Here is a 52,854-nt window from a genome sequence, read left to right as displayed (position 1 = left end):
ACTCAATGCGGGGGCCCCGGAGGACGCTGAGAGCCGCCGCCCCGTAAGCTCATAACGTGGTTGGGCCGGAGCGGAGAGGACGCCCTCCCCGGGCGGAGCGGGCTGGAAGGCGGGATCCTCCATGTTGGGGGGGAAAAAAAAGGAGAGAGGACGGGTGTGCTCTGAGGCGATCGACGCCATAACCAAGCTGACACCGACAAGCTTCTCCGTAACGTCAGGACCGACTTTAACCGCCTTTCCCGTTCAGTTCCACCGTTGCGCTAGTACCGGACAAGGGGTGGTTGGGGCGGGGGGTAGCGCCCGCCGCCGGGGCGGTGCTCTTCGCCGTTGGGGAACCCCACCCCCGAAACTCAGTGCTGGAGTTGGGGGCCTTCGGAGGGTGGGCTTAGAGCTCACCTGCCCCGAGGTGATGGTTATTATCTTTAGGCGATGGAGGTGATCTCTTTATTGGTGAGTTAAACGAGAAAAGTGGAACTTTATCGTGCTCTGGTGACTTCCTTGTAGGGGAGAAGAGGAGGGGTTGGGTTTTTTAGACAGTAGGGATTGTTGGCTGGCTTTAAATACACAGTAAATTCCCTGTCAATAACTGTTCCTCATCCTTTGCTCTGAGGTACTGAAGCACTGTCTCTTGGAGGTGCTGGTAGTGTGGAGCTGCTCATTTGGCTTGCAAAAGCCATTCTTTGATGCTGACCAAATGTTGCTTCAAACAATTAAGTAGTGTTCAGTGTATACCTCCAAGCGATAGCTATATTTTAGAAGTGGGTTAAGAAAATCTTACCGTTCTATCTTGTCATTTTTGACTTGGAAAGAGCCTTACAATCTTCTTAACGTGTTACGAAACGCATGTATGTTACACTCTCCCTGCTGTTTGTATGTTCAGTAATGCAAAACAGTGTAACATGCTGATTTTGCTTTATGGGCTTTCATGATTTCCTTCTAGGAACTTCAGGGAGACAAAAAAATGCTGATTCCTTTCATTTAACTCAAAGGATATATGTGGTATTCCTGCTTTCTCTGGTTATTCCCCCTCGATCTATTTAAGATTTTTTGCAGAAATAGCTCTTTTGAATCCTGAATCAGCACAGCCTTGTTTAAATAAATTTTTTGGCAGCTGCTACTCAACTATATTTTCCTTTACTTGATGAGAATTTGCTTTTTTTGTTTTTCTGTTTTACCCAGTTTTCTTGTAAGTGGCAATTTGAATTGGTTTAGCTTCAACTGTCTCCTTGCTACTTCTACAAACAAAATATACAAGTTGTTCGAGCAGTTTAATTGCTGGTCAATGTCAAATGATAATGTGTAGTTACTGTACAAGTGTAGCACGTACTGTGTTAATTGTAATAGATATTTTGAGTTATGCTCCACTTTTATGTGTGCCAGCTGCTTGTTACTGTTCTTTGACATTTGGAGCTTTCTATAGGAGTAAATATAGGCATATGCTCAAAATAGCTCTTCAATTGGGCCTTAAATTTATTTTTCCCTTGATGGCTGCAGAAACATTGCTCCAAAACATGTTTTAATGCCTTTTGGTGGAAGAATAAAGGCTCATGTTAACCTTCAGCCTACTTGGAGACCACATGACTCCAGTGATTTGCAAATCAAGTCCTTGTTGATTTCAAGACCAGCATTTAAATACGGGTTTTTTTACAAAGTTTCTGTGCTGTTTGGTTTTCTTAAGGTGTACCTTTTAGCTGGTTGCTGTTGGTATGCAAAAGAAGTTTTTGCTCTGCTGCAAATGCATGTACATGGCAAAATATAGATCTTAAAACTGTTCAGATATCAAATAATTCACACATTGTGTCTTTTGAGTTGAAAAAACCCAACCATCCAACCCTGAAACTCCCCAAAGCAATGTTAATAGAATTGTCTGAGTCCACAACAGTAAATAGGAATTTTTCAGTGTCTAGTGGACTCATCAAAAAACAGTGTTTGTTCTACTTAATCCTGCTTCACCGCTAAGGTTTTCTGGTAGTAGATTATGTTATTTGCTCCCCATTTAAAATAGTAATTGTCTTCAGAGTTGTAACTTAAAACTGTGGGATTTTAATTCTGTACAGCCTGAAAGTTCAGCTAGGAATATCAAGTGGGAAGAGGAAGGGCAAGGATTATAGGGGTTAGGCTAAGAGTTTATCACATTTAACTGACAGAAGAAGGGACTGTACTCGGTAAGAGTAAGATGAGGTGGTTGTGGTAATGTCTATCTAAACTAGTATTATTCTCTGGTGCACTTTCGCTGGCTAGTGTCGTATATAGGACAGTGGTAAGAGATTTAAGGAGAGGATTTTAATATAAGTAAGGTTTAGCTAGTTTATGCAAAAGCTGGATGTGCTTTTCATGTGCTGTCAAGCTTGTCTCCTCACTCGGGGAATCTTCAGACAACTGTGAGTTACAAGGGTTGTACTACTATTAAGTTTGTATCTAATGCAGCTTCTGAAATCAGGGAAAACTTCACAGTTACTAATGGTGGTGGTAGTCTTAAGGGCATTCGTAGACTTTGAGGTTAAGAAAAATGTTAATTTTCCAGTTAGGGAGTAAGAAACAAAGATTAAATGTGCCTTATGTGTGTTTTCACAGAAAACCCTAACCAAAACTGAGAACTGAACTGTTTTCTGCATTGTTACTAACATAAGAGTGTGCTGTAGTTACTGTGTTTCACTAAATTTTGAAGGACAAGTTAATTCACTTTACTTCATTTAATGAAGCCTTTTTGTTGGAATAAGAATGGAAATGGTTCCTGGTTTCAGATGTTGCATTGTACCTTTTACAAATGAAATAAGGCAAAAAGTATAAAAACAGGATTTTTATTTTTCTTCAGAAGCTGTGCTGATGGGGTCAGAAATCATAATCCTGCAGTTGTTTTGAGTTCGTTTCTGTATACACAGTTTGATAGACAGCAAGAATTAGACATGCCAGAGGATACAGATTGTTTAATTAGAAACTAGTGTTTTTTACATACAACAGTTTAGGCTGTGTAACTAGTTTACGTACTATTACAATGCCAACTTGGTAAAAAGCCCGTACAGCTTTACTAGTTGGTGTAAAACTGTTTGAAAAGGGTGATTTTTAAGTACAGTATAAGTATTCAAGCTGAAATCTGTCAGTTTGTAGGCTTGCAGTCTTATATGTTTAAATATGAACAAGCTGTGAGCTGTTAAAGAGTTAAACTGTGAGGTTCTCTGATTTAGCCCCAGTGTTCTGAATATTCCATTACCAGTTAACAGTTGCTGAACTGTGGCTGTTCAGTTAACAGCAGTGTTCCTAGCAGCCATGATGAAGAGCTCATTTCTTTGGTACTTCAGTGGATGAATGCCAGTATGTGTGAATTCACCTTTCCAAAGTGCATTTCTTCCTGTGCAGTTGTTGAAAATGTGGTTTCAGTGCTGCTGAAGAAGTTAGGTTCAGTAGCAGAAACTGAACATTAGGCAAATAAGTAGTATGTATTTGTGAAATATTTTCAGTCAAGGTGATAGAAAGGGGATGGTAAAGAGATTGCGTATTGAGTTTACCCCATAACAGTCAAAGTTTGGAATTGACATTTCTGTTGCCTAAACTTAGAACCGCAGCTTGTAAAATTGGCTTGTGCTGGGGCCTTTAGAAGGTTTCTTGCATAGAGATGCTTATGTTTGTTTCTTTTAATCTAAGCTTTTGACCACAGAAAGTTGCCTTCTTTTTTCTTAATCTGTATAAAAGGGGAAAAGAAAAAAGCAGAGCTATCTACACTGCTTGTGATTCTGCTCACAACTTCTCCGAATGAACAAAGTCTGTTTGCCATCTCATTTTTGCTGGTGCTGTTCAGACCCTGAGAGCAGAAGTAAACCTGACCAAAAAAAAATCAATTTTCTTTTGCTGTCTTTGGGTAAATTTTCATTGTTGGGGCAGATATGGGATTATCTTACTCAGGAAAATGTGAATAAAGGCTTCAGAAGGTATTATAGGAGTAGTAAACCAGCCAGCTGTCAATCTCTTAGTAAGCCAATAGAGTACATGTGTGTAAGTCTTTTAAGTACCCATGAAGCTCTGGACTAGAAAATACCAATGGCATGTCTTATAATACTTTTCTTTCCTCTTAAAATTAGTTAATGTTTCCTCAAATGCAGAAAACACTAAATTGAATGTGCATTTTGTTCATTGAACACAATTACGGGCCTTCGTGTTGGAGGATGTGCATAGCGTAAGTGCCTTTACTAAAGCTGTGTTAGTAGGGTTGTCAGTTACAATTCTTTCCCCGGCTACTCACAGAGCTGTGCTGGCAAAAGCTCTAATATGCATGCAAATACCTTGCAACCTGTTTGCTAATGTAACTTTCTTTCATTCAAGGAATTTGAATGAACTTTCCAAGTCTTGCTTCCTCCTGAGATAAACTGCTGCCCTACTTGGAAGGGCCTGCAGTAGCATGTTGCTAGAACTTTCTTCTGGTATGTGCAGCCGCAGTGATAAAACTCCATTGCACCAGGATGGTGCACACCTGCTACCCCACCCTGCAAACAGAATGACTGAGGTGAAAGTACAGGTTTGCAGGTGTAATCAACACTGATACAAGGCATTTACACCAGCACAGCTCTGTTGATTAGACACTGTACCCCTTCACCTCGAGCAGTCGTGACAGTGAACATCTGTAGTGTAGATATGATCATAGTCTTGTCTGTCATTAAATAAAATATTCATGTTTGCCAGATTTCTGGTGGACCTGCTGCTAAAGTGCCTTGAATGTTTCTGTGAGAAATCACTATTTAGTTGTGGGAACTTCACTCTGGTTCAAAGAAGCACTTTTTGCTCCTTATCCGGAGTAAAATACACGTGTAATACTTGGTGTTGTCCATATTCTGCTGTACTGTCTGCTGATGGTCATCCCTTCTTTCCTTGAATTTTTTCTTCTGACTGTTCTGATCCTCTATGATGCAGTCTGAAATCAGAACTTCTAAAGATTTTTTGCTTGAGGAGATAATTTTCTAGTCTGAAAGACACAGAAATAAACTTCAACATGTGTGTATCTGTTCTGTATAAATCAGGGAGCTACTTCATGCACTTTTGCTCGGAGTCGTTATGTTCTGTGGAGTTGTTCATTGTCTTTTCTTAATTGCTGCTGTGCCCTAGTTGTCTGTGTGTGCATGGTAATGTGGCTCTATCACACACATAAAATTCCACACTTCCAGGAGGTCCCCCATTCACTGCAAATGTGCAGGATTGCTGTCCTGTGTGTGTGCAGCTTTCCAGCATGTGAGGCAGTGGCCTTCTTACGAGGCTTACGTAAGGTAAGTGAGTAGCCTGACAGAAACCGTGAAGGATGATGGTGTACGTGTTTGTTTCAGACATACAGTAGAGAGGGTTTATAGTAATGGGTTACTAAAGACATTTTGATTTTTAAAGACTGATATCTTTAAAAGTACAGAGACCAAGTGATTGTATTTATTGTTTGTAAGGGAAGCTCTGTCTTTAACTTCTTAAAATGAATATGTCTGCTTAACGACTTTAAGAAGTAATCTGTGAAGTTTATTGTTAATTTAGAATGCTTCTTCAGTACCATTCTCAAGTGCAAAAAAGTGATCTTGTGAAATTCATAAATGTATTTGGTCTTATTTTTCACGAGAGGGAAATCTGGAAGAAAATTGAACGCTTGTTTTTACATCTCTGGAAATGAAGAGTATAGTTGATGTTTGCATTTTAAATCTCAGTAGTTGGCTGGCATCAGCACTGCATATTGGTGGTACTTGCTATCATGTAGCTGAGCACTTAATAGGTTCTTCTGTACGGAGACAGGAAGAGTGTTTTGCACCATTTACTGGACATTTGCAATAAGTTTTTAACACCAAATAAAAAAGCAGCTGCATTTAAAGTCAGAAAATCTGCAAACCACAGAACATCATTGAAATGGTCAGTCTGAGTTTCCAGGGGTGTCTGATGGTGGAAGAGTGGTAGTGACAGACACTTCTGAGTTATTTGTGATACTGCGTCACAACACCACAGGGTCTTATGGTACCTTTGAAGATTTCTTGATAAAATGTCAGGAAGATTGAGGAAAGAGGACCTCAACAGAGGTGTAGAAGCCTCTGAATTAATCCCCTCGGCGTTCCCCTGGGAGATCTGATCACGTTTGTGTGCAAAGGTGTCCCTGTACAGCTTTTCCCTTGCATTGGAGACTCCTGCATTATGGGTACCATCAGACATTTATCTCCACCGTCTTCAAAGGGTGCAGATTCTCTGTCATCTGGTGCACATATTTCCATGTGGGGGGAGCATGATCTCCCATGCCACTTGAGTCAGTTCTTTTCCATTAGTTTTAGTAGGAGCTTACATGGGGTACCACCCAACATTGGAAAACAAGGCTTTACAAAGAACCTGTCTTTGTAAAGAGACATGGGAAGGTGAGGGAAGCAATAGGTCTGAGTGGAAGGGTGGGATGTGAAACACAACTGTAGTTGTCAGTGGTGATATCCCTGACAAATTACTATCACGTTATGTACATCTGGGGGTGAAATGCTATTCTGATATTAAAAGCTACCTTAAAACTAGATCCTGGTGATGCTTTGTCCTAATTTGGCTCTGTAGCACTGTTCATATTTGCCTGAAATTATTACTACTTTATGCAGTATTTAAGAAGAGTGTACATTCCTTAAATTGGGATGGCTCATTTCCGAGGAATGTGGCGGGATTACTGAATTATGTGTTACTGAATCTACTTTGTGCAGATTTCAAGGCTTTTTAATGCGTTAAGGTTTTAAATGGGTATCATGTATTGACTCTGAATAGGAAGGAATTAACTGCCAGGTGTAAGTTGTTAGTGTTGTGGGTATATGAGGTGGTGGGTTTGTTTATAATCTTGGAATTAATGTAGTGTATTTAATGATCGCCAGCAAAGCAGTTACAGGCCAGTAGTACTGGTTTTGTAGCATTATTTCTCTTTGGGTTTATTCTTCTAGGTCTAACTGTAAGCATTGAAATACTTTGAATTTATGCAAATTTTATTTTTACCATGATATTTCAAATGTAAGCAACTTCTGACATAAAATCTCCACATTTACCAGGGATGCTTTTGGACTCCTGACCTTGAACTGTGGCTGCCTGTAGCAGTCAAGTAGTGAGACAGTAAATTATTTGGGATGCAGAGGAGGAGTTCAGGATCAGAGTGATTTTCGTGCGTCTCCCCTTATTTATACTTGAGCCATACAACTGTGGCCTCTGTCACTCTCCAACTCTCATTGCTCCTCTCTTGTCACAGCATTCCTGTTTCACAACTTTTTGAAGGGTGTTTTCCTTCTTTCAGAAGGAAGGTGCTTATATGGGTAAGCAGTAGGTATGTTACATATGAAAATAAAAGGCTCTATACTAGTTGTACTCGGTCATCTGATTTTTCTCTCTCACTACTCATGTAAGTCAATTGCTCTTGCATCTGTCACGGATAAGCAGATGGAGGAACTGCACTGCAGCCCTGGGTGTACACCGCTTCTCCAGTGCTAGTGCAGAACCTGCTTCCTGCTGTCCTTGGGGCCAGTGGGTTGCACCTTTTGTCCATGTCTGAATGGAACTGCTCATTCATGTACAAAGTAGGTTTTGCCCTACTTGGCTTCCTTCGGGTTGCTTTTGTAATGCTTGTTGATGCAAGGGATTAATTTTGCTGCAGCTCAGTAGAAAGTGCAGGTTTCCCAGATGTCATCTTTAACAAATAGGGATGCAAAGTAATTTTCAGTGGCATCAGTCTTCTGAGTGGGAATGGCATCAGCTAAGCCATACCAATGTTTCTTTATTTGCATCAGGAATTACATCCATGGATGAGTTCCAAGTCAGTATTTTTTTCCATGTGATATTAATATATTTGCTTATTAGGATTTTTTAACACTGGCCAAGCCCAGTGCCTCTTTTATAGGGAATAAAATGTGCAAACAGTGTCAGATGTGATTGGAATCACTGTTACATCATTCTGGAAAGGGTGCTTTCTGTCCTGTCCATAGCATCCTGCAGTTTCTTCAATATTTAAGAAACCTGGCCTGGATAATTTGGTTCTAGCCAAATACCTTGCATGTCAAGCCTTTTAATTCTGAAGAAATAGAAAAATATTCCTAGAGGCCAGTTACAAGTAATTCAGACTGAAGCTAGTATCTTTAATACTGGTATTGACTGTGTCAGGACATGGAGAGGAAAGTGGTAACTGCTGAATGCTACCTGCTTTTGAAAGATAGAAGGTATAAGACTCTTTGAATTTCTTTGGAGATACAAACTGTTTTTGGTCTTCTCACTGATCCTAGTTTGCAGAACCTTATTTTGGCCATAGTGGTCTTGATTTCTGTCCTGTTGTCGGGCTGTGGCGATTGAATTTCCAAAATGTACCTAAAACATTAACTTGAGCTTCAATAAGACATCCTCTGTAGAGTTCTTAGGATGAGTAGGGAATAAGAGAACTAATAGGTGTCAGGTATTAATACTTGGACTAAAGTATTCCTGCAAGGTGCTTGTGTAACCTCTGGATAATGAGATACCAGCAGTTGTGCAGATTGCAGCAAATTGACTGAGTAGTGAAGAGTGCTGACATCCAAGAACATGGAATGAAGTGCAGCATGTTTCGTCATGTAGCTGTTGACAATGAGAATTAACATTCATGACAAGATAAAGATCACTGGTCTTTCATATAGGATCTTCAGAAAGCTAAATATAACTGCTGGTTAAGCAGAAATTGAGGAATTCACCCTCAATTCTGACAAGTTATTTTTGCACAAGTCCTCAGATAAAGGTGAAATTATTTCTTGGGTTTTTTGTTTTGTTTTTTTTTTTTAGTTCATGTTAAAGGTTTTATTACTAAGCTGTCTTTCAAGATCCTTTTTTAGAGTGAAGTCTTCCCAGTTAACTGAGGCAGGAATTCTTAATGCAGTTAAAATAGTAAGTTCTAGAAAAGACTTAATCTTTATGCAGTCAGTGGAGCCGCTGAATGTTTTATTACCTGATAAGGGAAATGAGAAAAAATCACAGTGGAGACACTGCCTGAATGCGTATTTGTTGGTAACTTGTTGAACTGGCCTTTGTCTAATAATATAAACACAAAGAGTGGGAAATGTTGGTGTTCTTTAAAAGCTTTGCTCTGTCATCATCAGCTTAAGATGTTATATTGAGGTGTCTTAAAAGGGCTTAATGAAGTCAGCATCAGCAGATCTAGGTGTCTCCAGGCTGCATGTCCTGCAGTTAACACCTCTCAACCCTGTATTACTGGCATGGATAATCTCTCTTTTGCCTGAGATTGGTATAAACTGTTGGTTTACAAAGATGGCTGGAGATAGAATGCTTTTCTTGAGGTTTTGTCTGAATGTGAGAGGGATAATGAAAAGGAGTGAGATTACAAGCTTTTTGTTGTTTATGTTTAACTAAGGATAGATTTTTAACGTGTATTGTGTGATTGTGAACTACATTGCAGTAACAGGATTTGGAATTTGGGTATGTCTTTTCTGTTTTATGTTAAATTGGCTGCTGATAGCTCCTGGCCATGCATACCAAACACCACAAAGGTTTACAGTAGTTAAAGAATCCACAGGGATGCTGAATGTGGGTGATGGCCCCTGTAGTCTTATAGAGTGAGCAGCCTTGGGGTTTTGGGTTTGTCATTGCTTGGGAATGGTTGACCATGTTGAAATCAAAAGCTTGTGACCGTTTTTTTTCTTGGGTAGGATACTTTGCTGCTTCAGTTGCTTCTGTACTTTAGGTGCAGAATGAATTCAAGTGCTGAACTTGTTCTGAGAAAACTGGAACATTTTATCTGCAAAACAATGGGGAGAGAGGGAAACCTGAATGTTTTCTTGGCTGAATATTCTTTCTGAAGATACTGTGCAGCAGCTTTGTGCTCCACTTCTGATAAGTGACCGTTCTGTTTTCACTGGAATGCTCCCATTATTACAGTTTGCAAGCTTAAAACAGGACCTTGACTGAGGGGGCAGTTGAAATCCTGTTGGCTGAGATCTGATGGGCACATGCTGTGTGGATGATGGTGTGCACGTGCTGGGTGAGATGGCAGTGTGGTGCTACACCAGCTCAGCCTGCTTGAGGGGATCTTGTTCTCCATCCCTGTTCTTGAATGTCTTTATGCTAGTTCTAATGATCGTTTTTTTAATCCTTTGGCTCACTCTTCGGCAGGTTCGTTTTCTGTTGAATTCATAAGCTGTATGTTTGCGAAGGAGCCTGATGACTATTTCTGTGTCAGAGCTATGTGTGGTGGATGTGGCATAGACCATGTAATTGAGCATAGAAGGGAGCAGGACAGTAGCAGCCCAAGTAGTGTTGGGGCTATATTTTGTTCTTTCTAGTTGATAAGCATGGATTTAATAAGTACTGTGAATCCTCTGTTTAACGGGGACCCACTGTCTATCTTGTGTAACCATTTATATCAAGCCAGGGTTTGTACTGGCAAAGCTTCCCACATCTGTGAGGGGAGAAGGGATTTTTCATTTAAGAAACTCTTGACTTGTGTTTCTGACTTCCTTAATAGTTGCTGTCAATAGCTTATGCATCTTCACTCTGGCAATTGCTTATCACAGAGGTTGTTAACCAGAGCAAACCCCAATTTTTGAATAAGCAACAGTATATATATTTAATATTTTGCCTTTCTGTCCTGTCATTTACAGAGATTCTTGCCTCATTTTTCAGAGGTATATAATATCCTTTCTAAAGGAGATGTGGCAGAAAGGCACGGTGATGCCGATGGGAATTGTCCATTAGGGGAACTACAATGATTTTCTGTTTCTGAACTTGCAGTGTCAGAAATGTGATTCCTGTATTAGGAGGAACAAGATTAAGTTCAAGCTCCTTTAAAACAAGACAACCAGTTTGCTGCTTCAGCTTAGATTTCTGTCAGAACATTTGAAGTGCAAATTATAATTGAGTTAAGGCTTTGTACTTTTGTATGTTGATAATATTTGATTTTTCAGCTTCTTGTAGTCATTTAACTGTATAAAAATGCAGTTTCATAGAAGATCTATGTAAAAAAAAGTTTGAATCTTTCTCTGTTTTTAATGAAAAAGTGATTTGGACCAAATGGGGGAGGAAACAAACTGAGATACTGAATGATAATAAGGAACAGCCAAGAGTGTTACAGCAAATGTAGGGGACTGTAATTGTTTTAAGTGTACTGAATTTTTATACCTCTCAAATTTGATTATTTTCAAATTGCAGTTCTGTTAGAGTTTTTTTTCTGTAGGTAATAATACAGGTAACAATAATAAGTTAACAGCTACTGCTGCAAAACAGCATGATTCTTGCATAGAATCTCTTGGGTTTCCGTTATTACTTGTGTTAAAAATGCTATTTCATGTTAGATCAGAGCTGTACGCTGCACTGTGCAGCCTTGCCACTGGGTGGGGTATGAGTAGCGTTGTATAAAGGATTGCGTTCAACGAGCCAGAACCTCTCCTGAGAAGAGAGGAGGATCCCGATTTCACGTTGGGAATTCTGTAGTGGTATCAGCTTTGGCGCTCAAATGTAACTGGAAAGAGCGCATTGAACACAAGACCTTGAATGCACCAATACCTAATTGTGCACTGTGAAGGCAATCCTTTGGACAATTCTTCCTTTTGTATGTTACTGGATAAGTTACTCCTATGATGCACTTTTTCTTGCCTATTTTAGGGTTTGTTTCGTAGCTTAATGTTAGAGCTGAACAAGAAGTGTTTAGCTGACTTTCCCTCTTCCTATAGGCCTATCACTTAAAAATTGCATGATGTGTGATCAGTTGGAGATTCTGAACAGGGAGATTGAGAGGTTATTGCAGAACAGCAGCGTGGAAGAAGACGCTTTAAACTCAGACTTTCTTCAGCCATCAGTGACTGACTCCCTGGATGTAATCATTGATCCAGACAATGGAGCAAAATATATATTAGAGCAGGTATTCAATACCATGAGATACAGCACCAGGATCTTTAAAAGTAGTTTATTCTATTGTCTTTTTTTGTTGTTTAATTGTTTCCTTCTCTCTCTGGAGTGTGGGAACAGTTGGCTGAGGGAAAGAATGTCGATAATGTACATAACCCCTATAGAGAAGGTCCAGGCGAAGGAAGTCCTGATGTGGATCTAGCTACAAACCCATGATGTTTTTCCTAATTCTGCTTTGCCACAGTCATGCAAATTTTGAGATTTACTGTTCATGAAATAATAAAGTGATCCACTGATGAAAATCAGATTTGGGAGGGATTTGTCATTTTCCCCTCTCCTTATGTCACTGGGATAGTGACATGGCATTGGAGAACACCTAGAGACATTGCTTAGGAAGTAAAAAGTGTTCCTAAACAGCAAAGAGTTGGGGGCTTGAGAGATTTAGAGAGGGGGAAAAAGCGTTCTTTAAAAAGAAAAGACTGCGTATTGGCATGTCAGTGAAGGGTTAGCTAATCTGTTCTTAAATTCCTGTGTTTCCCCACTTTCCCAGTTTTTGTTCCTTTGAAAGTTACTAATGTTTTACTTATTTCCTTCACCTCCTGTGGCAGTTCTGCATCTTTTAATAGCAGAACAGAACATGCAGACTCTGTCCAGTATTGTTCTTTTGTCCTCACTAGTATTTTATAGGCCGGTTCAGAAGTGACGTTTTCTCTCCTGTCCATCTTGTCCTCCTTTTCCTCCCAAATTCTTTTCCAGTGTTCTTGTAATTTGATAGAGTACCTTGGGTTAAATCCTACTGATTATCCAAGCTCACCTGCTTGGAAGCAAGCAGTCAGTGTTGATGTTCCGTTGCCATTCTGCACGTCAATTGGGACCCCTGGACTATACGTTTTCTCTTGTTCAGGTGCTTTAAATGAATTCCTGGTGATTTTGAAATGGTTCCCAAGGATTGCTTTTTGGGAGGATTTATTGTTATTGATAGCATCTGCTGTCCTTGAAGTAAAGCTTCTGAAATGTTCTATGTTGCAAAACTTACTAGTGAAAAGGACAGTAATAAGGAGTATTCTCCTTAATTCTGAAGCTCAACTGTAAATTTTTAGTACTTCTATTACAAAATCACCAAGTAGTCACTTGGATTTAAATCCTCAAAGCTGCAGGTGTCTTCTGCAGATGTCTTTAGTACAAACTGGTAAATCTTCCTTACTGTAGCCTTGGGCATGCTGGTGGGGTTTAAAAGCAATTCTGCAGTTGCATTGTACACTATGCCCTTACTAAATTTCATTCTGAGAATGCTTTTAAACTCTACTCTGTAAGTGGATAGACTTGTTGATTACAGTTTGTTGCTGTTCTGGAAGTCTAAAGGGATCTAATTGAATTGATGAGAGTCATATTTGGTGTTTATTTCAGAGGTCTCAGCTGGTGGAGGTGGTATGGGTTTACTTGGACTTTTTGTTCCAGTTTCAGTGTCTTTCGGAAAGTAGAAAACTCTTAAGAAGGTGAAAAAAATACTGATAGAGGCAAAACAATTCCAAATTAACGTAAAAAATAGTAATATAAGCTCAAAAATACATCAGTGCCTTATTTTATTTCCTTTTTTTTTACCCCCAGGAGACAGCAGGAAAAGGAGAATTCATAAGATTTGGTCCTGCTGACAGCTCAGAGACTCCGTCTGGCACCTCAGAATTGGGAAATCCAGCATGTGCTGGAAGGATAATGCTGAATGACTCTGATCCTTTGCTGCCCTCCTCCGGCTCTCCTTTTCGTTCAGCTCTGCAGGGAGAAACCATTCAAACCTCTAATGCTGTGTCAGGTAAAGCATATAGAGGACATTGAAGAGACTTCTTAGTTCTTTACATTTTATCTGGAATTTAAATCTCAGGATTTGGATTACCTCTTCTAGTAGCTTTTAACGTTTCTTCGTCTTCCAAGGTAAACAAAGATGTAATCTTGAACTGTTTTGGCTTATTCCCTTACTTCTGTTGCAGCCTTTTTCTGATATGAATATAACTTTAGTAGTGTTTATAAAAAAACCCCACTATACTTAGTGACTTTTTTACAGGGGAATTTCATACTGGGTTGAAGCAGTGTCAGCTTTTGACCTGTGTCCTACAGGTTAAAATTCACTTTTTATTCTGGATGTTATGCTAAAAGTAATCAGTTACTATTAAGTGGATGTTCTGGAGCCTGCTGCTTTTACAGCAACATTTATAGTATCTTACTGAAATGACTATTAAATTACCACTTAAGTGTTAATTTCTTTTTAACCTATCTTCCTGGATGTTGATGTTTCTATAGTGCTGCCAGGTAACATTTCTGTTGTAGCATTGTTAAATGCAGTGCTAGAAAGCAGAGGAGTTACACTACAGAGAGATCATGTTGGCTAAGGCAGAACAGTAATGCCATTGATACAGTATGTGCAATAAAGAGGCATTTATCACCAGTGCACACTGCAAGATTGGGAAAAGCTTACTAAAGGATGCCTCTGAAAACTCGCAGGTGTAATATGTACAGCTGTTAATGTTCCCTTTTGGCTTTCCTGTGCAGTTCTTGAGCCAGGAATACTCATGTAGCTACTCCAAAAACATTCAAGGGGTGAGCTAGAGGATGTTTCTTGTTTTTAAAGTGCTGTTTCTATTTACCCAGTTCAAGGTATACTTACTATTGCATAGTACAGTTTCACGTGAGCGATGTCATTGCAATGACTGCAAAATATAGTTTCTGTGCTCATTTAGGAGAGAATTTACATGGCATGCAACTCATTTAAAGCAGTGCACCATGATGTAATAAATACAAACTTCAGTCCGTGTTCATGAATTACTTGGAATACAGTCTCAGATCTTATATTTCTGTCTCTCATTTGCTTCTCTCAAATACGAGAGTCTCCTGGTAGCTGGGAAAGACCTCGGAGAAAAAAACCGATCCTGCTTGTCAGCATAGTTACTTTCTTTCCCCCCTGTAGCTCATTGGTCATTCTTGTAGATCATACAAGCAGAAAACCTTTTTGTAAATAACCATGGCAAGGAGCAGCCTTTCTCAGATTTCATTCTACACAGGTTTTTATTTTTTCTTCCCAGAGAGGTGTTTGAGAGTATTTCTGTTTTGTTCTTGTCTATATAATTTTTTCTATCCAATACAGCTTACTAGAGAAATAACGAAGGGAAGTGTGTTGCCTTATCCTGAATACCCACCAGTGTTTCTGAAACAACTGAAAAATAGCAGCTAAACTGTTAGCCAAGATATAGGCCTAGTTTATTTTGCCAAGGAAGACTGGGGGATTTCTCTGGTTTTGCATTTTGTTTAAAATCCAAAACCTCATTTATTTTTTTTTTGCTAACCCTGTGTTACCTAAACAGCAGTTTCTTTAAACTGGTGGCTGTTTCTACCTTGCTTCTTATCTGTTGTAGGTACTCAGCAGTCCTTTTTACCAGAAAATATTATTGATATTAAATACCATGGTCAGCTTTAAAGCAGTAACTGTGTCTGTACTGTCTGGATGGCTCCTTGTTCTACTCTGTGGTCTTTCACACTACAACATCTGTGTTTCCTATGTCCGCGTAAGGAGTGGCACTGCTGGAGGCTTTTCCCCAGACAAATCCAAGGGAATAGATTCATAAAAATGATTTCTTTGAGAAATACCAGAAAATACCAGAAATATCACAAGTCCTAAGACTGTTTAATAAAATATGTCAGTATGTCATCCAGATCCGTATATTTAACTTATTAATTTGAAGGGATTCAGTCAACTTCTTGTTGATACTCAGAGATTACTATTCAAGGTAACTATTTGTTACAATAGCAAAATGTAGATTACATCAGAATATGTAATAATTACTTAAGCTATGAATATTTTTGAATCTGAGTTTTGAACCTTACGTTTCTCTTCAGTGTTTCAGAGTGAGGACAGTGGTGACCATACTATGGAACAAGCTGTAAGTTCACAGCCAGTGTCATTAGAATCTGAATCTAACACTGACAACATGGAAAACAGTTCTCCTGGTAAGATTTCTTCCTTTTAGATTGAGCAGAAGATATACTTATTTGTCTATTGTGTGTGTATATATATATATATGTGTATATATATATATGAATATACATATATTTTTGAGTAGCAGAAGTGTTTGTAACAGCTGGATTATGTTGGCACAGTGTTCAATGAGGTACTTAATTGCTGCTGTTGTATTACATAGGCTGTAAAGCATTTTGTCTGTTTTCGGGGACATAGAGTGAGGTAAAAAGATACATTATCATAAAGAAAATACACTGTTGAAAAAAACTCCTTAAGAAATAACATCTTTCTTCACCACCAGTTTAATACCTATTCCCTTGTGTTTAGCATCAGTTGCGGATGAGAAAGGTGAGCAAAGCAATGAGGAGGAACAAAAATCTATCAAGCCTACAAGTAAAGAGTTCAGGAAAACCTGGGGGTTTCGAAGGACCACAATTGCTAAGCGAGAAGGTGTAGGAGATACTGATGTGGACTCCAGTGAGCAACAGCCCCAACAGCAGCAAGGCTTAAACCTCAGGAGAAGTGGACGGCAACCAAAGAGAACAGAAAGAGTGGAAGAATTTCTTACCACAGTACGACGCCGAGGAAGGAGGAGTATTCCTACAACTCTGGAGGATTCAAGTGAAGCAGCATCCTGTCCAGCTACAGATGCTGAAACTGCTTCAGAAGATAGTGTTGAGAGCACTCCAGATACAAAACCTTTAACTCGGAGGATTGGCCTTAGGAGCAGTAAGGATCAGAAAGAATCGAAAATGACACATACAAAAGAAGAAGAAGAAGAGGAGGAGGATGAGGAAGAAGAAGAAGATGATACTTCTGATAGTGATAGTGATGGGTTAACACTAAAGGAACTGCAGAATCGACTAAGAAAGAAACGCGTTGAACAGAAACCTGTGCAGCTGACAATAAAGGATATACAGAAGCGCTTTGGGAAAAGAAATTCAGAACAAAATCCTACAGAAACTGGTGATGTCCAGCCTGAAAAAGAAGTTGAGCCTGAGTTGCCTGTCAAAGAAGAACCTGAGACTGTAGACAGCACTGAGATTGCAAGTCAGGTGGTTGTGTCTGAAGAAGACACTGAAGATCTTGAGGTTCAGAAGGAGGCAAAGCCTGCTCTTGCTGCAAAAGGGAACACAGATGAAGAACCCGAGGAACTGCCCAAAAGCAAACCTGAGTCTGAGATTTATGACCCAAATGCACTGTACTGTATTTGTCGTCAGCCTCACAACAACAGGTAGGCAAAGGTTTCAACTAAGAAGACAGAGCGAGTAGTTGGAATTAAAACCAAATGCTAATGCTCACTTTTTGAGTGTAAGGAAATGAGCTGTTGGGTTTGTTTGAAGTTTGGGGGGGCGGTTCATAGAAATATTTTAAAGAGGGGATAAATGAATATGGAAGCGAACAGTGAGGCAGAGCAGTAAACTGGTACTTTAGGGGGTACTTAAGATCTACTGCTTGAAATACCTGTTGAGCTTTAATTGTCTTTTCATGATGTTTTACTGTTCCTTGTTTGGTTTATTTCCAGGTTTATGATTTGTTGTGATAGATGTGAGGAATGGTTTCATGGTGACTGCGTGGGTATTTCTGAGGCTCGAGGGCGGTTGTTGGAAAGGAATGGTGAGGACTATATCTGTCCAAACTGCACCATTCTACAGGGACAGGATGAGCCTGTTTCAGAAATGGACCAGCAGGAAGCTAATGCTGGGCAAGTAAATGTGGATGGCACAGAATTCACAAGCATAGGAACAATTGAACAAAAATCTGTTGAGGACCAAGGAATCAAGGGTAGGATTGAAAAAGCCGCAAATCCAAGCGGGAAGAAAAAACTAAAGATCTTTCAGCCTGTAAGTATATTAGTAGTTTCTTACTTTCCATGCCTCACTGAGTACATTGAGACAATGGCTTACTTGTTTGGCTGTAAATCTGGCTTGTTTGTTTTAAAGCTAAATATGAAGGTGAACAACTTACTAAGTATTGCTGGTTAACTGTAGTTCTGTCAGTACAGGAACTAGAAGGAGGAAAGTCTTAGTTTAAAGTGGGAGATTGAAAAGTTTAATGTAGGTGTAAGGAAATGCTTTTGCTTTTCTACCCTTCCTAAATACTGTTTTGGAAGTCAAATAATAAGGTGACGTTTTAACAAAAATGCAAGAATTCTGGACTGGTTTATACTAGCTTTAAAATAATCAATTTGGGACATTTTCAATGACAGTAAAACTTTTTACTTAACACTGAGAAGTGTCTATTGGATTTAATTCCAGCTGTACTTTTCCTGTACATCCAATTAGTCTCTGAAGTTCTGATTTTTGTCTCGATGCTGCTTCTTTAAGTTACTAGTACATAGAAAATTCTTCTTTGCAGCTTTTTTAACATGAAACTTTGTATTTTGAATTATTGCAAATACAGAATCTTGTAATAGCAAGTTCTGTGCCCAATTCAAAATCCAGGCAAAGAATACTTCACTGAGCTTCCTTACCTCGATGTATGCAGACGTGGTCGTCTTAGTAGTGCCTGAACTACTGTAGTAATGCCAAAGTCTTGAACATTTTCCTTTCTTCTTACAGTGCTTTTAAGAGCATGTTTAATCTAGTTGCTGTTAGAATGCTATAGCTATCTATGTATTTTTTCTGTATGAATTGATTCTTTCACACCTGTTTTTGAAACACTGAAATCATCTCTAGAATAAGTATTACAAGTTTGAGTATAAGCATCTCTCTGGAGGAATCTTTGTGTTCTACTACATTTTCTACAAAATATTTTTGGAACACTTAGTCAATTTAAGTAGCAGAGCTATCAGTATTAGTGTAGTGAGCATAATGTATAGATCAGAAGTTTGAGCTTAATGTATGTGTTTGCTATTTTACTGTGTGCAGAAAACAATATTTTTCTCCAAATTGTCTTTAAATACATTTGGACTTCTTTGCACACAAAAACATTTTTGCAAGTCCAGTTCTCTGTGTTGGGACTGCATTTCACTGCAGTATTAACTTCAGCTTCTGAGTATCACCAATTACTCTTTGATATTAGCATGCTAGCAAGTTACTTGAATGTGTTGAGCATCTCTACTGAAAGAAAAACATAGTTATCATGAACTTACTGCTGCTTTTGGAAGAACTGCTCATGTTTTAGGTATTCTTTTGGCATTTGGAAATGGAATGGAAGTACTCTACTGGTGTTTGGCAGTGGGTGCCATGTCTTGAGGGAACTGAACAGTCAAATCTATTCATTTTTCAGCCCATGCTGTCCCCCATACCTCAGTTAAAATCCCTCCATGGCTTGGATAAACAAGTGTTGCTCTCCCTCTGCAGAATTCCCTGCCCATTCTTGGCAAAGTGCTCATTTCATATGTTGGTGTGCTGAAATCACTCTGTTAACAGTGACTGAACAGTCTCATTATTCTCTTGCACCAGTGTTGTAAGCACTTCGAGAAGAACTCCTTTTTGGTGCTGTGCGTGAGCACCTATAGCTGCAGAGTTCTGGGCTGTGATTAAAACTGGAAATTGTATGAGTACAGACATCAGCTCTGCAGATCTTGTCACCATCTGAGAAAATGCCCTGAATTAGAAATGACAGCTCAGTTAACCTGAAGTTTGAGGTGCTTCTTAGGTAACATGAGTTGATACTTCTTTCTTGTACTTCACAGTTCAGTGTGTATGTGATGGAAAAATACTCTAAAGCATAAGCTTAGTTTTTAGGGGAAAATTCCTAAATTCAGGTGTTATCAGACTGCAGTAGATAATGCTGTCTTACTGACTTTTGACGGGGTAAAAGTAAGCCATGCTATGCAAATTTATATATATCTATTTACTGGAAATATTCCTGTAAAACTTCTTTTTGGTAATTACAAGTTGCAGTTTATTGATGGGGAGAGGCTGTGTAGAACTAGAGCAGTGCTGAGTGTTAGGTCAGTTGTATATCATCTTTAGGAGTAACCTAAAAGAGTGAGACTGAAGACATAATACCTGGAGGTAATATAGTGGAGCCTAAAGAGCTTTCAAATGTTTCTATACTTCGACCTAATGTACTCCTTTTTTCAAGGAATGTGCTATTTTCTACATCTTAATATTTGAAGAGGAAGTGCTTAGTATGTAACACTTCAGTATAAATGGAGAGTAATTGTGAAGTGGAGGGGAATACAGATTGCATATGCAAACGTCTCAATGTTTAAGAAGCTTAGGTTATGGTAAATTGAGAGAGTGGTTGTATTTACGTAAGTTGGGGACTTCTAAAATTAGAACTGGTAAATTTAAAACCTCCAGAGCAAGAATTATTTGTACACCTGAATAGCTGAGTCCTTCCTTTTGCATGTGTGCATGGTTGAGGGCAGTGGCTGATGGCGTTATGCAAGTAAAATGTGTTTTAGAAACCTTGCTCTTGAGAAAGCAGCTCTGCATTATTAAGGAGATTTCTTACATGATACAGAGGATCAGAAAAAAGAGTATGTGTGCTTATGGCACCTGAAGACGTAGGAAATGAGCCTCCCTTGGTTCACTGATGGCACACCAACCACTTGAAAACACATTCTGCAAACTGTGTTACGGGAGGGAAATCCTTACGTTTGTACGTGTTGTTTCTGTTACATCATGAATGAAAGTTGTTTTCACACTGGCAGTTGTGCAAGTCACAGTCACAGCTGTGGTCTGCACATATGCTGTGTAAGCATTTCTTCATGTTACAGAGGTACGTTTCTGTCACTTCCTCTTTGAAGTTTGAACTCCATTTCAATCCCTAGGTAATTGACGCTCCTGGTGCATCCAAGTGCATTGGTCCTGGCTGTTTTAATTTGGCTCAGCCTGACTCTGTGTATTGCAGCAATGACTGCATTCTCAAACACGCTGCTGCCACCATGAAGTTCTTAAGTTCTGGCAAAGATGCAAAACCAAAACCTAAAGAGAAGATCAAACCGAAACCCGACAAACCTGGCATGCCAAAATCTCAGCTGCAGGTAAGCTTGTGTTCATGATCTGTGTTTCTTGCAAGGGCCTTCTAGATGGCAGCACAGGTTTGGGGTTCTTTTAAAGAATTTTGCTTAATTCAGAATGACTGTCAGTTGTGAACTAACGTGGATGCATTGTATGTGTGCTTTGGGAAGGAAAAGTATTAAAGCCTTCCCTTTTCCCTTTTGAAAATACTGTAAAATGGGCAGTTATTTCTGCAAACCAACACCACCACCTCACCCCTACCACACTGTTCTTTTGAGGCGGTGTCTTTACTATTGCCTTTTCCTGAAGTTACTGTGTATGTTTCAAGTGTATTTACTGAAGTTTACTATAGAAGACATTTATGTACATGTACGTAACTGCATCTCTGCTTGCTTGTAAAATATACCTGATGATTATTACTAACTAAGCCCCTTTAATCATACAGGCAGGTATTAAACCTCTTTCAAACCAAAAGAGACCATTTCCTGAGAAGAGAGAGGTGAATACGAAGAAGACTGTTTTGACAACCACCAAGACTGAGGCAAACACTCAACCTGTTGCTAAAGAGCCAGCAGTAGAAAACAGCACACCGTCCTGGGCAAGCGATCATAATTACAATGCTGTAAAGCCTGAAAGGACTGCTGCCATTTCATCTTCACTGTTGTTCAAATGTATGTATCGCATAGGGATATTCCTGAGTAATCATTTACATTTTCTTTGAATACCCATCCATTCTTGGCTCTGCAAGACTAGGAAGTTTAGGATTTGGGGTTGGTTTTGGTTTGTTTTTTTTTTAATTAATATATGGCACCAAACTACTTTTCTGCACCTTCAAAGATTCTGCTCCCAGAGATACACACGAGTGGGAAACACTTTTAGAGGTTTCATTTGTATCATATACCAGTTGTGTGATTAAGAGCCTATCAATCTACCCAGCTGATTCCTGGAGGAAAACTACGTTGATTAAGCTTTAATTTTTTCCCATAAAGATAATAACTGTTTCTAATGTAGAAGAGGTAAGTATTGATACATCTGTGCTGTGTTTTACAGAAGGGCTGCACAGCATGCACTGTGAATCAGCAGTTGACTGTACTAATTTGAATTGTATTTTTGTGATTATTTGGGCACCTCAGGTCTTGCATTTTCAGTGCTGGTGCCAAGAATGAAATCTTCACCGTGGTATCCAACGATACTTTACACTTCTGCAAACAGCTTTTAACTGTCAAGTATTTCCAAGTTCTTCCTGCTGCTTTTCTTCCTTACATGGAATGATTTAAGGACCATTCTTTACTTTTAGTTTTGGGGGGAGGCAGTACTATTTTTTTCTCCTTTTCTTTTTCCCTTTCTATTTATATGTTCATACTTCACACATTATCCACACACACAAGAACACATCTTAAGTGGATATTAGGCAGAGATACCGCCTTGCATATTTTTGCAGGTTTTGAATAGCATCCTTGTAACTCATACAAAGGTAAGTAACTACTGCTTTGTAGCCTCAACAAGTCTTTCTGCTAATGACATTTTTTCATTGACTCCTGCTAAGTAGTTTTGTAATGCAGTGGTGGAACTTCAGCTGAAATCTTACATTTCACAGTTACAAAACACATAACCAAGTGTCTGATGTTTACTCACTTGAAGACTAATGAATTCAGAAATTCACTTCTCACAGCTTTAACCATAAATTAGCCCATTTACATTTTATTTTCAAAAACACATTGTATGGAAAGTAACTAATAAGTTTTATAAGTTACCTTGAAGATGAGATTTTCTAGATGGAACACTGAGGGAACACCAGCTACCCTAAATTGCTGTTTATTTTTATAGCACATAGTAGGTATGTTTTAATTGTGTTTACCCACATCAGATATTTAATTGGTTATAATTTTTCCCTGCATACTTCCATTATGTGTTTTGTTACTTGGGCCCTGTGCCTTTTTTATAGTGAACTCTCGAGATATGTGTTTTGATCAACTTGCATTTTTTTAAGCTTATTCTAGAGGAACTGTAGCTTTTTCAGCAGAAACAGTAATATTTAAAACATAACTAAAATTAGGTGAGAAAAATGAAAATGTAACTATAAGGGGCTGATTTGACACTTCAAATTCTTATGACACTTTCTATCTCACTGTAATTGCAAGTGTCCATATAACCATATCACTTAAAATGTCCTTCTTGCTGTAGTTTGTTTTTTCTAGGAGACAGGAATATACAGGTTTTGAGGCTGAGAGTTCAGTTGCTTTTAAAGGGGGTTGCTCTTAAGTTTCACCACACTGGAGACTTTACAGATTTAACCAATTCCAGTAGAAAATTGGATTCCTGTAGCTAGATCGTTTAACTGGTTCAAAACCATGTTAGACGTTAGTTATGACTAGAAAACAACCTAGTTTGTGTGATGAAGAGCTCTCGTATCAAGTGCAAGGAAGAACTTCAGCTTGCTGTTACAAGGTAAGTTGTACTCATACTGGGACTCTGTGCCATTACTAAATTCCCAGGTAAATTGTTTCTGTCTTTGTGAAGAAAATTGTCCTGCTTTTTGATGGATGGGTTTGAGCTGTTATCTTCCTGAGAAGCTGCCATTGCATCATCTTTGAGAGTATTCTACAAGATTTTATTTATTTAATGACTCCAAATGCTGCTCAAAGCATAGAGGTTATGGTGTTACAGAAATTCGTGAGAGTCGTCTCACTTCACAAAACATATAATCTATTTTAGACACCAATCTTAGAACAAAATGACTCACCGTTTAGAAACGTGCATTTCTGTACATTGCTTATGGAAAGTGTGAGATGACTGGTTCAGGCATCTGGGTGTCTAATGTTTGGACTTAAGGGCACCTAGAGGAGGCTAAGGGTGGGATTCCTCCATACACAATATTGCAAATGCCTCCCACGTTCTCCCAGTAGCTTCAAGCTATGTCCTGCAGATCCTGATTTGTGACTTAGGAATGGAGGAAACTTAACATAATTAGTAGAACTAGTCTCTCTAATGCTTTTTCCACTGGTCATCATCTTTCAGACATGGATTTACTTTATACATTTACTCTGTACTTGAAAGATACAAGATTTTGTTGTTGTTACATATGACAGTAGTTTTATTGAGTAGTAGCAAGAAGAAAACAAGCCATTATTACAGATGTACTGGGTGATAGATAGCGGCACATGGTATACTTGCATCTGAACCCTGCCACTAAGCCCCCTTCCTCACCCTGTTCTGGGGAATGAGTTAGGGCTGAACCTGGAAGTGACTTTGTACACCGTAATCTGGAGGCTGGTCAATGACACTTGATGTTCACAGTGAAAATAATCCTATTTGTTTAATAACTGCAGTGGAAAATACCTTGCACTTAGTGAATATTAAGTACAGGTAATAGTGAATGTTAAGTACAAGTACTTTTAAAGTTGCAGGCAGTATTTGAACTACACTTAGAAGAGGAAATCAGGTGTTACATTCCCTTTCAGAAGTGTCGCTTTTAAGTTCATTAGGAAAATGGGTATTAATTTAATATGCAGTGCTCGACTTTTATATTGAATTTCAAAAGTCATCCTTTTCCAAATCCAGAAAGCTTCCAAATTGATACATATGTATGTGGGTTGTTGAGATTTAGGATTCAAGTTGTGATAGAAATCCTGAATTTGTGATGTGAGCTAGTGTTACCGTATTCAGGTCATATCAAAGGAGATGTAAAATTCATAACAAGGCAAAGCAGACCTTAGTTGATCTAGTAAGATTATCTAGGTGTTTGTGGGGAAGCACCATCCAAAATGATTTCTGAATGTTTCAGTTTTGTTAGCAGACTAACATACGTTGTGTGAGAATAGGAAGCCTGATTTTTAATTATACTGGAGGAGGACAGACTTTAAACAACATGATACAAACCTGTTTTTTCCAGAAGGAAGTGCAGAAGCAGTTTGTGTCCACTTCCTGTTTGGCTGCTGAGAACTTTATACTTATTTTACACTATTTAATATCACATATTACATTTTTAACAGGATTTGTCCATTGTAGTCACTGCTGCCCTGTAAAAAGGGGGGTAGAGGAACACTTCAGACATGAAGTTTGCTGATGCAAATGTTTGTCAGCAGTATCAGCCTCTGAAGCACCTGAGCTCAGGCTTTGTGTCTGATAGAGAAACACTTGGAAGAGACTTGGTTCTGTATTTTTTGTTATCTGTCAAACAGAAGCCAGCAGCAGATGTGTCAGCAGTTTTAAAAGAGGAAACAGGAGGGGAGAAAGATAGACATTTGCAATATCCCCATTTTTATACTACCCAGATAAGTATGATAAGTAATGATCAGTGCTTTGAATCTTTGAAGTTCAGCTGACTTACAAGAGGTAGAAGAAATACACAAACTAATAGTTTACTGAAGTGCTAAAGCTACTTAAATAACTGCATTTATTGATAACAGTAAGTGCGCAGGAGAGTAAAGAGAGTTTCTAGGTAAAAAATAAACAGTAAATGTGTTGGGTTTGTAGTACAGCTTCCTGAGTAAAAAGCAGTTCTTTGTCACATGAAAACCTTCTGTTTACTTAACTGTAGGCAGATAAATAGTTTGAGTTCTCTATTATAACATCATACTTAGTACTACCCTGCACAATGTTTGTGGTACCTCTCTTGCTTCACAGCAGGGAATTAGAGAGGGGCAACGCTGCCACCTTCTGGAAGTGGGAGCCCTGCCTCTGGTGATCCAAATTTCCTTTTATTATCCCCTTTCAGTCGTCCTCATTTCTTCTGCAGCTAAACTTTTCTGCACCCAAAAGCTATTCATAAAGTGAATAGTGTTTGCTTGATCCCAGATACAAAGGGCACTTGGACTGCTTTGTTCCTACACACCTCTAACAAAATGTGGAGACCTTGTAAAGGGAATGATGATACTGGGAGCCCATCATCAGAAAAAGTGATGTACATACCAAAGTGCTAGGATTATAGCATACATAACATAGGTATTTTTTTCTTTCCATAATAATAATACGAAGATGGGAAAGAAAAAACCAGATCACTATAAAGAGGGCAGGTGGGAAATGTAGTACACTCAAGACAGGACTTAGGAGGGAAAATAGATGCAGGAAGCAATAAATACCTTGTCTGCACACAGGCTGGTGCTGATTTAATGCTCCTCTTCAGGCAAGATTGTACCAGCTTAAGTTGTAAATCTTCAGTGGAGTGCAGTGTATGTGCATATACTGCTGTTGGTTTAGCTTAACCATTAAAAAAGTATGTTACTTAAACTGAGGAGCTGTTCTGAAGTCATGAGTATGTTTGTCTGCAAGGACTGATTGTGCTTAAACTCAGTGCTATTGTTTTGGTGTGAGTGCTTCCCTGTAGGAAAAACTAGGCAGTACCAAGCCATGCTGTTACACCTCGACTACTGGCATCTGAATTAACTCCTTGAAAGCTAATGAGTCTTTGCTCAATGCTAGATTCTGCCACATAGACCCATACTAAGAGACAGTAAGTATTGAGTAGTACCAGGGGAAGAAAAAGAGTAACTTACTTGATGTTCCTGGCCATTTTCTGGGACACATGGTTGCTGTGTATGCAAGTCTAGCCTTAACGCTTTGTAACTAGAGGATTTTTTGGAAGGCTGCTGACAGACCAAATAACGATACACCTAAGATGAGTCTGCCAGAACTTCCAAGGAGTCCATGCTGGAGATCTTCTGGCTTTGGGAAGACCGTAGCACTGGAGTGGCTGGTGTACCAGAGCTCCAGTGCTCAACTTTTGCATCATGAGAGCAGCAGGGGCAGTGCTGGCACGGGGGCTGGCACAGGATCAGGCTCCAGCAGCCACCACTGGCCTGCCAGCATCCCCCCGGGAGCCAGCCAGTTAAAAGGAGCAGTGGGATCCTTGGGGAATGATTGTCATCTCCTGCCTGTGAACTCCTGGAGCTCCCCTTCTCTGCTCTACAAGGTATGTCACATCTGTCCTGTGGCTGGCAGCCGCATGAAGATCTCTGCAGTGTCTCTTAAGTTAGGAAGGCTGGTCCCTGCTGCTGGCATGTGGCCTGTTCTTACCTCTAGCACCCCCAGGGCCTTGGACAACAGAAAGCCAGCCCTCTTGCCTTAATGGGTTCTTGGCTTCAGTGTTAAGGAACCACTGCTGAGGGGAAGGGCTGGGGGTCAGAAATCTGGTACAACATATCGCTGCACTATGAATATTAGGGTGGTTTATCTCTTGTCATCAACACTGAAAGTGATGAAAGTTTGATTAAAAGAACCTCACCACCCTCTATTGCTGTTTTGCTTTCTTTTACTAATATTTAGTTCCTTGTACTTGCTCACTTGACTGTACAGCCAGTGAAAAACTTTCTCTGCTAGCCCCAAACAAAAGGGTTTTTTTAAGGCGATCACTTGCACTTTGGAGTCAAGTTTTGCAGCTGATCTTGGTGCTGATGATTCGCTCTGTCTGAGCTGTACTGAATTGGAACGTGAAGATGGCCTATCCCTGCAAAGGAGTCATGATACCATCCATGAACAGTCTGGAAAATAAGGAGCCCTATTTTTTTTCAGCAGATAGTGCCCCTGTCTCACTCGGGAGTGGTGTAGTTGTGAAGATGCAGATCAGATAAATCAGTATCATTTCACGTGGATCAAACCAAACAGCTTTACATTTCTAAGCTGCAGATTTGCATGAGCATAGCTACAGCTTGGCTTGAATGCAGACAGATCACCACTGTGAAAAGGTCCTTGTCTTGGAGTTTCCTAAACGAATTAACTTTAAAGACAGGCTTAATTTCTTGTGTGCCTGAATGTGAAGGCTGGGCACACAGGCAGCTTAATTACCACCTTCTCATTGTGGTGCAGATTAGAACTGAGAGAGGCTTTAGAAGAAAAGCAGCAGGGCAGGAGGCACACCTGAAACACCAGGTAATAAAGTCTGGTTTGGCCTTGAGAGCAGCAGACACGTGGTTCTGTAGGCAGATAACAGTGGAAACTAACACCAGAATAGCGCGACACTTCTGAATTATTTAGGACTAACGCTAAGGTGTCTTTGAGGGATATGGCAAAAAAATCTGGCGGAGTTTCAAGAGAGCAGCAGTTGAACGGCCGTGGAAGCGAAGCGGTTACAAACTACACCTCACCTCCACAGCCCTGGGCACTGAGCGCTCAGTGCCACAAGAGGGTGCTTCAGTGGCACCCGACAGGATCAGGACTGACTCTCCGACAGTGAGGCTGAGATGTCAGGCATGCATCCCATGGGTGACTGTGAAAGGCTGCTCTTGAGAAACTGGTCTCCTAACTGGTAAGTAACTTCTCGTTGTAGAGTGCTTTATAACTGACCTGTAAAGCACCAGCTCACCCATGTGTTCTGTTCAGTTTTTTAACTTGGATAATGCATCACTTCAGAAGAACTCGTGGACTGAAGTTCGGTATCAGCCACTGCATTGGGGCGGAGGGCTTGGGGTAAATTCTGCTCTGTTATGATTATTTCTATCACGAGTGGTGCAGAAGGAGATCATACCACAAATGCATCAGGCGATCCATGTAGGACATAGGCTGTGGGAACACCACTGGTTTTAGTTGGAGAAATCCTGCTCGTTTTAACAGTTTCACAAAGGGAAAAATGCGATTCTCGGATACTGGCAAATAGGGACAAGATACTTCATCTTCCCTGAGCCAAGAGCCTGTCCTTCACTCTGATACGTGCCAACACAGGCTGCCTTCTCCTGCCATTCCAACTGGACAGCAGTGGCACACTGGAGCAACGGCACGGGGAGATGGATGGGGCAGGTACCTGCATCTGAGCACCAAGGGGTGCAGGACCGTGTGGGACTCCACAATGCCACTGCACAGGCCTGTTCTTGAGAGACACTCAAACTGCTGGCTGGGTTTTGGGGAATTCCTAAATAGGTTATTGCTGCTGGCTGTCCTTTCCCACCTGCGTTCCTGTCGCATGTTTGAGCTATCATAGATGCCAGTGCTGGTGCCTATCTTTAGAGACTGGCTCTTGAAACACAGAATTGCTCAACTCTGGCCCAGCCTTTATAGGGGCTGTTGGAAAATACCTGCTAGTGAGGGGGCTTGCTTTTTTAACGACTGCAAAGCTGCATTAGTGGGAATTTCCCTCCTAATTTTAAGACAAAATTCCTTTTAAGTAGTAAATGATCCACTTTAAGAGGCGAGTCACAAGTAGCTGTTCTCTGCTGCTTCGGTTTGATTCACATTGTGGAATTCTACAGAATTTTATTCTTTTAACAGAAAAATGTTAACTACCAGCTTTCTCACTGCTAGTGCCACACAAACTTGTGTGCTGTGCATGAGGTTGAAACTTAGTCGTGCTTTGGTTTTTGTTTTAATTTTGGGGGCTTGGGTTTTTTGGTGTGTTCTGTTTGGTTTTGTTTCGTTTTCCCCCTAAACCTCTCTATCGTAGTGACAGAGGGGCATGAACAGCAGCTGTAGAGCCTCCCCATGCTTCAGCAGCCCCGTGCTGAAGGCTCACCGGCGTGCGAGGCAGCATCTCCCAATGTGTGGGGCGACATCTCGCTCCTTTGGGCCTGTGCTCCCGCTGTGGCCAGTTCCGCACAAGCTGGACAAGATGACGCAGCCATCGGCCTACGCTGCCTTGAGGAGTTCTGTCCTGGAGAGGGGAATAGTTGATCAATGTACAGGGAGGAGCACACAGGGAATGTTAAAGACGGTATTTAGGCTGAGATGAGCTCTGAGGCAGAAGCTCTTCCCTGTGAGGGTGCTGAGGCGCTGGCACAGGGTGCCCCATCCCTCGCAGTGTTCACGGCCAGGTGGGACACAGGGGCTTGGAGCACCCTGCTCTAGTGGAAGGTGTCCCTGCCTGTGGCAGGGGTCGGAGCTGGAGGAGCTTTAAGGTCCCTTCAACCCAAACCACTCGGGGATTGTTAGGCAGCAAAGGCAATAATTCTGGGGTATGAGCAGCTTCACGCTTCATTTTTAGTTCTATAGGGAGATTTCTCATAATGAGTACTGTCACAAACAACCAGCCTTCATGGCTGCAAGATGTTTTTCACAAGTGTCTTTTTAGTGTTGTGCAGTAGTAGCTATGATGCCTTTTGCTGTTAAAAGGTATTTTAAAAGCAGAAAACCTGAACCTTACAGACTCTTTACAGAACAGGCTCCTCAGGTGTAACTGCCTGTAGTTCTCTACACCTCGTTTAAAACTTACAGCATTGACTCAAGCAAGAAATGAAAGATCTTTAAAGAACTGTGATTTGAGTAACATTATACAAAGAAAAGTAATAGCACTCTTCTTCAGTATTTAATAACTGGGAGCAGTAGATAATATCTTCAGCAAAACAGCATGTCACGACTGAGGTAACTTAAATAGAAACGAGAGGAGGTGGTGGTGCATTTTTGAGGTGGCTTTCCAAAGCTATTCCAAAGGAGGATTGGGTGAGGAGGGAAGGGGGAAGAACCAGAATAGGTTAGAATGCTGTACAGAAATATTTTTAGGAGATCAGAGGAGGAGCAATGTTTCCTTTGAGTAATTTGTGTGCTGGGGGTGTGAAGTGACCTCCTGGTGCAGGTGAGGGATTATGGTGAGTGCATCCTGTGGGTCCTTCGCACAGCATTGCTGCACTGGAAATCATTCTTCAATCAGGTCTCAACAGCCACGTTACAGTGCTGAAACATCAGTGTTGAGGTGTACAGAAGTGAAATATGTAACCATCAGGCTTTCAGCAGGCTCGTCCATAACACAGCAGTTAATGTGACAGTTGTGTCATCTACCCCTTCGTTCTTAGCTACGTATTGTGATATTTGGCTTATCTTCATGGGGAGTTACCTTGGAGGGGTTCTGTATCTCTTGACATCTAGTGGGCGAGGTTATAGCTATGTGTGTAGTGAACATACCATCGTAACACTGTTTGTTAAGCCTTGCAAGGAATGCACTTTCTTTCCCTGCCAGAGGATTCAGTGAGCTGACTCATTAGCTCCATCAGAACCTCTCGGTCTTTTATCCTGCTGCTCACAGGACCAAATGGGTAAAACAGGAATTAATGTTTTAAGTGATGTTTCTGACATCAAGCCAAGGAGGTGCACTTGTGTGTTCAAAAGTGGAGAATGCAAGAGCCACTTGAATGCCTCACTCTGGCATTAATCTGTCTGCGGTGAAACTCCTTGTTCAGCCTTAGGCTGATGCACATTAGTCATCTTTCCTTTTATTTTCAGTCTGTTGAAGAGCATTGACTGTAATTATGCTGGACCTAGTGATGAAAAGGACTGGAAGCATCATTGTATAAAATACAGTGGTTGGTATGTGTGCGAGGCATTGACTGCGTCTTCAAGTTGTTTGTGGACTCCAAGGCCAAGCAATTTGAAACCCATTGTCTGAGAGAGAATACCTGCTCCATTTTATAGCCCATCAATTTGCTGAGCTGTGGTACCTGTTCAGAAGTTAAATTCCACATACATTGGCATACTGCCCTCTGAAAAGAATCCCTGTTTTGTTAACTCTTCCTAACATACAATTCCATGGTTCCATAGCTATCAGAAGGAAGGCTGAGCTTTGGGGTGTGCTCACGTCCCCGCTAAGTCAACGAACGAGCAAGCTGCCGGTGGAAGAGGCAGTTCTCCTTCTTCATGCTCACCTGGGGGCTTCTGTGCATTGGATCCCAACCCGTGTAACAAGACAGTGAGTTGGTTCTGCTGAATTACGTGGCAGCACATTAATGTTGTCACTAAACCCTAAACTTGAGAGGAGAAAAATTCTGGTTTCTCATAGTCAAACTAGGGTAAGAAGTTTATTAGGTTAGGTTTGTCTGCAGCCATCACAGGTTACTTACATACGTAGGGTTTAAGTGGTCTTGGTTCTTTGTCTAAACGTGCCCATGGTTTGACAGTGTCCTTCAAATAGTGACGTGTCCTGCAAACCTGAGCATGTGGATGTTGTGAGGCACTGAATGACCTACACGTGACTCAACTCGTACACACAAAATCTGTACCATCGATTCCTCTAATCAAGTACTGCTCAGCACACAGTTTTAATTGGTATAAAGGAGTGTTGTAGTTTGAACCTCTTTAACTTTCATGAAGCTTATCAAATGTTTGCATATTTTCTGTTGGCTAAAGCAGCACAGAATTGCATGCCTTAGTTTGGAAACCCTTCTAAACAGCCACAGTGTCAGTTTGCAGAATAAAGGATGATTCTGCATCTTTCTTCTTGGACGCTTGCTGATTCTGCTGCCCTTCAGCCCTGGGAACTTTGATCTACCTTTGTGCTAGTGCCTTTTAGATTTATTTTACAAGTACAACTCCTTACTGTGACATAGGTGTTTGTGACATAGGTTTGTGGTGTGGATACAGTTCTCACACATACATCATGTGATTGACCCAAAACACCCAGGTTGTGCTATTTTTAGTTTTATCAGTGTACTTCTTGGTAATGAATTTGAAGTAACCATTAAAAACTTGCCTATAGAAGAGGAAACACAGATGTAGAATTTCACATTTTGAGCTCGTGTAAACCAAAAGAACTAAAGCACAGAGAGGCCTGAATTTTGCTGTCATCATTCTGAAACACAAGCTGTGCTGTCCTGCCTTTCCCTGATGAGTCACAGGAACATGCTCCTGTCCAGCCTGCCTGGAGAGCTGCAGTGCTGCACAGAAGATGCAGTAAACCAGGAAAAAGAGAATGGAAGTCAAGTAATCCCTGCAGCGTTCTCACTGCACATCTGGATATTCGCCTTCTCTCTAGTCATAGGAATAGTTCCTAATCCCCTTCCTCTCCATGGGATTGCCAGAGCCCTCCTGACAACTAGGATGGTGTTGGTGGGGTAGGGGAGAGTGGGAACACAAGGAGAGACTATGTGGATCACATGGAAGTTCTCTCTAGCTCAGCCTCTAATGTGAACGAGAAGGGTCTAGGGAAATCTATGGGAATAGCGTGAGAGTAATAATTTTAATCTACATTAAAGTAGAAGATCTTATGTGAAGGTTTATATAGATCTTCTTTATAAATATTCACATCCTTTGGTTTAGTCTGTTATGGCAACTGTTTTCATTTTACACTTCAAGTAGTAAATCTCACTCGGAAATTCTTAAGGCATCTACTTGTAAAATGCCACTAGAAAAGAAAATCAGCATAAATACGTAGTGGTTATGGGTCTTCTGGCTGCTTCTCCTTGTGTTCCAGCAGAAGTTCAGCACACACTGTTATTAGCTATACAAAAGTTCATCTTCACCACAGGTTTTGGTGTTTGTGGTGAAGCCACCAGCAGCAAGAGCTCATTTAAAGAAGCTGGGGTTATGAGTGTCATTCTGCTAGAAGCAGATGCCAATATTTGGGGGGCAACCAAACTTTTAAGTACAGGGGAAGGTTGCAAGGCCATTTCCTCCTGAAATTAGTATCCCGTTATGATTCTTAAGTGTTCCAAGACTTCCTCAGTTTGAGGGGTGTTTCCACTGGAACCTTGCACTGATTTGTGGGGTTGCATGAACCAGACTTCACAGGAGTGCTTTGTCTCCTTCCAGTCCATCTGAACAGACATTGGACAACGCAGACCCATCCCAGTAATTACTGCTGCTCTTACAGCACATCTGGAAGGTGAAGAAGAACCATTTGGTCCTTGGTAAAGTTGCTGATTCCTGGACCTTTCCCAGGAAGTGTCCTGTGTTTTGTAACTAGGGCTTTTGGGCTGTTTCATTGACAAACCCTCACTAGCTAAAACCATCAGATTAGAAATTAACCTGTTTAATGGTCAGTGGTTATCTATGGATTTGTGAGAAGAAAGGCTTTTTTGGGAGAAAACTTGGCTTTTCCAATTTAAACGGTTGTATTGCAGGAGTTGTCATTTGGTTGTTTCCTCAGAACCCTTCCTCGCTTGAGCTGTCAGGGTAAATGTGCTGCTTTTCTCCCACTGTAGCATTAATGTCTTGTAAAGGATGTTTTGTTTGCTCTGTGTGTGTGTTTTGGCTTTTTTTGCTCTGTTGACTTGTTCCTGTCAGTGCCACAAGGTGGACAGATGAAATGAGACTTAAGAAGTGCTTCCTTATCAAGTCCTGGGCAAGTATAACTTCAGCATGTGTGAAAACCGGAGCCTTTACTTACCCTTCTAAATCTTTTAGTGTATAGCGTGTATCAACTATTCTATTAACATTTAATAGGAAATCAGTATATTGTGAATGGAGTACTTTGAGAATGGTGGGAATTAGATGACCACAGCCTGAGCAGCAGTATCAATGTTTGCTTACTCTAGAGATCTAGAATCGAGCTGGGAACTGAATAGGAAGATCTAATAATGGCTTATGGCAATGTCATCAGTATGATATGGGTACTAGCGACCAAGTAGATTATACGTGCAGATTTTCTAAGTAACCTCTGTTTTCTTGCTCATTAAAATAAGAAATATGGGTGAAAGGGTTTCTTAATCTTCAATAATACTAAACTTATGGTAATGTTAATGCAGTTTCAGATTCATGGACTCTAATCAGGTCAACCGCTGTAATAACATGGTTCTGTGAGGTGCTATGAGGACTTTTCTGTTAAAATGTGGATTGTATTGTGCCTTTGTCTTAAATTTGTGGAAGTTTGGGGTGGTTTTGAAGCTTACTCATGAAATCCCACTCAAGAATCTTTGAAGGTGGTGCCTTATTTTCCTTTCAGTTTTCTTGCATAGGTTGTAAATTAAGTTTTCAACCTTTAGAGCCAAAGTCGAACTCTCTTAAATTCTTCAGTTGGCCTCTGAGACAAAGCATCTGAAGGATCAAAGACAAATTTCTTCACAAAAAAATGTATGAACCTCTGCATGGTTTTTGAAATTACTTTTTAAGTGCTAGTGAAAGTAAATAGCTTGGATTTTGCCTACTCGATAATTAAGCTCTGGAGATGTTATTTCACAGACTTCCTTATAGATTGGTACCTGGTCTTCATGAACAGGAAGTTGTCAAGTTAAGCCTTTAATATTGTATTCTCTTCTTTGTTCTAACAGCTCACAGGGAAGAGAAAAGGAATGAAGATAGAGCAGAGGCTGCACTGACATCAAAGAAAGCTGTTGCATCTATAATGGAGAAACAGACGACTTCTCTTTCTAAAAGTCTTCCTTCAAAGAAGTCCTCATCCTTCTCTAACACATCACTAACTAAACAACCACTTAAGCCTTCTGCTGGAAGTTTCAAAGGTGTCATTCCCAAGAAGCCTTGGCTTTCATCAGGCAGTGTTTCTCCGTCAGGCAGTGTTCCTTCAAAGCATTCATCTCTTTCTCATGGCTCATCAGTTTCCAAAAAACCAGCTACATCTTCCAGTTTGGGTGGAGGACTCAAAAAGCCTTCACAGTCTTCCATGTCTGCTGCATCTGGAAGTAGTCAAGCAAAGGCATCACCCAGCCCTATCCCGTCACAACCCAACTCTCAGATTCGGCAAAATATTCGACGATCCCTAAAAGAAATTTTATGGAAGAGGTGGGAATTCAAAGCACTTATTTTATGTAGGAAGCTACAAGTAGAAGTTAATGTTTAGCCTGAAGAGTTTTGCTTGCATCTTGATAAGGGATATTGAGGGTTTGAATTTATACTGAAAATTACTGCAAGTGTAATGGGTATTTCAGGTGTACCTTAAAGAAAGTAATCTTTAGTAAATAAATGCACATGTGAAAAAGCCTTTAGGAATTAAGAAAGGGACCTCACTAATCCATTTATAGGGACGCAATTACAGCTGAATTAAATTGCAGCATAGAAGCTTTTATAATGCAGGTGCTCTGAAGCTTTAAAATCTGGTGGTAGCAGTGTTGGAGATGCTGAGGTTGTGGAGAACATAGTACAGGAAATACCATAGTAAAAGATTAGATGCTTACTGAAGTAGGGATTCCTTCCCAACATACAAATCAACAACAACAAACCCAGGTCAATGGACAACTGTATCCCTTAGGAAAGGAAAAAACAAAAAGCAAACATTCCCACAAGGATTATTAAAGCTAATGCCAGCCACCAAGTCTTACTATAGAGCACCACATTCTGGTGGTGTCTCTGAAATGGAAATGCTGTTCACAGTGGAGAATCTAGGAGTAAGACTCAAGTACTTGAGCCTCACTGAGGGAGAATGCGCCTAGGTTAGTTGTTTAAAGTTAGCTTTTATGAATGCTACCTGAAGATTCCTGCCTAACATAAATGCACGTACCCTTCTTGTTTTTAACAGAGTCAATGATAGTGATGATCTGGTCATGACAGAGAGTGAAGTAGGAAAAGTAGCACTCAATATTGAAAAGGAGATGTTTAACTTGTTCCAAGTTACAGACAACAGATACAAGAGTAAATACCGTAGCATCATGTTCAATCTCAAGGACCCCAAAAACCAGGTTTGGAATTTCCTTAAAACAGTAATATATACTGAAATAGACTTCTGGGTTTTAATATGTCAAACTCTGCCTTCAACATTTAGAGTTTCAAGGCAGAGACTTATGAATTATACTATAAAAGATTATTATAAAGCCATTCAAATATTTGAAGAATATTTGGTTTTATCCAAGGAGCTCAAAGGCTGCTTTAGTTGGTCATTTGTATTTATTAAGTGTGGGCATTTGGTGTGAAATACTTATTACAGAATGACTTTAAATACAGACTTCATTAATTTCTCCTCTTGTGACATTCTGTACTACCTGTTAGATACTGCCCATTTACATGGTCATCTTTGTGCTTTAAAACTAAAAAATTGATGCTGGTACAGGTGAAAATACTAGAGAACACTTGAAGTTTAATTTATTAAGTTTTCTACAATAGATATGAAATAGGAAGTGGCAAATTCTGACACTCCTATTCAGTTACATTGATTGTTACTGATGATAATGAAGAAAACTCATACTTCGTATTTATTTCATCCTTATGATCTGGTTGCTGCACCTTTCCTAATATGCTTATAAGCAGCCAGTATTTGTAATAGAGAATTGAGAAACTGGAACAGCTTTTGGCTGTTAAGCACTGCAAATCCTGCTAGTTACCTAAGCAGGTTCTCTTCAGCATAGCAACAACGTGGGTTCTGTTTCCAGGGGCTCTTTCATCGTGTCCTTCGTGAGGAAATCTCACTGTCAAAACTAGTGAGGATGAAACCAGAGGAACTTTTATCTAAAGAACTGTCTATGTGGAAAGAGAAACCAACTAAAACAGTAAGTAACAGAATTTTGCCCTATTATCTTTAGTAGCTACAAATTAAGAGTCAGTTCACTAACCCTTACCACCCATATTGTGTTAAAGTACCATTTTCTTCCTAATGCAATGCTAATAATGTTCAGTTTCAATACACTTTCTCTACCACCAGCCAACTTATAGCAAGGTACAAAATAAAAGTATAAAATTATAAAATAACAAACGGAGTGGGGTTTTTTTCAGACTACAGAGGCAAGAAGCAAATCTCATGAAGTGAAGAAAGCAGCTGTAAAACGGGAACATGTGCCAGCTGTAAATATGGAAGATTCTCCACCCGTGTCTGATTCGGATGTAAGTATTGGCTATCGCTTCAGTATGAAGACATTGAAGGAGATAAATCAGGGCCTGCAGTCTCTCATCAGAAGTGCAGACGTTTCAGTGAGCTGTAAGGACATTATTACCTAGTAGGTGTGCTATGAGCATTTTTCCTTTTAGTTTGAAGGAGTATAACCACCAAATGATAGACATATTTGGATGCGTTTCTAAAACGCTGTGTATTTTTCAGCCCTGCTGTCAACTTACAGAGCAATCCTTTCTTTCTAAATATTAGCCATCTACCCCAGAATATTGTGGAATGAAATGAAGACAAATACTCTTTGAGAGCTCTATCTGACATGATATGCTTTAACCAAGGCGCTTAATCTGTTTTTTAAAAGAGTTGAAGTTAATTAATGGTTTCCAAAGTGTTCTTTTAATAGTTGGAATTAATGATCAACTGGAATATCTTTTGTGTTTATTCACTTTTAGGAGCAGCAAGAGTCAGCCCGAACTGCATCGAATTCAAACAGTGCTGCTTCTCTAGATGTGTTTAGCAGTATGTTGAAGGACACAACAAGTCAACATCGAGCCCATCTTTTTGACCTGAACTGCAAAATCTGTACAGGTACCTACAGCGCTGACTTCATGCAAAGTAAAAGAACTGTTATGTTAAGAGTAGTGTGTTTGTGTTTCTTTAAGCTATTTCATTGTTAAATAGTAATCAAAAGCTTTTGAAATCAACTTACAGGTCAGATTTCAGCATCTGAAGATGAAGGGCCACCTAAGAAAAAGTCAGTGGCTTCTGTTAAAAAGGTGGAGTCGAAATCAAAGCCAGATGTTCAGCCAAAGTATGAAAGTTCTGCACCTGCCTCAACAGCAGAGCCTGTCACAGAGGCCGTCTCTGAAAACACAGCGGAAACTGAAGATGGACCAGTAGCAGAAACAGTTCCTCAGTCAAGCGCAGAAAGAACTTGCATTCCTACAACCCAGGCCCCTACTAATGCAGATTCCTCTGTACCTGAAGAGGTCTCTGCTTTTCCTGCCACTTGTGCTGGTGTAGTTGTCACAACCGTAACAGTTTCAGGCAGAGACCCCAGGACAGCGATGAGCAGCTCCTCTGGTATTGTGACCCCGGCCCTGCGTTCTGGTCCTGCCTCTGACAAAGTTTCAACAGTGGAAACAAAACAGGAAACTTCAAAACCAATTATGACTGTCCCCAAATCAATATTGACAAAACCTTCGTCCTCACCAGATCCAAGATACTTGGCAGTTCATCACTCACCCAATGTCAAGTGCGTATACTTTATAGTACCCAGTCTTTGATGAGGTTATCCTCAACATCTTGTGTGTCCCATGTCCCATTCCCCTGCTCCCAGTTTAAAGGCATGGTCAATGTTAAAGTTGAGGTAACCTGATGCAGGTTTTTAATTTACCATCCCATAATTTACTTTCTCTAGTTGGTAAAATTTTCAGACCATCAGTAGATGTTGATTACAAAGACTCTACAATGTGTTTCAGCAGATAAATAAAACAAGGTATTACACAGACTTAAAGTCTGCATGTACATTAATATAGAGAAAGTGAGTGTGAGAGATGTTTTAAAGGCATTTCTAGATTATTCATCCTGTATTAAAATACTTTTACATCTGAATTTATGAATGAACCAATTGACCAGCTTGAAAGGAAGTGGATTTCTTTCATATTCTGGGTATATACAATAGTAAAAATAAATATTAAGTATATCCTTATGCAGCTGCAGTGAAAAGATTTTTGTTCATAGCAAATTCTTTTACTTGAGAGTCTCTGATGCATATTGTTGACCCAGTTAGTGGGCAATATATAATTCATACTAGTTGGTTATAGAGTCAGGATCACAATAGTTACAGTGCTAATATAATTCTGTAAAGTAGTATCTTTTCAGCATCTTTTTTCCTGTCTGCAACTACAAATTTATTTACTGTTACTCCTTGCTTTTTTCACTAATAACAAGTTAATGGAAAACACTAACAAAGGATTAAGTAAAAATTCTCTTACTTGTTTAAAACAAAGTATTCAATCAATAGAAAGAGGGAGGAAAATTAAAAAGATTCTTTCTCATTTGTATTCTGTAACCTCTATGTTCTGGATTTGTTTTGCAGTGTCGCGGAGCCACGCTCACCTCAAGACAGTGACACTTCCCTCTTTCTCTCTCGTCTCAACACCATTTGGAAAGGATTTATTAACATGCAAAGTGTGGCCAAATTTGTCACTAAAGCATATCCTGTCTCCGGGTGCTTTGATTATCTTAGTGAGGTTAGCACTGATGTGTTTATGTGTTTAGAATAAATCTCTACTGCAGTTCCTGTTGCTGGAAGGGCTGGGGTCACTACGTACATGTTGTTGTACTAGAACTGTAGCAGTGGTAAGTACCATCCCCGCAGTAATAGGTAGCTCAAGCTAGAGGGGTCACTGATGTCATCTATTACAAAATTTTGTTTGGCCATTTATGAAAAATATCATCCTTTTTAATGATCTTCAACTGAAAACCTTTGGATGATACTATTCTGGGAGAGTGTACGTTCAAATAATGAGTGTATAAAGGTTTGAGCTAAACCAAGCTTTTCTTTCTTCTCTGAAGTTTTATTTTATGCAACTGCTAAGTTTCAAGCACAAATACGTGGTTTAGGACTTTTATTAATAGGGTTGGTGGTTCTTTTTGATACTGCTTTTGCTAAAGTGAGTTTCACAGTCCCAATGACAGGAAGCTCACTAGAATTATGTGACTCGTAACTGAAAGAGTGGAGGAAAAGCTCTATTTCGCAGCTTCCCTATAAAAACAAAGCCAGTAATGGGCATACAGAGCCAGTTTACATTTTGCTGCTGTCCTTGTTTGGGAGTACCTGTTCTGTTCCATGTGTACCATTAGCCTTTTGATAACATGCTGTAATTAAACACCTTGATATTTAGAAATAGCCTGTCTGAAGTTAGAAAAGCATGTATGAAAGCTTCCCACGATATAATGGTGTATTATCCACTGGGCTGCTGGGATGGGGCAACCTGCACTGCTTTTAAACATCAGTCTCTTGTTTTTTCTCATGCTACCGTGTAATGCTTCTTGTTTAGGATTTACCAGATACAATTCATATTGGTGGGAGGATCTCACCGAAGACGGTCTGGGATTATGTTGGCAAACTCAAATCTTCGCTGTCTAAGGTATTCACTTCAAATCCTTTGCAAAACCTGGAAGAAAAATACAGCAATGTGAAATAAGAACTTTTTATAGTTAGTAAACAGCAAATACTGACATAGGTCGCACCTGGAAAACTACCAACACCACTTATTCCTTTGACAGTTTTGATTTATTGAAGAATTACTGTTATTGAGCTGCAGATCCTCTTGATCTCTCTCTCCTGCGTAGTAGTTAGATCTTCGTACTATTTATTAATTTTTAATGATTGAACATTAATTATTCAGTATTGAAGATTAAACCCCAAATTTTAAAGAAAAAGAACTTTATGGAATATATTTTACTATTAAAAATACTTCAGAAGTGAAAAAATGAGGCACCCTGTACAGATATAATCGTGAAACTGAGAATTTTCCCTTTCATTTGTATTAATTTAAGCCTGAAGATGGTTACTTTGATGTAAGATACACAAGTAACTTGTATTTCTGAAAACGACAAGCCTAATTCTGTTTTAGTATTCCAAATTGAACAAGAGGTCTCTCTTAAAGCCAGAGTCTTGCCTTGAAAACATAGTTGAAGTGATAAATGTACAGTTAGTTTTTACCCCTGGAATTTGTCCTTTTCCATTTTATTTGCTGGTATATTTCAGCTTGAATTTTTCCACTTTGCTTTTGTATTACAGGAATTGTGTTTGATTCGTTTCCATCCTGCAACAGAAGAAGAGGAAGTTGCCTATATCTCTCTCTACTCCTATTTTAGCAGTCGTGGTCGTTTTGGTGTTGTAGCTAATAACAACAGACATATCAAGGATCTCTACCTGATCCCCCTGAGTACTAAGGACCCAATTCCTTCCAAACTGTTGCCCTTTGAGGGACCAGGTAAGCACAAAACAGGGGAGGTTAAATGCTAGGTAAAATCACATCACAAAAGTCAACCTAAGACAAATTGTTGAATGTTTAATGTAAGTGTTACTAAATTTTTCTATATAAAACCAATTTTAAAGTACATAAATAGGGAAAATTTGGAAATCCAACTCCGAGACAAAATTGTCTGAAATTTCCATAGCTTTTCCAACAAGGTGCTTGTATACTATTAAGAGGATGAGTTGACCTATAAAATCAACTAAACCCAGCCACATTACTGGAAGAATAACTAAAACAGCACACCCCCCCTCTACCCTATCTTCATCAACCCATAAATCCACGAAATCTAGGCCCTTACAAGCCATTCACTGTCACTTAAATCAACCAGGAAATGTAACCCACAGAGGAGTCCAGGAATCTATGAAGACAAAGGTAATATTTATAGTGGTTTCACTACGTTGTAGTTGTCTCATGCTGAGTCTTAATCTGTGTGTGCAATATGGTGCACAAGGGGTTTGTAAATGTTTTATTCTAGTTGAAGAAAATTCTGGCCAAATCACTGGCTTCCAAAAATTGGTTTGATAGGGGAAAAGGGATCCACATTCCATAGGGTTAGTAGGTGGCAGACAGTAGTTGGTATAGGCAGGTTATATTATAATCTTCTGGTTTTAGATAAAAATACCATTAGTAATGTTTAGTTTGAGTTTGCTCCATGCTTTTGTGTTCAACATGGTGACAGAAGAACTGAGAATCAACTCAGCCATGAAACAACCACTAAAAAACGTGAAGTCGTCTTCCTCTGAGGATGGAGATGTTGCCTGTGCCTTAGTTTCCAAATAAGTATCTGGGGTTTTATACACGATAATAGCTTGAGAAGCTGAAGAACTCCAGGTTACAATGAAGGTCCTACTTCATTGTCGTAGCAATGGTTTGCAGACTATTAAACGGTAGGTATGAAACAGCAAACATGCAAGGAGCTGACCTTTCCGAGCAGCTGACTGTCCTCTACTCCTCAAGTACAAGTCTAGGACTAAACTCAATAAAGCCTTCTCAGAGCTTGTCTGCAGGAGCAACAGTGTCTGGGACAGGTTTCCATGTGTTGATGGCGTATGACTCCAACAACAGGAAATGATACATCCTTAGTTAAATGCTCTCCCTCTGTGAGGTTGCAAGGGGCACTTGGTGCTGAATCCTCAAACAAGATTTTTCTCATACACTCCAAGTCTGTCTTAGCCATCCTTGACCAGGGCACAGTCTAGTCTAGGTCATTGTTTTTAGGCTATAGCTAAAAAGGCAGGATTATTTCTATCTGAATTATAACAATATAGCTATAATATAATATAGCACCTCATAGTCTTTAACATACTGAATTCTTGAAAGGTGGGCAAAAGCTGTTATTCCCATTTCATAGCCAAGATGTGAATACACTGAGCGCAGAACGCTTGGCACAGGGATATAGGCAAAGGGTCTTAACTCATGGACTGGCTTTTCCAGCCAAAATAAAAGCGCCACCTTCCTTTCTGGGCAGTAACACAAGAAAGGGGCTGGCCATTGAATCAGCTGTAAATGCTGGGCTTTAATAACCTGCTTTAGGGAGACACTTCCCTACTTGTCACCTACTTGCATTCCTGTGGAAAGACCAGCTTTCCTTTTTACTTCCTAATATTTTTCCTTTATAGTTTTCATTTTAAACAAAACTCTTACAAAAAATATAGGTATCATTTGCAGGTGATGTTCAGGAAGGCAAATTTAGAGTTTCCAGATTGAAATACCTATTTGTAGGCAAAGTGGAGTAAAGGATAGCAATAGAAACAGGGTTCCAATGGCAGAGAGGCCAGAAGATGTAACAGTTTCTTTTGACTTAGACTTTGGCCATTAATTCACACTTCTGGAAACTTCTGTAACAGCTTTACCTCATAGTCGGGCTAAGTTGTGTTCAGGTAAGGTGTTTTTCTGGTTTTGTGTATGTATTAAAACCGTGGTATAAAAGACATGTAATCCACACTTCTTAATGGCATCTGATGGAATTCACTGCTTTTTCTTTCACAATCAATAAAAATATTTTATGGAAAGTGGTCATTGTCTCCTTAAATTTAATCGTGTACCTTCAAATAGAGTTGAGCAAGGACTCAAAAAGCATTATGCTTCAGATGTACTTAACAAATCATCTTAAGATGACTGGAGGGGGGAAGAGGGAGAGGGCAATAAACCCCTGCCACTCCAGAAATCCTAGTCAGGAGATGTTCAGGCGCATATGGATTATGCATTTCTCCTGTTTTCTGATGGACTGGATTGGGAACACAACTGAGGACTTCTGAACAGCGCTAGTACCTAGAAGATCTACAAAAAACTTTAACATGGGTGATTTTAAAACAGGAAAATGGAAGGTTATCCATATTTATACTTAATTCACCTTAGTTATTACCAGGTTTCATGTATCAGTGGGCTCTTCTGCATTGTCTCTTTGCAGTGGTTTACTGTATGTGAAGTTACTCCTCTGTTTCACATACACACTTAAGGTTATTTAGTGCTTTCATCTGTAGATCTCAAAGCATTTTGTAAAAAGTATAATCAGACTTAATTACCAATAGAAAGTGATTTATTGAGGGGTTTAGGGGCAACTTTTGGAATGTAACAAGTATCTTATGTAGTTAAAGTAAATTAATAACAGCCATATGTCAGCAAAGAATTACACAAGTGTTGCTAGATCTCTTCTGGTAGTTTATAATAGGAAGTGTGGTTTTAAGGTATGGAGTATCCTATGTAGCATTAAGTCTCATGCTATTTAGAACATTTAAAAATTGCCACAAATGGAACCAAATTTTAACTGCTTTTAATAGAGTTTAGATGTCTTTATCTCAGCAGAAATCATTAGGAAAAGCAGCAGCTGAGAAGGACATGGCATTAGGAAAGTCATGATGTACCTTCCTGGACAGCGCTGTTCCCATGCAGACAGTGATCTGTACCCCTGAATTAAGGGTGCACAAATCCGATGATACCAATCAGTTGCTGTCATGATTAATTGGGACAAATACTGAAATGGTATTGATAATGTTTTAAAGAATATCTTATATCAGTCTGCAGTTTCAGACTGTGCACCATGGCCATGCTTAGTCCGCTCCTGTGGCTGTGCCATCGATGTACAGAAATTAGGCACAGGCCTCTAACAGGTAACTCCTTACGTGCTGGTGATGGAAGGGGAAGATGGAATTAATGTATTTAAGGATAAACCCCCAAATACTCATCCAACACCAATATTTAGTACATCCTGGTTTAATAGCTTTAGTTACAGGATGTAACTCAATAAAACCAGTGTCTGGACTTCAAATACATAATAGGATAATAACTGTTTTCTAAATAATTCAGCACTGAAAGCTGCTAACTCTGCTGTCACAGCTTGCAAGACTTAAAACGCTCGTGAAAGACAAGTCATTGAGCAGTAGTTGGAGACTGCAGCCACTGTTTTCCTTACTACCTAAAATCAAGCACTTAACCTGTTTATGGATATTAGGCTGACCATTGAGATGCTGCTCTGGCTGTATGCTCCCATTTAAAAGAAACATTTAGTATTTGATCACTTTGAACTGAGTGACTGTAGAAGCCAGGTCAGGCAAAATTTCTCATATTTGTGTAAAATTACAGTATCGAAATGTAAAATTTTAATGGGATTTCTTCTATGATGACTAAACTCTAAAGAGATTGAACTACAACTATTGTTATTAACTTACTACTGGAATTTATTGCCTTGAATGTGTGTTAAAATCTTACCTTGTTTTAATTAGCGCCTCAATCTCTGTTTCTTACAGAGATTCAAACCTGATTTTGCAGTAATTGCTGTTTATTAGGTATTCTGTCTGCTGGATTTTTGAAACCTGTTGATATCAGTTACTCAGTGGATGAGATTCATTGTGACTAATTGCATAAATCACAGGTCTCTGCACAGAAGTCGATAACCAAAACATTAACAACAGGAGAACAGCAAGTGCCTACTAAGAGGGTTTGAATGAACACCAATCTGTGGGATACTCTGCACTGGTCAGCACTGACCAGATGTGGAGTCGTTATTCATATCCTGATAAAGAAAAGATAAAGCAAATTCACACACAGTGAACCATTCCTAGATAGTGGGTCTCTTCTGACTGTAAATTGTGAATGTGGGGTTTTCCTCAGTTAAGTTGTCTTACTTTTGAACTATGTCTTGATCTTATATGTTAATATAACTTCATTTAAGGTAGTAAATCATTGTGAACAGAACTGCTAGAATTGCTTTTGGGCTGTGGGTACAAATGAGTATTTGGATAAGTCAAGTATTTATGTGGTCCTTTTTGAATAGCTTTAGAATTCCCTTTGTTTATATATTTAGGTAATACTTCGTTTAGTTCCTGTCCTGCCTGCTTTTCTTGTGCATCTCAGCATCCCTTCCCATCTTACAGGGCAGACTTAAGCATGTACTGAATTATTAGCAAATCTTAGTTCTGGTAATATAGGTGGTTAATTTTCTTTATGCTTTCATGAATTTTCTGTGCTTTTTCTAAATATGAAAGAAGGTGAGAATTTGCAACACTTCTCACTTTTTTTTTTTAATCACACATCTTGTACCTGGAGGAAAAAGCTTTTGGGCACTGAGTTTTGGATGTAAAAATAGGAAACAGTATGTACTACAAAATGAAAGCTACTTAAAGCAAAATGTCCAATACCCTTTTAAGCACAGAGCTTCATTCTGGACATGTTTATCTTCCTTAAGTGTGAGTGGGAACTGTCCATGTAAAAGGAAGAAAGGCGGTAACAGACCTACAGCCCTTTGCATTTTTCCTGTTTATCAGAAACTTTCCCATCAGTTTAGGATACACTTCTCCAAGGATTCAAGCCTGAAGCTTTCCCAGAGGTGTAATTCTATTTTTTACTTACAGAAAAGCCTACGGCATCAAACTGAACCCTGCAGAGGGTTTAAAGTCACCAGGGTTTTAAAGTCACCAACTCTTTTCTTGCAGGGAAGGTGAATCCAGCCAGGGTCCCTTCCCACACATTTAACTCCTTCCTGCCTAAGCCCTCCTTTGCTTGCTTGGTAGCTTAGCAGTTTCCCTGCTTCTAATGTCTAGCTGGAAAAATCCCAAAGTGGGGAGTGGGTTCCAAGCTTTGATACTGTTCCCAAATGCAGTTTGTTTGAGGTTGTTTTCTCAGCCATTACTGATATTTGTTTTAACTTGGAAATAGACAAGATGTTTATAGACTGGTGTCAATGTTAGTGTTTTAGCACAGATGATTGTAACAGAAATGGTTACAAAGTTTAGCCCAGGTTTTAGCACTTTTCAGTATGTCTGTGTATACAACATGTTTGCAAACTATTTAAATGATGATTTCAAACCTGTTCCTGTAATCTTTTATTTAGAATATCAAGGAAGGAATTAAAACATTGCTTATTATATACAAATATATATGAAAAGAAATACAGACACATACGCTAATGAATATTGCCAATAGGTCATCTCATGGAATTTAGAAAACCCTGTTTCATCTTTATGTCTTTTGTAGCTGCCATTATCTAAAATACTAAGTTTCTACTGAAAGCATAATTAAGAACTAGGTTTTTACATCCACAATCTTTGTGTTTCCTTTCAGGTCTTGAGTCATCTCGGCCGAATTTAATTCTTGGATTGGTGATCTGTCAGAAGGGGAAACGTCCTGCCACTGGTATGGAAACAGAAAAGCCAGAGGAAAAGCGAAGCCGAGTTCAAGCACATGAGGAAAGCGGGCCGCTAGCTGCATCGCAGGAGAAGAAAGCTCCAAAGTACACCCTTTATTCAGGAGACCCAGCCATCAGCACAACACCACCTGGATCTCCTCCACCTCCACCACCACCACCTCCCGCTCCAGACACCTCAGCGGTCACACCTTCAGTATTAAAAATACTGTCCTCAATCAAAAGTGGCACCACAACTGCTGCAACAGCACCAACTTCAACTACTGCTGCTGCCAGCACTGCTGCTACCCCTTCTTCATCCACCAAAACCGCCACGCCGCTCGAGCACATCCTGCAGACGCTTTTTGGCAAGAAGAAAACTTTTGAGCCTGTGGCTAAGGATCCTGAGAGTGCCCAGTCCTCAAATCAGGAAGGTCAGGCTGCCTCCGATGGAGGAATTTCAGCCGTTCCTTTGTTAGATCCCATTGTGCAGCAGTTTGGCCAGATGTCAAAAGACAGAGCTATAGAAGAGGAGGAGGACGACAGACCATATGATCCTGAAGAAGAATACGGTCCAGAGAAAGCTTTTGAAATGCAGACTGGCGAGAGTGAGACACGATTTAATGTGGAAAAGCCATCTAATACAGCAGAACTAGAGGATGAGGCCTACGATCCAGAAGATGAAACTATCTTGGAAGAAGCAAAAGTGACTGTTGATGATTTACCTAACAAAATGTACACGGACACTAAAAGCAATTCTTCAGAAACATCTGCTTCGTATGTCCCGGATCTGTCTGCATCCTCATCCTTGGTAGAACAGCAAAAAATGTTGGAGGAATTGAACAAACAAATAGAAGAGCAGAAAAGACAATTAGAGGAGCAAGAAGAAGCCCTCAGACAACAAAGAGCAGCTGTTGGTGTTTCAATGGCGCATTTTTCGGTGTCTGATGCTTTAATGTCACCACCACCAAAATCTTCCCTGCTAAAGCCTGAATTATTCCACCAGGACCAGCAAGGTACACAAAAAGTAGATGTACCTTCCTCTTTAAATCAGCAAGCACAACTTGTAAACCAAGGCTGTGACCCAAGGCAGAACAGAGATCCTCGCCAAGCTCGGAGAATGGCAACAGAGACCAATGACAATGCTGATGCTCGATTAAAGCCCCAGGTGGTACAGAATGAGATGTCCACAAGAGAAATTGCTCCAGCCAGTTTTCCGAATGCTTTGCAGACATCACTTGGTAAGGAGGATAAAGCTGCTCCGCCTGGTTTTACTAGTGATAATTGGGTTTCAAGTGAAACCATCAAGGCTTCTACAGTGTCCCAGAAAGAGACATCTAATAGCAAATTTGAAACCACTCTTCAAATTACTTTGGAAAACGTGAGTCAAACAGCTTCTGGAGAACCTTCATCCAAACCGTTACGTAAGGTGCTGCTTCCAACACCTCCAAGTACATCTTTCCAGCCTAATTTCCCCACATCAACCGACAGCCAGTCTCTGCAAGATATGCATAAAGTGTCATGGTCAAATGAGTCAAAGGAAATGATAGGAAGAGATTCTTTCTCAAATCCAATGTTTACTTCTCAGGAACAGGCAGCCGGTCACTTTGAACCAGAGAGGGGTCTTTCAGCAGTGCAATATGATGAGCAAAGGAATCCTCAGTCTCATCAATTTGTAGAACAAACTGAATCGCCATCAGTTCAGAGTGAGGGTGGACCTTCCCAACAGCACTTTGAAGAAAACCGAGCTGGACCTCAGTTTGCTTTGTCTGGGCAGAAAGGAGGACCTCCACAACCACTCATGCAACCCGGAGGACCTCATGGACCTAATTTTAGAGGACAGGTGCCACAATTCCCTGAAGAGCATGGTTTTCCAAACAATGATGGGCAAAGAGGACCTCCATCCGGAAGATTTGGAGGTCAGAAGGGTCCCATTCCTTCCTTGTTTTCTGCACAGCATGGACCACCCTCTCTTTTTGGTGATAACAGGGGCCCTGCCCCTTCTTATCATGGTGTTCCAAGAGGAATGTCACCATCTCAGTTTGAAGATCCCAGGGAACCTCACATGGAACAAAGGGAATTCTCAGATTCCCAGTATAATGAAATGATTAGGCCTCCAGGGCAGTTCGAAGGACCAGATCAACCTCAGTTTATGGGAAATAGAGGACCTTCACCTTTCCCTTTTGGAGGTCAAAGACGACCCCCACCAGCTCAGTTTAAAGGACAGAGAGGAGGCCCTCAGTTTGGCGGGCCAAGAGGCCCAGCCCCGAGTCATTTTGGGGGACCAAGAGGGCCTCACCCAAATCAATTTGAAGGGCAGAGAGGACCAGCTCCAAATCATGTCCCTGGTCCAAGAGGACTTTTGCCACAGCCATTTGAAGAACGGAGAGGGAATTCACCACCCAGATTTGCCAACCAGAGAGGTCCAGCGCCAGTTCAGTTTGGAGGACCAAGAGGATCTGCACCTGCAATGTTTCCAGAAGAAAATGAACCTCCCTCTTCTAGGTTTCATTTCCAAGGTCAATCACAAGGCATGAAGCCAACCCCAAGACCACTCCTGGACCTTCCAAGCCATCCATCGCACAGAAAAGAAATGTGGGAGGAAGCTGGACCGTCTGCGTCTGGTTCCAATATTCCTGGACAAGGACCTGACTCGGAAGGACAGTGGTCAGCATCTGACTTCCGAGAAGGCAAAACCCCTGAATTTAGGGGCCAGATGTTTGAAGGGAGACAGAGAGACAGATATGAGGGAGGAAATAAAGACAAGGGCTTAGATCAGCCAGAGTCTCAGCAAGCAGATAACCGACAAGGTAGACCCTTTGAGGAAAGACGAAGGGATCGAGAACACAGCAGACCTTGGGAAAGAGACCGGGGCAGAAACTGGAATAGGGACAGGGACTGGGAGAGACACAGAGACAAGGACTGGGACAAAAATAGAGACAGAAACCCAAACAAAGATAGAGAGAAGGATTCGGACCGGGGTAAGGACTGGGAAAGAAGCAGAGACCGAGACAGAACAAGAACCAGAGAGAGAGAATCCTACAGGAGACGTGATAGAGATCGATCAAGAAGCAGAGACAGAGATCGTGACAGAGACAAAGACCGGGACCGGGATCGGAGCAGGGAAAAAGACAGAGATCGAGAAAGAGATCGAGATCGTGACAGAGACAGAGGAAAAGATCGCAAAGATCGGAGTAAGAGTAGGGAAACTGGTAAAGAGGTGAAGCCTGAAACACCGAAGGAGACTCAGAAACCGTCAGAAACAGAAGCTTCGTCTTCCACTAATCAATCATAGAAATATGATTGCGATTTCCCATAAACAATAGACTTTTAGAACACAGCAAGGACTGAAGCAACATCTTGTACATACTGTATATTCTCACCTTTACAGGAATCCCTTTGTAAAACTAGCCTTACACAATGTCCTTACAAATTAGCAATTTTTGAACAACTGTGAATGCAACTACTCGAATAGGTAAAAGGCAAGAACACACCGGACTGTCACTTGCTGCATTTTGTGCATAATGTTTTTCTTATTGGAATTCACAGCGTTACCTGTACTGAAATTTTGTTTTTTCTACTTGCATCTTTATCTTAAAATTTCCATTTACAGTACAGAAATGGAAAAAGTCTAAGAAGAGCATATTGCTTTTTAAGATTATAAAGTTATGTTTTCCAGTAACTTGAATTGTAATTTTATAAGAGAATTTAATCCCGACCTTAGGAGCCATACCTTTACATCTCATTTACGTGATATTTTGGTGTCAAAAGTTGATCCTACAGCACACGCTTTAATAAAAAGGAGTCCAATATTGCTGTCGTGTTTATTTGATAACAGAAGGGTTGTGTCTATTTGAGAAAAGGCTGCAGGAGAACAGTGTTAATGCTCATGACTGCTGGGAGGATTTGAAAATGGAATGTTAAAAACTTGAAGTGCACTATCTTCCTTTTTATATACAGGTATTTTGTGGTTTGGAATCCATCTGTTAAGTGTACAGCAAAGAAACAAGTCGTCCTGGGGGGGGGGTGTTTCATGAGGGTGAGGGGTTTTAAATGTCACATTTTTACAGATCTGTAATTAAAGAACATACAGGAGTAGCACCTTTACAACCAGCAAAACTTAGGAAAGCATCAGACACTTCTCTGAACGAGGCTAAGACTCAAATGAATTGGCTTACCAAAGGGAAGTAGTTGGTTAAATAGGCCACTAAATCTGTTCCTTTGATTGAACTGATTTAGCGGAGCATTTCTGTGGTTTGCTTTGATTTTCTAGAACTTTCCCATACGTGTAAGTAATTCCCTGGGGAATTTTTGTTAGACCCTGCTTAGCCTGGTAGTGTGAATAAACCTGCCCACTGAAAAAGGTGTAACTGCATTGAGCTTGCGGTGGAACTTCGTGTTGGGATTCAAGCGGGACTTTTTTCACTGTGAAATCCATTACACGGCTACTTTCCATGTGTTCTTCAAGTACATCCTTCTGAAGTGTGAAATAAACCCCCACTAATTTATTTGACCGTCTAAATGGACAGTTGGGTAAATATTTTGATATTTTTATAAGATAGTTTTGGAAATGCAAAATGAGATTCCTTATAAACATTTACATCTTGGACACTACGAGTAGCGCGTAAGCCGTGTATCGCGGTTCACCTTGGTGCATCTTTGAAGTCCTGCTACACTGAGGATTTGCTGGTTGAAATGATCGTCTGTATCCTGAACCTGTAGGCAAAACATTTAAATGCAGAGGAGGTATGAAATGCAAACATCTACTATGATGTAAGCTTTCTTTTCTTAATGAGATGTTTCTAATTTAAAGACATACATGAACGTATGCAAGAAGTGTGTTTGGTTAGGTTTACTTGATGGAAATTTCTGTAAATTGTATTTTATATGGCAAAATATATCACTGTACATGAAAATATGGGACTTGGCAGGATTTTGTTACTGTAAAGTAGAATAAACATCTACAGAGAACTGTTGTCCTGTTCTTAAATCTCGGTGTGAATGTTACTGTCTGTTGCTGCTTCTCAGCAGACCACAGGAGACTGATGGCACACGGGTTTCGTTTCCTCATTGTTTAACTGAAGAAGATGCTCTGCAGGACATCACCACCAAGTGAAGTTTGGTTGTAGGCATTCTAAAAAGCACGGGAAAATCTGAGTTTTCTTTGAGTTCTAAAACATCCCCTAATTTGTTCTGAAGGGTTTTTTTGTTCGTTTGAATTAGAAAGTTTGTGAATTGTAGATTTTACACCAAAAATAACTAAAAAAATAAATTGAGGTCAGCTTTGAGCTTAAGAAAAGCTCAATTCACACCATTTGTGAATTGTTTGATTTTATGTATGTTGTTACGAAATAGATGTGTGGCTTTTCCTCTAAGAACACTCGTGTATCGTAGATCAGTTTGGGGAATCTGTTCTGATTTCAGAACAGTAAATCCATCCTCCCACAGATGGCCAAAAAACCAGAGCCAGACACTAATGACCTTTTTAAACTGCAGCTTTAAATAGTTTATTATGACCTGGGCTTGGATTTTTGCAGCCAGGTTCCTGTGTTCTCCGAGGAGACCTTAGAGCAGCTCCAGTGCCTAAAGGAGCTACAAGAAACCTGGAGAGGGGCTTTGAACAAGGGATGTAGGGACAGGACAAGGGGAATGGCTTGAACCTGCCAGAGGGGAGATTGAGATGAGCTCTTGGGCAGAAGCTCTTCCCTGTGAGGGTGCTGAGGTGCTGGCACAGGGTGCCCAGAGAAGCTGTGGCTGCCCCATCCCTGGCAGTGTTCAAGGCCAGGTTGGACACAGGGGCTTGGAGCAACCTGCTCTAGTGGAAGGTGTCCCTGCCCGGGGCAGGGGTTGGAGCTGGAGGAGCTTTGAGGTCCCTTCCAACCCAAACCGCGCTGGGATCCTGTGATTAACGTCCTGCCGGGGGTCTCCCTGCTCTTGTCAGTTTCTTCCCTCACGGCCGGTTTCCCACAGCCCGACCTGGACAAAGCCCCATCCACGATCGGGCTCTATAACGGGAT

At 40.2% G+C, this 52,854-nt stretch overlaps 1 protein-coding gene across 1 annotated transcript; it reads left to right on the top strand.

Annotated features, from left to right (window-relative positions):
* Positions 1 to 13,484: 13,484 nt before the first annotated feature.
* On the top strand, positions 13,485 to 50,132 carry DIDO1 (death inducer-obliterator 1). Its single transcript, XM_010012822.1, has 16 exons — positions 13,485 to 13,651; positions 15,727 to 15,837; positions 16,175 to 17,081; positions 17,373 to 17,691; positions 20,577 to 20,789; positions 21,212 to 21,437; positions 34,665 to 35,133; positions 35,867 to 36,026; positions 36,714 to 36,830; positions 37,054 to 37,161; positions 37,618 to 37,753; positions 37,877 to 38,420; positions 39,267 to 39,420; positions 40,231 to 40,320; positions 40,977 to 41,172; positions 46,777 to 50,132. Exons 1-16 carry the CDS (start codon positions 13,555 to 13,557, stop codon positions 50,130 to 50,132), a joined length of 7,203 nt encoding a protein of 2,400 aa, XP_010011124.1. The 5' UTR covers positions 13,485 to 13,554.
* Positions 50,133 to 52,854: the final 2,722 nt, after the last annotated feature.

Source organism: Nestor notabilis, unplaced genomic scaffold (assembly GCF_000696875.1).
Source record: "Nestor notabilis isolate BGI_N333 unplaced genomic scaffold, ASM69687v1 scaffold1444, whole genome shotgun sequence".
In the NCBI taxonomy this organism is placed as follows: Eukaryota; Metazoa; Chordata; class Aves; order Psittaciformes; family Psittacidae; genus Nestor; species Nestor notabilis.
Note: the sequence above shows the minus strand (reverse complement) of the source record. Positions and strands in the feature narration are given on the sequence as shown.

Coding starts and splice junctions, on each gene's coding strand:
- DIDO1 (XM_010012822.1), top strand. CDS start 13,555: ATGCTGAATGACTCTGATCCTTTGCTGCCCTCCTCCGGCTCTCCTTTT. Junction 15,838..16,174: donor CATGGAAAACAGTTCTCCTG/GTAAGATTTCTT, acceptor CCTTGTGTTTAG/CATCAGTTGCGGATGAGAAA. Junction 38,421..39,266: donor CATCACTCACCCAATGTCAA/GTGCGTATACTT, acceptor TTTGTTTTGCAG/TGTCGCGGAGCCACGCTCAC.